Source organism: Lathyrus oleraceus, chromosome 7 (genome assembly GCF_024323335.1).
Source record: "Lathyrus oleraceus cultivar Zhongwan6 chromosome 7, CAAS_Psat_ZW6_1.0, whole genome shotgun sequence".
In the NCBI taxonomy this organism is placed as follows: domain Eukaryota; kingdom Viridiplantae; phylum Streptophyta; class Magnoliopsida; order Fabales; family Fabaceae; genus Lathyrus; species Lathyrus oleraceus.
In genome coordinates this window covers 334073107-334145195 of record NC_066585.1, presented here as the reverse complement: position 1 = coordinate 334145195, position 72089 = coordinate 334073107, and the positions used below count along the sequence as shown (strand labels likewise).

General features: G+C 37.5%; 1 protein-coding gene across 1 annotated transcript; it reads left to right on the top strand.

The window, feature by feature from the left end:
- Window positions 1-40202: 40202 nt before the first annotated feature.
- LOC127103670 (zinc finger BED domain-containing protein RICESLEEPER 2-like) lies at window positions 40203-43161 on the top strand. The gene is made up of 4 exons (XM_051040913.1): window positions 40203-40287; window positions 40830-40908; window positions 41143-42989; window positions 43076-43161. The coding sequence occupies exons 1-4, from the start codon at window positions 40203-40205 to the stop codon at window positions 43159-43161; spliced, it is 2097 nt and encodes a 698-aa protein (XP_050896870.1).
- Window positions 43162-72089: the final 28928 nt, after the last annotated feature.

Genomic DNA, 72089 nt, shown 5'->3' with positions numbered 1-72089 from the left:
CCTATGTATTAGATCCTTTGGGTTTCAAGGCTCGTTTCGGGAAGCTTCTTCCTCTTCTGACTACTCAGGTGGATGAAGGATTGGTGAGTGTATTGGTGCAGTTTTTTGATCCCTTGTACCGTTGCTTCACGTTTCCGGATTTCCAGCTTTTGCCTACCCTTGAGGAGTATGCTTACCTTGTGGGTATACCTATTCTAGACCAGTTGTCGTTCAGTGGCTTGGAGAGTATTCCCACTTCTCAAGAGATAGCAGACATGTTACACATAGATGAATATCTGGTTGATGCTCATCTGAATACCAAAGGGGGAATTCAAGGTCTCCCTTATGAGTTCCTCATTGCTCAAGCTACTATATATGGGAAGGCCATGAGTGAGGATACCTTTGAAGCCATATTTGTACTTCTCATCTATGGATTGGTATTGTTCCCCAACATCGACAAGTTTGTGGATGTGAACACTATTAGGATTTTCTCTACTCTTAATCCCGTTCCGACTCTGTTGGGAGATACCTACTTCTCTTTGCATATGAGGAATGCAAAGGGTGGTGGCGCCATTGTGTGTTGTTTGCCTCTGTTGTATAAGTGGTTTATTTCCCACTTACCTCAGACGGTCGCTTTCAAGGAGAACAAGGAATGTCTACGGTGGTCCACGAGACTTATGTCTCTCACTAATGATGATATCTCTTGGTATAACCGTGTGTATGATGGTGTGCAGATTATTGACTCTTGTGGCGAATTCTCCAATGTACCTCTTCTTGGTACGTGTGGTGGAATTAACTACAATCCTGTTTTGGCACATCGGCAGCTCGGGTTCCCCTTAAAGGATAAACCCAATAACATTCTTATAGAGGGCATATTCTTTCAGGATGGTAAAGATCCCCAAGGCTTGAAAGCTAGGATGGTCCGCGCTTGGCGCAAGATTCATAGGAAAGGAAGGAAAGAGTTGGGTCCTAAGAATTGCATCTCTTTGGAGCCTTACACTGTTTGGGTTAGGAAGAGGGCGTCTGAGTATCTCATGCCTTACGAGTATCCGAGACCTACACCTATGATTATGGTTGGGCCTTCAACCCTCCCTAATCAAGGAGTAGAGGAGTTGAGGGACGAAGACCGTTCACGTGCCTGGATCCGTGAACGTGAAGAGTTGCTTCAGTAGATTAAGGAGAATGATGCGTTGATTGAGTTTCTTGAGCATCAGGTTATTGATGACCCTGATAATGTATGGACTTCTCTACTTCCTCAGTCTTCTAAGTTCTGGAAGAGGAAGTATGATCAACTCGCTAAAGAGAAGGCCAATATGGAGGCAGCCTACGAGAGGGAGGTGAAGAGGCTTCGCGCATCTTATCTTCCTGTGTTCCGAGCTTTAGATGATTGTTTCTAGGGATCCATAGGATGATTATTTTCCTTTTCTCTTGTACATGATTGATGATGCTGCGCTTCTTTCCCCGATATTATTTGATGAGATATTTCCATATGTGATAAAATGCTTAATATTTCCAAAATTTGCAAATAAAACTCCAAAGTTCCTTTGAAATAAAAACAAATCATATGCACAAGCATTGCATGCATCATATGCATAAACAAGTTTTGTTTCCGGTCCCTTGCCCTGTGGTCTAACTCTGTGTCCTTCATTTATTTTGAAGACAAGCTGACTCACCGGTACTACACTAGAGCCAACATTTCAAGACTGATGGATCACTTAGAGCAAGAGAACCGCGAGCTCAAAGATGAAGTGGCCAGATTGACTGCCCTAATGGAGTCACTCATGGCTGCCCAGAGCCAGTCTTCTCCGACACCTACAACTCCTCCCCAGAGGACAGTTATCTCCGAGATTGTCTCCTCTACTGTGCCCGCTGCCAGTGCACACTTTATGAGAAGATGGATGCTATGAACGATCAATTTCTTGAGCTTCGCAAGGAATTGAAAACTCTCAGAGGGAAGGATCTTTTCGGCAAGTCTGCTGCCGAACTCTGCTTGGTTCCAAATGTGAAGATCCCTGTGAAATTCAAGGTCCCTGATTTTGAAAAGTACAAAGGAAATACTTGTCCTCTCAGCCACCTGGTCATGTATGCCAGGAAGATGTCGACTCAAATCGATAATGACCAACTACTCATCCACTACTTTCAGGACAGTCTGTCCGGTGCCGCTTTGCATTGGTACATGGGTTTAGACAGCGCGAACATCCGATCCTTCAATGATCTCGGCGAAGCCTTCGTCAAGCAGTACAAGTACAACATGGATATGGCTCCCGATAGAGATCAATTGAGAGCCATGTCCCAGAAGGATAAAGAAACATTTAAGGAGTACGCCCAGAGGTGGCGAGAGGTGGCGGCACAGATCGTGCCTCCGCTAGAAGAGAAAGAGATCACTAAGATCTTTTTGAAGACTTTAAGTTCTTTTTATTATGAGCAGATGATTGCTAGCGCTCCTTCTGATTTCACCGAGATGGTAAATATGGGGATGCGTCTAGAAGAAGGGGTCCGTGAAGGACGCTTAACCAGAGAAGAAGGCTCTTCTGCCAAACGTTATGGGGCGTTTGCAAAGAAGAAAGATGGAGAGGCACATGCTGTAACCTCCCATCAGAAACCAAGAAGACCCTCTGTGAGGAGGAAGACTGTGTGTCCCGCCAGTAACCAGCACCAGGTGGCTCATATAGCACCTGTTTTCAGAGACAATCAACAGTATCAGCAGCATAGTAACAATCATCAACCCCATCCGCAATATCAGCCACAACAGCTTCCTCCATACAAGCAGGCCTACCAGCCTCGAAACAGTAATCAAACCAGCACAAGTTATGAGAGGAAGAAGATCACCTTCGATCCTATTCCTATGATGTACGCAGAGTTATATCCCTCTTTGATAGAAAGGAAGCTGATTACTCCGAGAGACCCACCGGCTATACCTGCTAACCCCTAGTGGTGGTATAAGCCTGAGTTACATTGTGTTTACCATTCTGGTGCTCCCGGCCATGACGTGGAGAATTGTTACCCTTTGAAGACCAAGGTTCAAGACCTTGCGAGGTGTGGTATTCTATGTTTTGAGGACGTAGGCCCTAATGTGAAGAAGAACCCATTGCCCGAACATGGGAAATCTGTCAAATACAAAGTCAAATATGTCGGTCATATTCGACAGTCTTTGGTCGAGATGCATCGTTTGTTGTGTGACTACAGTTATTATGAGCATGACCATGATAGATGCCGAGTCTGCTCTGTTAACCGATTGGGTTGTTGCCAGGTGTGCAAGGATGTTCAGGAAATGCTGGACGAAAGAGTCATTGAGATCCTTCAAAACAAGAATGTTGATGAAAATGAGCATGAGGTCAATGTGATCTCCCCAGTGTTCCGGATACCCGAGCCTGTTATCATCAAGTACAATGGTAGCAAGCAGAAGGCTTCTCCCGCTCTGATCATTAAACCTGCTGGTCCTGTGCCTTACTCCTCTGAAAAGGCAGTTCCCTATCGCTACAACACCGTAGCAGTAGAGAATGGGAAAGAGGTGTCCTTGCCCTCTTCTTCTATTGTGAATATTGTCGATGTTAGCGGTTTGACCCGTAGTGGCCGTGTATTTTCAGCACCGCCGAAGCCTCAAATTAATGCTGATTTTGTTGAACGCCCGATTGGGAACGTTGTGAATTCTCCGAATCCGGCACTTGCTGTTAAGCCCTCCTCCGTACTGAAAACTCTTACTTCTGTTGGCCCGAGTGGCAATGTGAAAGAAGACTGTGATGAGATGCTGAGACTCATCAAAAGGAGCGAATACAATGTTGTAGACCAACTTCTACAAACGCCATCCAAAATATCTGTGTTATCCTTACTCTTAAATTCAGAACCACACCGAGAGGCTCTGCAGAAGGTGTTGGATATGGCATATGTGGATCACGATGTCACTTTGGAGCAATTCGATAGCATTGTTGCAAACATTACAACTTGTAACAACCTGAGCTTTTGTGACTCTGATCTCCCTGAGGAGGGAAGAGACCACAACTTGGCATTACATATATCTGTGGGTTGTAGAGACGACGCTATGTCCAATGTACTGGTGGACATTGGGTCATCATTGAACGTATTGCCAAAGTCCACTCTCTCAAAGCTATCATATCAAGGGCCTCCCATGAGGCAGAGTGGAGTAGTTGTGAAGGCTTTCGATGGGTCTCGCAAAACTGTGATTGGGGAAGTTGATCTCCCAATCAAGATCAGACCAAGTGATTTTCAGATTACCTTCCAGGTTATGGACATTCACCCATCGTATAGTTGTCTCTTAGGCAGACCATGGATTCACGAGGCAGGCGCCGTGACGTCCACCCTACACCAGAAATTGAAATTCGTGAAAAACAAGAAGCTGGTGGTGGTAGGGGGAGAAAGGGCTCTCCTGGTTAGCCATTTGTCTTCCTTCTCTTATATAGATGCTGAGGTTGAAATTGGAACTCCTTTCCAAGCTTTATCTATAGCTGAGCCTATTGAGAAGAGAACTCCTTCATTTGCTTCCTACAAAGATGCAAAGTTGGCCATTGAGCGTGGTGCAACCACTGGTTTAGGAAAAATGATTGAGTTAGAAGACAACGAGTCCCGGGCTGGCATAGGTTTTTCTTCTGGTACTTTCAACAAGCAAGGGTTATTCAAGAGTGGAGGTTTCATCCACACTAGTCTAGATGAGGAGGCTACTGCCGTTTTAGAAGAAGATACAAAGCATTCTAGCAACTTCATCATCCCTGGTGGGGTCTGCAACAATTGGGTCGTTGTGGATATTCCAATATTTGTCCACAAGTCAACGTAATAATAACTTTGTTTGAAAACCCTTCTCCCATGCCAAAAGGAGGAGTGATAACATTGTTGGCAACATAAATACATTGATATTTTCATTCAATAAATTCATGTTAAATGTTTGTTTTTCCCATTTTTTCCCTTTTTGCTTTTTGCATGAAATTGGTGATCACATAAAACCCTAAAAAATAAGAATAAAATCAATATTTTCATATGCATAATGATTTGCCTTGTTTGAATTATAAAGCTTTTCATATCCAAAATCATTATGCAGGTTAATTTCTAAACCCATTGAACATAATGACCCAACACCATCTCCCAATTTTGAATTCCATGTATTTGAGGCAGAGGAAGATGATGTTGAAGAGATTCCTGATGAGATGACCCGGCTACTTGAGCATGAAGAGAAGATCATTCAACCGCATCTTAAGAATCTGGAAACAGTCAACTTGGGGTCTGAAGATTGTGTGCGAGAGGTAAAGATTGGGGCACTTCTGGAAGAATCTGTTAAGAAGGGGTTGATTAAGTTGCTACGAGAATATGTTGACATCTTTGCCTGGTCATATGAAGACATGCCTGGTTTAGATACTGATATTGTGCAACATTTCCTACCTTTAAAGCCTGAGTGCGTGCCTGTGAAGCAGAAGCTCAGAAGAACTCATCCTGATATGGCAATGAAGATCAAAGAGGAAGTTCAGAAGCAAATTGATGCGGGGTTCCTGGTGACTTTTATATATCCTCAATGGGTGGCCAATATTGTGCCCGTGCCTAAGAAATATGGAAAAGTCCGGATGTGTGTGGACTATAGAGACTTGAATAAAGCTAGTCCGAAAGATGATTTCCCTCTACCACATATTGATATGTTGGTAGACAATACAGCTAAATTCTAGGTCTTCTCGTTTATGGATGGATTTTCCAGATATAATCAGATTAAAATGGCACCCGAGGATATGGAGAAGACAACATTCATCACACCTTGGGGAACATTCTGTTATCGAGTGATGCCCTTCGGTTTGAAGAACGCCGGAGCCACGTATCAACGAGCTATGACCACCTTGTTTCATGATATGATGCAAAAGGAGATTGAGGTATACATTGACGATATGATCGCTAAGTCAAGATCGGAGGCTATACTCCCTGTAGAGGTGGAGATCCCATCAATGAGAGTCTTGATGGAAGCCGAGTTGACTGATGCTGAATGGGTTCAGAGGCGTTATGACCAGCTAAACTTGATTGAAGAGAAGAGATTGACTGCCATGTGCCATGGTCAGTTATATCAGCAGAGAATGAAGAAAGCTTTTGATAAGAAGGTCAAGCCTCGTGTGTTCCGAGAAGGTGACCTTGTGCTCAAGAAAGTCTTGTCTTTCGCGCCCGATTCCAGGGGCAAGTGGACTCCAAACTATGAGGGTCCGTATGTTGTTAAGAGAGCCTTTTCAGGCGGTGCTTTGATACTTACAACTATGGATGGGGATGATTTCACTCGTCCTGTGAATTCAGATGCAGTCAAGAAATACTTCGCCTAAAAAAATAAAAACTGAATAACTCGCTAAGTTGAAAACCCGAAAGGGCGGCTTAGGCAAAAATGAGCGTCTCGGTGGATTGAAAACCCGAAAGGGCGATCCAGGCAAAAGTTAGAGACACAAAAAATATATAATAATGATATATGTATCCCGCTAGATTGAGTACCTCATTCTGGGGCAATCTAGGAAAAAATTAGGGATTTGGCAAGTAACTGCATCCTGACAAGACTTTGTTCTACAACTGTCGTCCGTCAGAGATCCTTGCTCATTATCAACCAAAGCTTCAAATACATCGGATTCAGAATTGGTGGAGAAATGGTCATTATGTTCAATGTAACCCTTTTCCAATATACATCACCAATTTCAAATTTGTAAAGATCTATGGAGTCTTGCCATTCGCAGACTACCATTCTATCAAATAAATTTGAGCCTTTTATCCAATTATTGGCACTCTTATCTGTTTCTATTCAACAAGTGTTTTGCATGTTTTGATTAAGAAAATATCATTGTTTTAAACGATCATTTTTTTATAATTTGTTTTTAAACAAAGTGAACATTCACAATGACGAAAGGATACTTAGGAGATCCTCAGTGCTCTCCCAAGGGTGGTACGATCCCCAACAGGGTAAGATTTTTGTCCATATTCCTGGCATGACTGTATCTCCTCCCTCCGGAACCCCTTGTGGTTTATCCTACCAAGTGGATTGCTTGTTGAGAGTCACCTCTCTTCCCTTCAGCAGAGTAGCAATCTTTCTTCCTCAGCAGCTTGGATCTCTTTGGGCAAGAGCGGTATTTGGTGGTTGATCCCGATAAATCCTTTATCTCCTCGGATAGATTCCCCAGTAGAGTTGTTGGTGTGGTGGACCTTGTCTGTGATAACTCTCGTCCCCAGTTGGAATGATTGATGATTCATCCCTTGCAGAGTTCTTTGCTTCCTGGTATCTCTGATCCCCAGCAGATTGGATACTCCCCGGTGAACTTGGCTTTCTCTCTTGAGATGTAGTACCGGGTGGTTGATTCCTGGACCTGGTTGTGTTAGATATGTCTGTCTGTCAACATACATCATACATAAACCACGCGCATACATGCATAATTATAACATTCAGATATTTATGTTGCATTCTTTGCCATATATCGTTGTTGGCTGTCTCCTGCTATTTGGTGATATACTTCCCCGAGCAGATGTGCGTGTCTGATCTCTCCATATAGAGTCAGCTCCATAAGCAGAAAGCGTCTATCCTTTCTTCCATATTCCCCACCGGGTTATATCCTCGTGGATGTTGATTGTTTTTGTTCCTTCCCAACACATATATTGGGATGGTTTTCCCCATTGAGTTATATCCTCACCGAGACAAGTCTTGATTTGGTGTGCCTATCTAGTTTGATCCTAGATCGGTCTCTTGAGACTCTTTTCCTGTTTTCCCGTGGTAAATGAATAATTGCTCAATAATTAGTAATTATTATCCCCGAAGGAGTCTGTGGTTCTCTACCCTCATACCAGTAGTTGTAAACCCTATTTCTTCCCTTTTTGCAGAGTAACTATTTTTGCTCATCTTTAATTGGTGACAGTTATCTTCATCCAGTATTCGGTGATGATATCCCCTCATCTGCTTGGGTAATTGGCCTGATTACGCAATTTATCCCCAGCGGGTCATCTCTCGTCTACCTTATTGTTGTCGGTAACGATTGTTCCTCCCCTGAATTGGTCATCATTATATACCTAGTTTCGGTATCCCGGTGCCTTTTCTTTTTGGTCGATTTATCCTTTACTAACCCAGTAACCGGTTGTGGATAATCGTCCATGCGAGTATATCATCTATGTTCTGACGGTAATAGATAGTATATCTCATGCACTCTCGGGTCTGAAGCCTTTTGTTCTTCCCCAGTTGAGTAAGATTCGTATCCCCTTTGTGGTGTCGAATATCTATCCTGTAATCGAGTTTGCTTTTAGCCCTCTTTTGGATGATGAGTGTTTTGGGAATATTCCCCAATTCACGCCTTGGTTGGTCACCTATTATTATATGCCCAGTAACTGGTATCCCTGGTGTTCCTTCCTCTCTGCTCCCTATTATGACTTTTGTCCCCTGTGGAGTCAGAATCCCTGAGTTGAAGTATACCTTTTAGGTCTTCCTCAGATGTTTTGAAGTCTTAATATCTCTCACCCTTATACCGGTCTTAGATACTCATTCTTCCCGAGCATGTTGTATCTCTCACCCTCATACCTGGCGTTCATATCACATGTCTCCTTGAGCTTATTACCCAGTAACCGGTAATTCCTCATCCCGCTGCTTCCCCAGGAGTGTCCTTTTGGACATCCCCAGCGAAGTCCCTTAGTGGATTGTTTTCATCCGGATTTTATCCGAAGTATCCGCTGTGGATAGTTTTTTGCTGTATTGGCATATTCCCCAATACATGCATCTTCGAGTCTGCTTGAGTCTTTCCATTGGACCTTTTCCATTTGGAATTCTATTCCCCACGCTTTGAGTCGTGACCTGCTCGCGCATTTTTATCCCTTTTCTTTCCCCAGGAGAGTCCCCAGGGTCTTGGTCCCATGGAGTGAATTGCTCATATGGATTATTAGTGGCTTCTGATGTCTTTCCTTTTGTGGACACATATCTCCACAGAGTGCTACCATTTTTCATACCTACATTTGCATCATGAGGTCTCTTAGGGACCAAAATTCGTCTCTTTGTTATTATTTAAGCCCATTCTACCCCGTCGAGACGAAGATTTTAACCTTCACTTCTCCGGCTAGAATGACCTTAAATAGGGGCATCTGTAAGACCCTAATTTTGACCCTAAGATCCCTCATGGCATCATAAAATTGCATTTGCATTACCTCAAGGATCTTTAGCATCTTAGTTCCCTTTGCCTTTGGGTGGGACTCCTTGTGATTGGTTTGAGATCACCAAGCATGCTTGAATTATACATCATTGTTTCTCTTACTTTTGTTTACTAACCAAAAGCACAAAAATGTGTCACTAACATCTTTTGTTTGAAGCTTGAGTATCATCCAAGACACTTTGTGGATTCTATTTAGATGATCAGTCAACACAAGGGAATGGCTTGAGATACTTCCAACAGGTTCAAATGGGGTCTATTCATCATTCAAAATGCTAATCCTGAAAAAGCAAGAATCTGTTCCTGAGCTGTCATGCTCGCTAGGCGAGCAGACTGGTTCGCTTAGCGAAAGGAACTGTCATGCTCGCTAAGCGAGCAGATCCTTCGCTAGGCGAAGCACGCGTATTTTGGAAAATAACAGAAAATTTTGGGCTTGACTCTGAGCCCACCAAGCCACCAAAATCAGGTTATAAATACCAGAGCTTCATTTGAGAAAAAACAGACTGGAGACTATTATAAAACCCTGGAGAAAAAGAGACAGAAGACAGAGAGCAGAGAAGAGAGACCTAGGAACCAATCTGCAGCAACCTCCAGGCAGCTCTGAAAAGTTCACCCCGACTCATATACCTTTGCACCTCCGTCTCACGCAAACCCTAACATCACTTTGCAAACCCAATTGCGCCATTCGAGTTTAATTGATCTCTCCAATCAGGTTTGCCTTATTCCCATAATTTTATGCTCTTAATTTGAATCATCTGAATGTATGAGGTATCGTTAGGGTTTTGCCCACGGGTTCAGATATGCATGAATGTATAAAAACAATACCTTGAATGTTTAATCGTTTCGTTTCTGATGGATACCATAGGGTTTGGGTTACCGAGATCGGACTGTTATCAATGAAGAACCCAACACCCGCAGACCTTCGCTAGCCGCTTCGCTAGGCGAGCCTGCAGCGACGCTTCGCTAAGCTTTCGCTAGGCGATGCAGTAGCGATCGCTACAGCATTTGTTTTTCCTGTTAGCTCTAATCTGTTTAGTGTTTGGCATGACATTTTTTTCTCTTGATTCCATCCTGTTACTCTAACCTATTTGTCGAGTTTTTGTAAGGGCTCACATACTCTTGCAGGGATAGCTTGCTTGGTGTTCCACTTTATTTGTGGGGTACCACCTGGAGGTCTATTCCGATTACCTGTATTGACTCACTTTCTTTGATGGTGTTTAGATTGGAAGAGTCTTTGGGTTTCTTATTTACCTAATTGCTGTTACTTCGGATCTTTATCCATACGGTAGATCTCTCGATCCCTTTACTTTTCCCGCATGTTACCGATTTCTTAGGTTTCCTATAGCCTCTCGTGGCATGTCATTTAAGGTAGCGCGGTTCCTTCATCTAGGACTGCCTTTTTGCATGAGCATCCCTAAACACCCCAAACTCATTGATTTTTCTTCTCCTAAGAACATATTATCTCCTTCTACTACAGGCGAGTAAGTCTCCAAAGGTCGAGCATCCGGTAGATTGCGTAGTAACGTCGTTCAACCCTAACCCCATAGGTGGTCGAACTACGTTTTGCTCTGATTTTCATCCCAGATGAGATACGTAGGCATAAGACGCGATGTCTTAGCGAGCATGCTCCTCTTTAACCCATAGGTAGTCGAGCTACGAAGACTTTGATTCTCAGATTCAGATGAGATACGTATGCAGTGGATGCGACGTCCGTGCGAGTCATTTTCTTTTGACCCTTCTTTTACTAAGTAGTATATTAGATAAACATACACGCTTTTCTCATCCCTTCAATCATGTTTGCACAAATAAATTTTCAAAAAAAAAACAACAACCTTTGCAACAAATGTGAAAAGGGCTCCCTAGGAGTACCTAGGATGCTTTGGGTGCCTAACACCTTCCCATTGCATAACCAACCCCCTTACCCAGATCTCTGACATTTTCCCTAGTTTTTGATTCCATAAAACTTTTAGGTTTTTGTTCGCTTTCTAACCATTCCTTTGGATAAATAGAAGTGTGCTGGCGACTCGACTTGTATGATTTACCTTGGATTTAGTCAATATCTCTAATGGTAATGAATACCCCGCTACAAGTATATATTTGAGAAGCATGCTTTAACTGGGAGGATTGCCCGTTGGCAGATGTTGTTATCAGAGTATGATATTGAATACCGATCTCTGAAAGCGATCAAAGGTAGTATCTTGGCTGACCATTTGGCTCACCAACCGATTGAAGATTACTAGTCAGTGCAATATGCTTTTTCTGATGAAGAGATCTTGTACTTGAAAATGAAAGATTGTGATGAACCATTGCTTGAAGAAGGGCCAGAACCTGGTTCCCTTGGGGCATGGTATTTGATGGAGCTGTTAATCAATATGGTAATGGCATTGGGGCAATGGTTATTACTCCTCAAGGAACGCATCTTCCATTTACAGCTAGATTGACTTTCAAGTGTACAAACAATATGACAGAATATGAAGCTTGCATTATGGGGCTTGAAGAGGCCATTGATCTCAGAATCAAGCATCTAGATATCTTTGGAGATTCAACTTTGGTTGTGAATCAGATCAAAGGTGAATGGGAGATGAATCAACCTGGTTTGATACCATAAATGGATTATGCGAGGAGGATTTCAACTTTCTTTACAAAGGTTGAGGTTCATCATATACCGCGAGATGAAAACTGGATGGCAGATGCTCTTGCAACATTGGCATCAATGATTATAGTAAAGTATTGGAATGAGGTTCCCAATTTGGCTGTGATGCGTCTTGATAGGCCAGCTCAAGTGTTTGCTGTTGAAGAGATCAAAGACGAGAAGTCGTGGTATTACGACATCAAGTGTTTCCTCCAAAGTCAAATTTACCCATCTAGGGCATCTTTGAAAGATAAGAAGACTTTGCGAAGATTAGCCGACAACTTCTACCTTAATGGTGATGAATTGTACAAGAGAAACTTCGATATGGTTTTTCTCAGATGCGTGGATAGACACGAAGGAGACCTATTGATGACTGAAGTCCATGAAGGTTCCTTTGGTACTCATTCCAATTGACACGCAATGGCGAAGAAGATGTTGCGAGCAAGTTACTATTGACTGACAATGGAATCTGACTGTTGCAAGTTTATGAAGAAATGCTACAAGTGTCAAATATATGCAGATAAGATTCATGTTCCTCCGACACTGTTGAACGTCATTTCCTCTCCATGGCCCTTCTCCATGTGGGGAATTGATATGATTGGCATGATTGATCCCAAAGCTTCAAACGAACATCATTTCATTTTGGTGGCAATTGACTACTTCACAAAATGGGTTGAAGCGGCATCATATGCAAATGTAACTAAGAAAGTTGTCGTAAGGTTTATCAAGAATCCGATCATATGTCGTTATGGTGTGCCAATTAAGACCATTACTGATAATGGATCAAACTTGAACAATAATATGGTGGAAGCTCTTTGTAAAGACTTCATGATTGCACATCATAATTCTTCTCCCCTACAGACCCAAGATGAATGGGGTTGTTGAAGCTGCGAATAAGAACATTAAGAAGATTATTCAGAAGATGGTTGTGACATATAAGGATTGGCATGAGATGCTCCCATTTGCTTTGCACGGGTATCGTACATCCATCCGCACTTCAACAGGGGAAACCCCTTTCTATCTTGTATATGGCATGGAAGTAGTGCTCTCCGTAGAGGTTGAGATTCCATCATTGCGTGTGCTCATGGAAGCCAAGTTGACTGAGGCTGAATGGTGTCAGTCCAGGTATGATTAGCTGAATTTGATTGAAGAGAAGAGATTGACTGCCATGTGTCATGGTCAGTTATATCAGCAGAGAATTAAGAAAGCTTTTGACAAGAAGGTCAGACCTCGTGTGTTCAGAGAAGGTGACCTTGTGCTCAAGAAGATCTTATCTTTCAAACCAGATTCTAGGGGCAAAATGGACTCCTAATTATGAAGGCCCATATGTTGTTAAGAGAGTCTTTTCAGGCGGTGCTTTGATTCTTACAACTATGGATGGTGAAGAGTTCACTCGTCCTGTGAAAGCAAATGCAGTCAAGAAATACTTCGCCTAAAAAAGAAAAAAGAACAACTCGCTAAGTTGAAAACCCGAAAGGGCGGCTTAGTAAAAAATGAGCGTCTCAGTTGATTAAAAACCCGAAAGGGCTATCCAGGCAAAAGTTAGAGACATAAAACTGAAAGAATTTTCCCGATAATTTGAGTACCCCACCTTGGGTCAATTTATGCAAAAATAGGGACTATGGCAAGTAGCTACATCCTGCTGATCTTCAGTATTGGGAAACATTTTTTAGCGCAACGGTCAACGGTGATTCATCACCCCCAGTAGCGGCCAAAAGCACAGCGAATATCAAAAGTTTGTGGAAGGATTAATGGTCATTTGTATTCAATGTAACCCTTGTCCATGTAAATTACCATTTTCAAATTTGTAAAAATATATGGAGTTTTGTCATTTACAGACTACCATTCTATTAAATAAAGTTGAGCTTTTATCCAATTGTTTCTACTCTTATTTGCTTCATCCAAACAATTTTAAATTTTATTATGATCATTTTTGAAATTAAACTTTTTTAAATCAAAATCATTTCCTTAAACTTATAAAAGCATGAATTTTAAAGCAATTAAAAGGAATGTCAATAGCAATTTGAAAACTGCAAGCCCTAAGTGTGGAGCATTAATGGTTCTCCCCGAGCAGTTAACCTTTCGTTGTCCCCAGCCGAGTGGTTGATTTATTTTCCCAGCAGAAATTGTGTATATTCCCTGGCGGAATTAGTGGTTATTACCCGGCTTATCCCCCGCAGAGCAGAGTGAGGATGGCATCCTCAGCAGTCTGCTTAGTTGCAGTAGAACCTGGGTTTTCCCACCAGTCGCCATCCGATCCGCTCCCAGTCAGAGTTTCCTCCTGGTTTCTAAGCAACTATTTGTGTTTATCCTCTATATGGTTGTCTCCCAGTTGATATGGTATTGACCTAAAATTCCTTGCAAACTCGATAACGGTTTTTTTCCTCAGTAGATCTCCTCTTTCACCAGCTAGGGTTGAGTCTTTGAGATGTTGATCTCTTTTCCCTAGCAGTTGTCTCCCTCTTTTGTGGATTGACCGAGGATTGTATCGATGATTTAATTTGGTGACACTATTGTATCCTTTGTGATCGCTTTGTCAGCATGATCATCATATATACATATACATATACATATACATATACATATACATATACATATACATATACATATACATATACATACACATATACATATACATATACATATACATATACATATACATATACATATACATATACATATACATATACATATACATATACATATACATATACATATACATATACATACACATATACACTCATATAACTTGCATTATTGCATTATTACATTTTGTGATTTTAATCATCTGCTATGGTGGTACTTTATCCCCATACAAGTTTGGTGTCTGTCCTCCCTTAATTGTAGAGCATTAGCCCCTTAAGTAGAAAGACTTTAACCTTTCTCCTCTCCCCACTGAGTTATTTCCTCATGGATGAGTATTACTTCAGTTTCCTCCCCAATTGATTATTTGGATGGGATCGCTCCCCTTGAGTTGTATCCTCAATGAGTTGAGTCTTGTTTGACCGTTTCTTTCTAGCTTTTACCTAGATAGATGTTTTGGGTCTCCTAAGAGTTTATTACTCAGTAACTGGTAATATTCTTCTTAGTTTGCAGTTTGTTACTTCTTGCCCAATACCTGGAAAAAGTACCCTTGTCTTTCTCCTCAGTGGAGTCCCTAGTGGGTTCATTTTTATTGTTCCCCAAGAAGTATATCCTTGATATGTTCATCCTAACCTGTGACAAATATTTTTCTTCCCCTGCTTTGAGTCTATCCTTGATATGTTCATCCTAACCGATGACAGATACTCTCCTCTTTTGGTATTATACCCAGTAAAAAGGTAGTTGTAATCCCTATTTTGTTCCCCAGAGATTTAATCCTTGATATGTTCATCCTAACCGATGACAGGTTTTCTTCTCTTTGTGGTCTTCTACCCAGTAACCGGTAGTTGTATATCCTACTTTCCCCCTGAAGAGTTTATCCTTGATATGTTTACTTTAACCAGTGACAGATACCCTCTCTTGGTATTTTATCCAGTAACTGATAGATGTAATTCCTATTTCCCTCCTCATAGAGTCTATCCTTGATATGTTCATCTTAACCGGTGACAGATTTTCTCTTTGATGGTATTCTATCCCGCATTTGATAGATGTAATTCCTGCCTTTTTGTCTAGTGGGTTTATCCTTGATATGTTCATCTTAACCGATGACGGATATCCTCCTCGACATCCCAGGCAAGTCTATCCTTGATATGTTCATCTTAACCGATGACGAATTTTCTTTCCTTTGAGTCTATCCTTGATATGTTCACCCTAACCGGTGATAGATATTCTCATCCTTGGTCTTCTGCCAAGCAACTGGTAGTTGTAAATCCTATTTTTCTGCAGTTTTCCCCAGCAAGGCTATTCTTACCCAGTAACCGGTAATGAATAATCCCTCCTTGTGGTTCCCAGCGAGACATCCTTGATATGTTCATCCTAACCGATGACGGGTGTCCTCTTTGTCAGATCTTTATTATCTCCTTACCCAGTAACAGGTAGTAGATATTAAATTTCTGCTCCTCCTGTGTTGAAGTTTATTTCTTCCCTAGTTGAGTTGAGTGTGCATTTCCTTAGTGAAATCGCTTCTCCTGCTTGATTCAAGTACTTCAGTTTTATCCTGATTTACTCGTATCCCCTGCAGATTGTTTTTGTTTCCCCGGATGAGTCTTTCCATGTTTATGGAATTCTTCTAGTTCCCCAACAGTTTTTAAGTCGTAGCGTGGCCTACGCATAACCCTTTTCCCCCTAAGGTCTATATCTCCACAGTGAGTTTTCCTTACGGAATGCATTATGCTCCTGCGAATATTCGGTCTCTCTGATTTCTTTTCCTTTGTGGCAATATTTCCCCACAGAGAATTCGCTTTTACATTCATGTCATATGCATCATGAGGTCTCTTAGGGAGAAAAATTTGTTTCTATATGTTGTTATTTAAGCCCATTCTACTGAGTCGATACGAAGATTTTAACCTTCACCTCCTCAGTTAGAATGTCCTTAAATAGGGGCAGCTGTAAGACCCCAATTTTGACCCTAAGGTCCCTCATGTTATCTCATCATATGCATTGGCATTGGGATCACACCTTGGCATTCTCCTTACCCCTCTTTCATTGGGTTTATTTTGGGAGAGATCACCAAGCACCATGTGATTGTATCATACTTGCATATTATCATTTTACTAACCAAAATACCAAAAATATGTCTTTTCATTTTCCTAACTCTTTTGTAGGTAGGGCATGATCCCCATTGATCTATCAAGTTCATACCTAGGGTTTGAGACCCTCATGACAAAGAGAACAACCAAGGATTGATCCACAATGGCTTAAAGAATCATATATGAGTCCCAATGATCTCTACATGTCATATTGATCAAGATTTCTTCAAGAGTTTGGAGTTGGTTTGCCTTGGAAACCTTAGTTTGTCTAGGTATCTTGAGTAACTTATTCAATAAGCTACCTCACAAATTGATCAAATTTATCAAGGGACACTTCAAAATTAATCATATTATGCATATATGATCTACCATGAGCCTATAAAGTCAATTGAATTGGAGTTTAGCAAGTTGGTTGATGGTGGTTGGCCGGATGAACTCACCTGATCAAAACTGGGTCTCCCAAGACCCTATCGCCTACGATTTTCACCATATGAAAATTATTCCAAGAAAAAAGTTACTCTAAATTGCATTCCAAACAACTTTCATGTTGAGACCTAGAGCTACTTTTGCTTGGAAAATCATTTTCTATGTTGAAACATTATAGGTCATTTTGTCTAAACCCTAATTTGAAAGTCAACTTCCCAAGGCCATAACTTGCTCAATTTTTATGAGATGGAAGATTTACAAGTTGAACAATTAAATTCAAGATGTCTAATTCAACTTTTATGTTTTGAGTGAGAGCTAAATCAACTTTTATGAGCATGTGATATGAGGATACATTATAGGTCATTTTTGCCATATACCATTGAACAAGTGATTTTCCTCAACTTCAAAAATGCATGACTCTCTCATTCTAAATCCAAATGATGCCAAGTTGGTGAACATTTTGAAGGACTTTGAAATAGCTACAATGTTGATGAAGACACTTTTCTCATTTGGAGCTCACATAAAAAGTTAAGCAAGGTGGAATATTGAGATATATGACTTAACACTTAGAAAAAATTTCAACATGTTGAAATTTCCAAAATTCCACCTCAAAATTCACCATGATCCAAGTTCCAAATGGAAAAGTTTCCAACATCAAAGTTGTTCCCCTTGATCTAAGCTTTCGAAAGATTCCTATTTCATGCATTACGTATGAGGTTTGCTAGGGTTGCGCATGGTCTTAACAGGTCTACATCAAGTTGAAAGATCAAATGTTCAAAACCTCACATTACATTGCCTTGCCATTCAAGCCTCATTTGAACTTCAAGATAATTGGAATTGGACTAAAATGGATTGCTTCATAGGCCTGCGCACGCCCATGCAAGCTTGTGCATGATATTGCCAAATTTAACAAAATTTCAAGTGTGCAATTATCAATCCCAAATGCTATAAATACATGGCCTATGAGCTCATTTCAAACAGACCTTACGCGCCAGCTTTGCCCCCTCTCTTCAAACCCTCACAATTCAAAGGAAAACCTGAGAATTTTCAACTTGAAAATTGAGTTTGAAACTCACTGTTTGGAGATTCAAAAACTCCAGGATCCAAAGCTTTGTTCCATTGCCAAACCAATTCTAGAAGCTGCCTGAGTGTGATCAAGCAAGATCCATTTCTGTACAACATTGAAGATATTTTTCAAAAATTTTCTTCTCTTCGATTCTCACTCAATTCTCATCAATTCTCTTGGATCTTTGGTTGTCTGAAGTCCTACTAATGTAGGCAAGAAAATTGAGTTGCTTTGAGGTCAAATCGAAGCAACTCAGTTGACACACCTCAAAATTTCAACTCCTCATATCCTTCTATATATTTGGAGTTAGTTGAAATTGAGGTCAGATTCGTGCTCTACGCCGTTTTTTCTTTAAGATCATGTCCTCCTTTTTCATTTATGTGATGGTGATGACTGAACCAGTCCGGTGAGCCTCGCCTGAGAAGGTGACCTGAGTTATAGCGCCGGTGGTGTGCTGGACAAGTTTTGAGCCATTGATCTTGTTTAAATTGTTTTAATCTTGAGCGTTGATTTTAAATACCATTGGTGTGGCGTGCTGACTCAAGTGTACCATAGAACGTGCATTTTCATCCACTTGATCTGCCACCTCAATTAATGAGGGAGATAAAGTGGTCCACATTTTCTAGTATTTTCTGATTTTCCTTTTATTCCTTTTATTTTCATTAATTCATATTAATTTTAATATTGATCCAAAAAATATGGGAGTTTCACCAAAAAAATTCAAATAAAATTCTCTTTCATATTTTGAATTTAAATTATTTTTTGGATCATTATTAATATTTTTCATGATTTAATTGACTTTTTGAATATTTTTAATTGTTTAAAAATACTTTTAAGTTTCCAAAAATTCTGAAATTTTTTCTCCAAGGTCCTTTGACCTTGTTTGACCTATGATAAATCTCATGGCCATTTCTTTGGTGTTTTGATGAGGTTTTAGGAATTTGACAAACCATATTTAATTTAATGCACTATTTTTAGTATTTTTAAATTGATAAATGCCAAATAATTGTGTTGAGCCATTTTAATTGTTTGTATAGGTTTGACTTGTGTTGTTGGGCCTTGGTCAAGATTGATTTAACTTTGCTAGGTTAAAATCATTGGATTTAGGGGATTGATGGAATGAACATTCCATCTCCCAAAATGAATGAATGATCTTAACTTGGTAAAAGTCCTCCTTTGCCCAATTTGAGTTTTGATCTATTCCCCTCCCTCTTTATCTAATTCCCCTTATTTATGCATCCATTTCATTTGACCTATGATATCTCTATATCCTAAGGCTAGTTGATTGCAAAATCAATATAAATATGGATGAGATTAGGCCACCATTTTTGCATATTCTCTTTGTGTGTGGTATTTTTCATGAGCATAGTCCATTATACTATGTCTCTAACATGCATTAACACCAAAATTCTATTGCCTGACCTCAAATAGTTGTGACTTCTCAATAAGACCAATTACGATTGCTTAACATAGCGCTAAATTTTTGACACAAAAGGCATAGCATTCTAGTTAGTGAGATTGTGAGTCTCCCCTCTTTCATGGTATTGTGTGGAAACTTGGCATTTTTTCCTTCCTTTGGAAGATGTATTGGTTCAAGGATCCATGCTTGTGATAAGTGGGTTGAGTGTTCTCCAAAAAATGACTTAAAATAAAAAGCAAAAGCAATACTAACTTCTAACTCATTAACAACTAATATTTAATTTCAAGTCATTTAATTTAATGCACTTCATTTTTAAGCTTTATTCATTTGCCATTATCCATACCATTCTAAATGTTTATATTAATGTCATTTTGCTTTGTTCACTTGGACCATATTGTATGATATATCTTGTTTGTGTATATTTGGTTTTCTTATGTGGTCTTTGGCCATTAATGTACAGAATAAGAACAAAAACCCTAAAAAACTATTGTGTGGACTGTTGGTTTGATCTGAGACAATTGGACTTAGAATTTAGGAAACATTACTTATGCAAAAGGACTTGGCCAATGCCAACTTTTATGTAACTAAGTGCTTGCAATTTGAAACTTCATCTGATACATCATTGAAGACCCTTATGAGTTCATCTGCAACATGATCCTTGTGAAGCTGTTATTTTGAACCTATGATTTGTGGAATTCATCTTCTATATGGGCAAATTTGAAGAAGATCATGAAGTTGCTAAGCTTGGATGTGGTTATCTTTATTTGATGCCTTGCTCTTCAAGTTGATATATTGTGCATTTTTTGTTGCTTGATTCTAATGTCCAAGGGAATTTGGGTTTCTATATGACATTCTTGTCTATTGGATTGCAGCCCATTGGTTAGATCTTTTCAACTCTTAACTTTTAAATTTGTGCTTAGGATTAGTCTCTTCATCTCCTCCCCACTTCTTTAATTTCAAAATCTCTCCCTCCTTTTAAAAAATCTTCTTTGCTTGTAATTGTTGATTTCTAAACTTACACCACTTTGTAAACTAGAAACTTTGGCCTTATGCCATTGCATTTTTAAACTTCTTTTCTTAATCAAACTTGTAAATATACTTAATTATACTTGACTTAAAACTTTCAAAAGCTAAAAAGAACTAACTCATTCAAACCATTTAAGGCCTTTGTGCCTTTCAAACTTAATTTTGTTAAAAGCAACGCATCCACTTTGAAATTCATACCACGAACTACGAGGTTTTGATCCCTTATTTTATGTTGGTACGTAGGCACAAGTCCGAAGGTCTTGTCAAACACAAAAATATAATTAATGAATTCTTTTCTCATCCCCCTGTCATACCCCAATTTTGTCCGGGCATTTTTAATTTTTCGTAGAATAAATTTCATTTTGATTTAGCATCATATGGATAGCATGACATACATTTGCATCATGGATAACACCTAAAAGGTCAGTCGGAATGAATTTATTTGAGAATACAGACAAATCGGTTGAATTGTCAAAATTTAAGGAAATAAATAATATGTTTTGTGTTGACAATTTTAGTGGGGCCGGTTTAATTTTCCGAACAAATTTGCATTCGATTTCTATTTCTAATGGATCAATAGTTTTGATTAGTTAGTTAATTAAAATAGTTAAAATTTATTTAAGTCAAGTGTTATTTAGTTTCTATTATTAATAATTCTATTTCCTTAAGTAAGTAATAAATGTATTTAAGTAAATATATATTATGCATTGGATTCCTCTTTTTCTTAAATAAAAAAAAACAACAAAACAAATAAATAAATAATAAGAATCTCAACAAATTCCCTAACGTCTCTCTCATCTCATTCCACGCATTCCCTCATTTCACTCTCTACGCAACTCTCCACTCACTCTCACTATCTCTCCACTCCCAACAAACTCTCACAATTCACTCACTCTGAATCCCTCACACGCATACTCTCTCTCCATTCTGTACAAAAGAAACGAACCTCACCCTCTCATACTCCACACAATTCACTCTTCATCGGATTCACTCACAGAAAAATCCTCCACACAATTCACTCTTCATCGGATTCACTCACAGAAAAATCCTCCACACAAATCCCTCTTCATTCTCACCATCCACCGTCGCCGCCGTCAAATCCATTCTCCTCCATCAACCCTTCATCGTTCACCGTGCATCTTCATCATCCTTCAACCGCCACCACCTTCAACTACAAAACACCACCTTCTTCAACCATCACTTCACCTTCAAAACCCCGAACCACCGTTTTCATCTTCCTCACCATCAACCCTCCGCCTCCTTCCATCTTCATTACAAACCAACCACACGGACTACCGAAACCCTCACCGACGGATTCATCACCGTCAAACCCTTCACAACGCCCTAACCTCTACACAAACCTCCGTCTCCACCATCAAACAACCGTCAAAACCCCAAATCCGTCAATAAACCCTCCGAAGCTCCTTCGGATTCGCCGTTACGACAGCCAAGTCTCCATTTCACTCTACCACCGCCATCATTGCGCATCTGGTTTTCAACCGTGAAGCATCTTCCGCCGTAAACTCCAATCCGTCATTCTTTTATTATTAGTCCGGTCCAACAAAAGGAAGTTTGTCGAGCTTGCTCCCAAGTTTTGCATGTGCGACTAGCTAACAGAGTTCACATGGAATGACGTTTCATCAAAGAGCGTTACAGGGTCGTGGGTTGAATCCATATCGTCGGTCCTGTGTGGTAAATCCTCTTTCAAATTTGTTTATTGTGATTCGTATGTAGTGGGTTTGATCTGTGATATGCTCTGTCTGGTTGATTAAGTCGAGTTTTTTTTTTCTGGTTTTGGGTGAAAATCATTTCATCGGTGTACCTTGGTATCAAGTTAGAGTCCCGAATAGATGACAATGCCACTATTTTCTGGTTTATTCAAAATTTTGATAGGTACCTGATGTTTTCCATTGGCAGTAGAAATTTGGTGATCGTCAATTTTACTGTGCATTTTTCTATTTTTATTTATTATTCAATTATTTGTTGGTTTATACTTAGGATGTGGCTGGTTTAATACTTTCGTTTTTACAGCATTGTTATGGGCTGAGGGTATTGGAATTATTGTTTATTCCAAATGTAAATATTCATCATATACCTTGCTGCTGTTGGTTATTTTCTTTTGTGTGCAAAGTCTTGACAAAAAAAGGGTCCAGATATTTACTATAAAATTTTACTAGCGCTAATTGCTTATTGCTTACCTGCATCCCTTGAGGAGATTGGTGACATACTGATAATGTTGTAAATAAGTCGAGTTTTTTTATTTCATTACATTTGGGTCCGACTATTCAATGTCGATACGCCATCAAATTGTTGATACATCAATACGACATTTTTGCCGCATAATATTTCGATATGACATTAAACCATGTTGTCATTACGAAGAGACCGTTTTTTTTTGTGATATATTATATGTTTAGATGGTTACTTGTGCCATTTCCATTCAAATCAAATTAATCAAGTAATTACATTTTGACAATTAAGTTAATTAATCTGATCATTTGATTTAGCTAAATAATTTTTAGTTAATCCATTTAATTGGTTTTGATGAACTAATTTTGTTAAAAGAAAATGTGCCAACTCATTTTGTCAATCAACCCATGATCCTTTCAAACAAATTCAAGTCATTTCCAAACCAAGTTCATTTGATCCAAAACCAGTTTCAAAAAAGCACAAATCATACAATTCTCGATTTAATGTCGAGCCCTCTTTAAAAAACACCCTTGTAAGTCGATTGCTCCTTGCGTCGCCATCAACCTCACATAGCTTACTCTTGGGCTTCCTTACAATGAAACCTATTTGATTATTGATTAATCGAGTAGATGAAATAATATACTAAAATAAATTTCATTTTCATTCATAAACACAAATTCAAATCATTTTTCCAAACCATTCAATTTCAAAAGAATTTTCTCTTCTAAACATAAACTTGGGATGAAAAGGAGATAGGAAGCGTACGCTTCACTATTTCTTAAGCACTTGAATAATTGGCGTACGCCATATTGCGCGAGTTCTTGTCACCCGATTAAATCTTAAGTCACGCAAATTCAAATCATTTTTCAAATCAAATATAACTTCTAAAGAATTTTCTCTTTTAAAATAAACTTGGGTTGAAAAGGAGATAGGAAGCGTACGCTTCACTATTTCTCAAGCACTCGAATAATTGGCGTACGCTATATTGCGCGAGTTCTTGTCACCCAATTAAAACCTTAATCATATACATTCAAACCTCATTTTCTAAATCAATTACAAATCCTACAAACATTTAATTCTATATTTCAGATGAAAAGAGGATAGGAGGCGTACGCCTCACTATCTTTCAATTATTCGAATAATTGGCGTACGCCACATTGCTCGAATCTTCGTCATCAAACTTAAAACACGAACGAGTAAGCTCAAATCATCGACAAATCCAAACCTACCAATCCAAAATTCAAACTATTTTCCAAATCAAATACGATATCTAAAAAACATATCTTTTACAAATTAAACTTCGGATGATAAGAGATGGGAGGCGTACGCCTCACAGTCTCTCGATTATTTGGATAATTGGCGTACGCCATATTGCACAAATTATCGACTTCCGACTAAAACACGCTAAATAAACTTGGATAAGGAATAAGTGGCGCACACCTCATTATTCCTTGAATAAGCAAGTAGGGGGCGTACGCCTCACTACCGTTCACATTCAACATCCACAAACAAACTTTCAAAATAATTCGAATGAAAAAGGAATAGAAGGCGGACGCCTTATTATTCCTCGAAAGAATTAGACAATTGGTGAACACCACATTGCTCAACCTTTCGTCGTTCTCCAAAAACATCTCAAACAAATCAAACCTAACTTCTTGCCCCCGAGCGATCGAAACCAATCAAACCCAAACACATCAATTCAACTTGTCACCCCCGCGTGACCAAAACCTTCAAAAAGAACACTGTCAATCCTTTCTAATGCGCACAACAAACCAGTGCTAGAGCCTCCACCGAGAGTAGACAACGCCAGCGTTTAGCCGTTAGAACGCCGACCTACACAGTCGTTCATCAAAACAAAACCCACAAAATATTCGTAGTAGCCCGAACTACGAATGCTCTGATTTCCTTATTGCACCATAAGGATACGTAGGCAGGAGATTGCTGTATCTTCGCGAGCACACTAATAAAAAACCTCCCATTTCCCCCTCTTGAGGTCTTCATCCATATCTATCACCGATTCTAATCACTCGACGCAAGCAAATAACAGTCAATTAACAGTCAAATAGCAAAATCAGACTAAGAGGTTCCCGTTAAGTACAACGGACGTAAGGGGTGCTAATACCTTCCCCTTGCGTAATCGACTCCCGAACCCGAATATGGTTGCGACGACCATTATTCTTATTTCTAAAGGTTTTCTCGATATTTTCCTATTCCTTCATTGGAATAAATAAAGTTCGGTGGCGACTCTGTTTCGAACGACAATTTTTCCGCGTCCTATCGCGAGGGATCGCATTTTTCGAGGTGCGACACCCCCACTCCATTTGTTTATAAACATCATTTTATACAAAATACATATGCACATAAGAAAGGCCTCCCTAGGAGTACCTAGGACACTTTGGGTGCTAACACCTTCCCACTGTGTAACCAACCCCCTTACCTGTAATCTCTGGCATTTTATTAGTTTTGATTTGAAAACTTCTTATTTTTTGGGTTTTGTTCGTACTTTTCCCTTTTCCCTTGGAAACAATAAAAACACGGTGGCGACTCTGGTTTTATTGATGTCTTGCTTATCCATAGCTTGATGGTCATGAATTTACCGCTACAATATACAATTTAGAGTTTAGTCCTATCTATCAAACTAAGAATGCACAGCAAATCAATCACATTAGATCACAAGTAAATATAACATAAGACACTCTAGAACATTGAAAGAAATTGCATGAAATAATGTGCATGAAAATGCACTAATCAATCACATCAAAAACAAAAGAGTGTCTATGGAGTTTATCACTACCAAAGTCATGTCTCAAATCAGCGTCATTGGCAAAAGATTCAGATTTTCTTCTTCAAACTCAATTTATGAATTTGCAGTCATATTTTCTTTTAGTATTTCCTTTCATACCACTAAAGCTCCTCAAATTAAGGAGATCATATGGACTCCTCCAAATTCAAATTGGGTTAAAGGAAATTGTGATGGAGCTTACGTTCATGATTATAACAAAGTTGCTTGTGGTGGGATTTTCACATACCATAAAGGTGATTTAATTGTTGGGTTTTATGAGCCTTTACTTTGGTCTTACTCCTTTCTTGGTGAATTTTATATTGTCCTTTAGGTTATTAAAATTGCCTCTTCTTACAATTGGAAAAATCTATGGTTGGAATCAGATTCTCTTTTGGTGGTCAAAGCTTTTGGGATCGTTGCTCTTGTTCCTTGGAAACTTAAGCTTTGATGGGAGGCTTTTAGTGTGTATACCTATTCCATCTCTTTTTTGTTATCTCATATTTATAGGGAGGGAAATATCTATGCAGACTCTTTTTCTATCTTAGGCCTGACATCTAATTCTCTTCGTCTAGTTTATTTTATCCCCATTAACATTAGAATAGACTTCTATGAAGCCAATTCTATGAAGAATATGCTTGGATTACCTTTTTATAGGTTTTACTTTTGAGAGGGTTTTGGTTTTTCCCTACCACCCCCTTGTTTTTTTTTGTAACGTTTCCTTTTTCAATATATTTGGGCCTTATTAAAAAAAATTCATCAATAATTGAATTAGTGTTAAAATGTTGAACTATTTCTTTTTCAATGTAAAATATCATATTATTAGCCAAAAAATCATTCTCCATGTTCTTTATTATTGAAAATGATGTTTTCGTAATAATGATAGAAATCAGAAGAGTTAAGATAAGGTAGATTAACCAATCAATTAGTAATATCATTATCAATTTTCCCTTTTTTATATAGAATTTGACATGATATAATTGATAAGTTATGACTAACGAAAATAATATGAAAATGTTCATTTATTTTTCACTAAAGATCAACGAATATAATTTGTTTACAAGAGAACATTTATTATTTATATTAAATGCTTTGTGTAATACCCCGTATAGTATATATACAGAAAATACATTATATGTAAATTAATTGGTACTGATACAACACAAGTGTCTATCGACATCATTATATATACATGTCCAAAAAGATAATATACAACTATGGCACATGATATATAAGACTGCCTAATCAAAAACTAAGATCTATGAATAATATCCATATTACACATAATCCATATCAAAATATAATGATACAAAGTCTTTGAAACATCACCAATCAAATTCTTCTTACCTTTAACTTGCAAATAAACACCTGAAAAATAACAATGATAGTGGGGTGAGATGATAATCTCAGTGAGTTTCTCTATTCTGTAGGTCCACTCAGCTCTAAAGGGATCTCTCAATGATTCTTAACTCAAGTCTTTACCTTTCATTACTTGTGTGTCACTCACACAATGTAACCAAGACTTGAGCATCCAAGGGATATTCACATTGTATAGAAACATGTAAACTTGAGTTCACCTACTCAAATAAATCACGCTTCAGAAGCTACGAAACATTGTTCCCCAACCAGACCTACGTCTAGGGTAAGGCATGGTTCATGCATGTTCATATGATTCAACTTTTTTATGGATTCGAGTTCTCCATGGGACTTGAACCCACATCAAGAATCGTCAATCTTATGGGACTCGAACCCACTTAGAGTATATTTCAATGTATGGGACTCGAACCCACTTAGGAGTACACCTCTCCTCCATGTATCCAATCCAAAGTTGGGACTTAAACCCATTATGAGGAACGAATCATTGGTGCCAGATTCCAATTCTAATTTACATAAGTACCTTAATTGCGATGTGCACTATCAAGGGTAATTTATGTATACATGATTAGGTTCCATCATTCGTCGTGATTGCACTCATCAATCACTAGGTGATAACATTCACCAATTTCCATATTACCACAACATTGTCCATATAATGTCTATTGATTCATAACTCGAGCTACTACTCATCTGTGGTACACACCGAGGTACCTTCGCATCCAAGCATCACCACCTAAGATATTTTCATAACCTAAGTTATCTTTCTAGTTCATTCAGCTAGCTACAACTCTAGGTTTCACCTTACTTATTATCACATGTTTTAATAAATTATTGTTAATTAAATGCAAACATATCACAACATACATATACTTTCCAATTCGATGCATTCACATCATAATGTTATACATAAAGCACATAACATACTATGATTCATAAAGCATACATGCTATTTCAACCATCATTAATCAAGCCATGCTTATCATTCACATATAGTTTATTCATAATTTATTCAATTAAGTTTCTAATCAAGCATTAGGCGAAGCTTCCACGTAACTAGTTAAGCCTAAGCTAATCCACTTAAACGCCACAGAGTGAGTGCTCATTCGATCATCCTATGGTGGGGTTAACCGATCTCAGCGGGTAAAAATAAAGTGAAAACAATAAAATAGGATTCCACTATGTTATAGCTCTCTATGTTAAATTTCAAACGCATCCGACCTTGCATTAATTAGAGCTACGATTCCCGTTTTATGGTGGAAACCGAGAACGAGGTATTTAACCAACTTCAATCTCATCATATCATACATGATAGTTTATCATCACTATACTATAAATAATTTACATAAAAGTCTTTTTTTACTTCACCATTTACTAGAGCATTGAAAGATCTTTCCAATCAACTGTCGCGCCTTATTCTGAGTTATAGAACTCAAGTTATGATGAAAATAGGGTTTTGAACACAATTTTCCTTTTTGATTTGAATCAAGTGTAAACTGTGATTTGAATCAAATCAGTCAGGGGCTACCCAGAAGCGATTGATTAGAATCAAATTCACAGTGTAAATATTCCGATTCAAATCAAATCAAAAACTAAGAGTGCCTAATAAAAAACTAAGATCTATGAACAATATCCACATTGCAAATAATCCACAGCGGGAAATCATAATAACAACGTCTTCGAAACATCATCAGACAACTTCTTCTTGCCTTTAACCTCAAATAAACACTTGAAAAACAACAATTATAGTGGGGTGAGATAATAATCTTTGTGAGTTCCCTTATCCTATGGGTCTACTCAGCTATAAAGGGACCTCTCAATGATTCTTAACTCAAGTGTTTATCTTTCATTACTTGTGTGTCACTCACACAATGTAACAAATACTTAAGCATAAAAGGAACATTGTATGGAAAAATGTAAACTTGAGTTCACCAACTCAAATAAATTACTATTGGGAAGCCAAGTATTGTTCTTCGATCGGACCTACGTCTAAGGTAATGCTCGGTTCACGCATGTTTGTGAGATTCGACTTTCTTATGGATTCGGATTTTCCATTGGACTCGAACCCATTTCAAGAACTATCACTATATGTGACTCAAACCCACTTTGAGTATATTTCTCTATATGGGACTCAAACCCACTTAGGCGTCCACCTCCCCTCTATGGATCCAATCCATAGTTGGAACTCAAACTCATTATGAGGCATAGATCATTGGTTCCACGTCCCTATTCTATTTTACATAAGTGCCTCAATTGGGATGTGCACGATCAAGGGTAATTTCCGAATATGTGGTTATGTTCCATCGTTAATTGTGATTGCACTCATCAATTACTAGGTGATCACATTCACCAATTCTCTTATTATCAAATAATGTTCCATACAAAGCTCATTGATTCATAACTCGAGCAACTACTTGTCTGCGGTACACACCGAGGTACCTTCACATCCAAGCATCACCACCTAAGTTATTTTCATAACCTAATTTATCTTTCTAGTTTATTCACCTATCTATAGCTCTATGTTTCACCTCACTTATTATCACAGGTTTTAATCAATTATTATTCATTCAATGTAAACATATCACCATATCATACATATAACTTCAATTGAAAGAGGTATTTAACCAACTTCAATCTCATCATATCATGCATGATAATTTATCATCACTATCCTATAAATAATTGAAATAAAAATAATTTTTTACTTCACCATTTAATAGAGCATTGAAAGAGCTTTCCAACGTAACTAACCACGCCTTATTTCGAGTTACAGAACTCAAGTTATGACAAAAATATAGTTTTGAACACAATTTTCCTTTTTAATTCGAATAAAGTGTAAATTGTGATTCAAATCCAATCAGTTAAAATTTTTAAAATTGATCCTCAAAATTTGTAAAAAATTGAAAATTAGTCCTTAATAATCTTCAAAATTTATAAATTGGTTCCTTTAAATTTTAAAAATTGAAAATTAGTGTCTATTTTTAAAATTTAAAATTTGGCACTAAAACTTTTAAATTTATAAAAAAGATGCTAAAAATCTAACAAAACCTAAGAAGAAAATAATTTATATTGCAGACATCCTTACCAGCTCCACTGAAATACCAGTCATGGTACCTGAATAGTGGATGCTCGCGACATATGACAGGAAGAAGGTCTATGTTCCAAGATTTGGAACTTAAGCTTGAAGGCTTCGTTGGTTTCAGAGGAAACCAGAAAGGAAATATCATTGGCTCTGGAACTATTAGTAACAGTAAACCTCATTCTATTACTAATGTTATTTTGGTTGATGGTCTGATACATAACCTTTTATCTATTAGTAAGCTTAGTGACAATGGTTATGATATCATTTTTAATCAAAAGTCCTGTAAGGTTGTTAGTCAAAAAGATGGTACAATCCTTTTTAATGGGAAGAGAAAGAACAACATTCATAAAATCAGACATTCTGATCTTGAAGATCAAAATGTAAATTGTCTAATGTATGTTAATGAGGAGCAATGGGTATGGAACAAACATTTGGGCCATGTTAGCATGAGAAGGAGGCTTATCCAACCTGAAGTTTGCTTCAGATGCTCTTTCTGAAGCATGTCAGAAAGGTAAGTTTTCTAAAATATCTTTCAAAGCAAAAACTTTTGTTTCTACCTATAGACCATTAGAACTTCTGCACGTTGATTTGTTTGGACCAGTGAAAAATGCCTCTATCAATGGAAAGAAGTATGGATTGGTCATCGTTGATGACTATAGTCGATGGACATGGGTAGAGTTCTTAAAACACAAGGATGGGTCACATTCTATGATCTCTACTTTATGCTCACTAATGCAAATAGAAATGAACTGCAAAATAGTCATAGTCATAAGTGATCATGGTGACAAATTGAAAATAAACATTTTGAAAATATTTTTGATGCAAATGGGATTTCCCATGATCTTTCATGTCCTAGAACTCCACAAGAAAATGGGGTTATAGAAAGGAAGAATAGATATTTGCAAGAAATGGCTCACACTATGATCTAGAAACTGACATGACTAAGAATTTCTAGGCAAAAGCAGTTAACACAACGTGTTATATTCAGAACATGATTTTTATTAGACCTATTCCGGGTAAGACTCCTTATGAATTGTGGAAGAACAGAAAGCCCAACATTTCCTACTTTCACCCCTTTGGTTGTGAGTATTTTATGTTGAACACTAAAGAGAATCTTGGAAAGTTAGATTGTAAAGCACAAAAGTGTTTATTATTAGAATTTTCTGAATACTCTAAATGCTACAAATTCTTTAAAACTGAAACACGAATTGTTGAAAAATTTAATTCATGTTGGATTTAATGATAAGCTTGACCCTGAAAATTCAAAGCTAGTTAAGATCAATCTTTTAGAATCCAAGGATAATGATTCTGGAGAAAAAGACTTAGAAGGAAAAGCTAAGGAAACTGAAGCAAATGACTGAGAAACGACTCAAACAGAAGCTTTTGTGGGTCCAACTCATCAGAAGAAAAGTAGACCAAGAACTTCTCATTCTGAAGAATTGATTCTGGGAGATAAGGATGCTCCAGTCATAACTAGATCTTCATTCAAACCTTCTGAAGAGACTCTTCTAGGATTGGTATCTTTTATAGAACCCACATCTATTGATGAAGCTCTTCTGGATAATGAATGGACTCTGGATATGCAAGAGGAATTAAATCAATTCACCAGAAACAACATTTGAGATCTTGTTCAGAAACCAAAGGATTTCCATGTTATTAGAACCATATGGGTTTTCAGAACCAAGCTAAATGAGAAGGGATAAGTTGTCAAAAACAAGGCTCGACTAGTAGCACAAGGTTATAGTCAACAATAAGGTATAGACTATATAGAAACCTTTGCTCCAGTTTCCAGGTTAGAGTATATTCGTCTTTTAATTTGATTTGCAGTCAATCATAACACCATCCTTTATCAGATGGATGTTAAGAGTGCATTCTTAAATGGATACAGTTCTGAAGAAGTATATGTGCACCAACCTCCTGGTTTTGAAAGTTCTCAAAATAATGACTTTGTTTTAAAACTAAAAAAATCTTTATATGGTCTGAAATAAGCTCTCATAGCTTGGTATGATAGACTAAGTAACTTACTTTTGGAAAATGATTTTACCAGAGGAAAAATGGACACAACTCTCTTTTGCAAAACCTTTAAGAATGATACTCTAGTTGTACAAATTTATGTTGATGATATTATTTTTGGATATGCTAATGCTTAACTGTGCAAGGATTTTGCTAAGTCAATGCAAGCAGAGTTTGAAATGAGTCTGATGGGAGAACTTAAGTTATTTATGGGAATTAAGATTAATCAATGTTCAGAAGGAACGTACATCCATCAGAGAAAATATATAAGGGAACTTCTGAAGAAGTTCAACTTGTTAGAATGCAAGAAAGCAAAGACTCCAATGCATCCTACATGTATTCTGGAGAAAGAAGAGGTAAGTAGTAAGGTAAATTAGAAGCTATTAAGAGGTGTGACAAGATCTCTCCTTTATCTAACAACTTCTAGACCTAATGTTTTATTTAGTGTCTGCTTATGTGCTCGCTTTCAATCAGATCCTAGGGAGACTTACTTAATTGCTGTTAAGAGAATCTTTAGGTATATGAAAGGTACTACTAACCTTGGTTTGTTTTATAGAAAATCAAGTGAATATAAGTTAGTAGGCTATTGTGATGCTGACTACGCTGGAGACATCATAGAGAGCAAAAGTACTTTTGGAAGTTGTCAATTTCTGGGAGACAATCTGATCTCATGGTCCAACAAGAGACAATTAACAATTGCGCTTTCAATAGCCGAAGCTGAATATATTGTAGCTTCTGGATGAAACACTCAGATTCTCTGGTTGAAGAGTCAGTTGGAAGATTATCAAATATTCGAGAGTAACATTCCTATTCTCTATGATAATACTTGTGCTATTTGTGTGTCTAAGAATCCTATCTTGCATTCTAGGGATAAGCATATTGAAATTAAACATCACTTTTTACGTGACTATGTTTAGAAGGGTATTTTTCACTTAAAATTTATTGATACAAACCATAAATGGACTAATATCTTTACGAAACCCCTTGCCAACGATAGATTCGTTTTCATTCTGAAAAACTTATTTATGTATTTATGTACAGAATGAAAGATGAATTTCAGAATGTTTAAGTCTTCAGAACTCTAGATTAGATTCTGAAGAAAAAAATTGTTGACTCTGAAACATGAGCTTTCTGAAGTAAGGACGTTTCATGAATCAGAAAGGTTCTGATCAAAAGAAATCTTATCGATTTATCTTCTTGATTCTGAATAAGCATTATGTTAAATGTTTGTCATATCGTTTGATATCATGCGGTTCTAAGTGGTGATAGTTGTCCCACTTTCTGAGCATGCATGATAATAACATGACACATTAGGTTTCACAATTCTTGGAATTGGGTTAAAATCTCTTACACTTCCCCCCATGACTGCGTATTTTTTACCTTGACATAATTGCAAGATTTTTCTATATAAACCCATTTCACTCACATTTACACACCATGCTCACATTATTCCCACACTCTCTTCTTTCAAACCTAAAACACCTCTCTGTAACTATTCATCCTCTCCTTCAACAATGGTTGCTCCTCAACAATAGATTTAACAACAGTTTCAAAAACTGCAACTAGCTCATCCTATATCTCCTCCTAGATCTGTCACCATTGAAAGCACTCCTCCATCTAAAGAGGAAATCAGCGGTAGTAATATCCCGTCGGAAAACTATATTATCTGCATAAAGATCGATCCACCAGAAGTTTTGGCATACTACATGGAGATCTGTCTTGAAGATAATATTGATCCTTTGGTGGATCCCTTAAATCTCCCAGATGACTACCCAGCAGTTCCGCCGCCTCCTCCTCCTTCCCGAAACCCTTAGTTTTCAAAATTAGTCTCCGCGCGTATGTCTGCTTTTTATTTCTATCTAAGTGTATTCATATGTGTGTGTGTGTGTGTGCGTGCGTGTAGGTGTGTGTGTGTGTGTGTGTGGTGTGTGGTGTGTGTGTGTGTGGTGTGTGTGTGTGTGTGTGGTGTGTGTGTGTGTGTGTGCACGCGCGCGCGCGTGTATGTATGTATGTGCCTTTTTATGTTTGTTGGAATACTTATTGCATTTCTATTATGTTTTTCTTTGTATTTTCGTCTTTGTATTCAACTGTATATTTTCTGCCTTTTGGCACTACTTAATAAAAATCATGTTTTTTTTTCCATTTTTTAAATCTTATTTGTTTTGTCTATGCCTTTTTTACTAATGATAAAGGGGGATAAACATATCTAAGGGGAAGAATCGTAATTAATTTTGACATACCTACATTCCTGAATAAGAACCCAAACATTGTTTAATGTTTTCTAGTAACAACTACTTCGAAGAATAGTTTGTAACTGTTTTACATGGTTAAGTTCAAAGGTCAGAATGGTTAAGTTCAAACATCATAAGCTCTTGTGAAGTTTCAAAGATCATACTGTAAGTTACTAGTTTATAATGAAATGGTCTACTATCTGAGTATGAAAATTTTCATGCTAATGATTGAGAATCAGATCCAAGCATATGAGTCTTCAAGGAATTAATAACCATGCTCTGAACTTGGAACATTGGGTACTTGGCATCAAGTCTTGAAGTATTGAAAAATTCAGTATCAAGCTATGAGGAAGTGTAACTTCCATAGTAATCATACCTGACAATCAAGATTTTAAGAAGAATTCTTTACCAGGTGCTGAAAGTTATTTTCAAAGAGACTCTTTCTTCAAAGGTAATCTAGCTCTAAAAGAGAGTTTCAAAGAGAACCTGAATCCAATCTGCCGAAGATAACCAGCTCTGAAGCATCTTCAAAAGAATTCAACCAAGCTTCTGAAGTGAAGCTCATCAGAATGTTGATGTTAACAAACCAATGCGCTGGACAACATCAAGCAACTTTTGAAGACAAACCAGATTCTGATGAAAGATCCTTATGGTACTTCAAAAAGGTTAATTAGGAAAGTGATCTTTCATTTTGATTTTATCTTTTTAGGATTATACATTTCAGGGGGAGCTTTATGCTTTTGTAAGATGTATTCTTCTGTGATTACCCTGTACAAAATTGTTCATCAAAATACATATTTTGTCATCATCAAAAAATGGAGATATTGTTAGAACAAGATTTGGTTATGCATCTATACCTTGATGATAACAATGTTGTATTTGTGTGAGAAATTTTTTGGTAACCCAATGGTTTGTTATTGTGTAGCATTAACAACCAATTTTGATTCTGAGTATATGACGTGCAACATCATCAGTTTCTGAACAATGAGTTCCAATTTCGCTTCTGCGTCATTCATAAGAACTTTTGAAAGATGTTCAAATTTGTTGCTGCAATGGTCTTTCTGGTTATGTGTTGATTTACTTATGAGAAGCTTATGAGGAGATGATATATTGCTGCTGCAACATTCTCTCAGTTCGTGCTTCTGAACGTGACTCTGATCACCAAACTTCTGAAGAATGCCAAGCTTTTAAAGTTATGTTACTTAACTGAAGATTATGAAGATCTCAAGCTAGACGTTGAGGTTATCAAGGTTCTTATTGTAGATTCTAAAGACTCTGAAGATTATGAAGATACTGAAGATCTTAAGCCAGACTACTGACGTTGTCAAGGTTCTGACCCAAGATTCTGAAGTTTCTAAATCCTGCTTTATGTTTCTTCATTTCATGCTTCATCAACTTTCATCAGAAGTCAATGAACTTGAAGATAAGATCAAATGAACACGTGATCAAATGATACATAGTACAAATCAAATATCCTTTCCACTATCTGATTTCATGGGCAAGGACAATACTATACAACACACCTGTCATTGAATTTGTGGGCGAATGACAGTACGCAGTATCATTCATTTCACCATCCAAGAATGTACAACCGTTCTATTTGGTTTCCCCATTTTTCCCTCCAGTGGTCTTCTTCTTATACTATATAAGTGGGACTTGGAGACTTGAAGAAAAATAAGAGACACACAAGAATACTGAAGCACTGCTAAACTTAACAAAGTCTATTTCTTTGTGAAAACATATCATTCTTTATGCACAGTTTTCCATTGAGTAATTGTTTATCATTTGTGTAAAATCTGCTTGTATAGAAGTAACTTGTAATACACAAAATATTATTCAAACTATTTGTTTGATTCCTTAAGGAGACTAGGATATAACCGGATCCTTGAGAAGACAAAGAAGGGTATTCTTTTTGAGTCCTTAAGGAGACTAGGGTATAGTCGTATCCTTGAGAAGACAAAGAAGGTTATTCTTTGTGATTATTGTAATCACTTGATTATAGTGGATTAAGTCCTTGTGTATAAGGCGAAATCACCTTGGCGGATGGACTGGATTAGCTTTGAGTTTCAAGTGAATTAGGATAAAATACATGTGTTTTTATCTCTTTGTTATTAACATTTAAGTGGTGTTCTTGAGTTGGTAAAAAGATTTTGTTTTGTAGAACCCAATTCAAACCCTAATTTTCTTGTGTTTTTCACATCTTCACCTTCCATATGATTTCTTTTAACATACTCCTAGGATACTTCTTCCTAAAGTTAGTATTTAAGTGCCTCACAGAAAACCTTTGTTCAACCCAGGGAGAAGCTCATCCATAACAGGCAACGAACCCTGCAATACAACATACATTACAACATCAAATACATGAATAGAATTACAATTAAAATACAACATAAAAGAAATGAATGAATAGAATTATAGTTAAAGTACACCATACATTTTGTTGATCAGAAATGAAAGTGTAGGAAAAACAGTCATCCATACCTCAAAGATCATTAATCAAAAGTTCCCAAAACCATATCCAACCTAGGTTGTTATTCCTTCCTTAAAATCACATTTGGTAATAAAATATGTTCCTAGCTCCCACTTATTGTTAGCCATATCCTTCTTCAACTTCAAAATTGGATACTTCTTAGTAGTTCCACTATTTTCATCACTTTCACATCCACTTTCCAATTTTTCATTTTCATATTCACTTCCATTAACTCCCTCCATATGTTCTTTCTCCTTGTGTTTATTCCACTTGTGTTCTTCCCACTTCTGTTTCTTTTTATTTCTATTACCCTATTGAGAATTTTCATAGTCAATTAGATTATCCGTTTCCTCATCAACAAAATCAACACTATCATTATAGTCATCAAATGTAAAATCCAATGAACTATCAAATTTAAAATTATCATCCTACTATCATCAAAACTTAATGTGTCACCCTCATTCATCACACATACATTACCTTCATCAATGTCCAACCTATCATGCGCCTCACCATCCCGTCCCTCACTATCATGAACACCATCACGTTATCTCTCACCTTTTTGAACACCACCACCCTGTAAATCATCATGTTGTCCCTCACAATGTTGTCCCTAACTTTCTCTAATTACTTATTCATAAAGTTTAGCAAGCAATTTTTCTTCCTCCTCTAGATCAATAATGTTCTTAGAATTTAATTCTTCTTCCTCAAGAGGACCTTAATAAAACTCGGGTTCAAACACATCATATTGTATATAAATATCCACACTGAAATGCAACTTACAAAGATCTACAATGTCAAATGCACCTTTGTCATCACTCAAAACATGCATCCCAAATGTTGGGTCCTTATACAATATTGTGTTTATTTCCCTATAACCTAGTTCTTTCATTATGCCTACCAACTCAAAATACCTCCACCTATCAACATAAGATTTTAATTTTGTCATAGTTCCTCCTTCATATACATTTAGTGTATTTTCCAAAACTGAACTACCATGATGAATCAACAAAAGCAAATTTTATTGCATTACTACCAGTCTAACAAATTTATAATTACAAAGGGAACGAAAATCAGGATAACCCCAAAACCTAAACCTCACATAGATCTACGCATAAAACCCTAAAATATAAAATTGAAAACGATAAAACCTAATACCTATAAACCCTAAACTCTTGAAAAAAATCCTACTACAACTGAAAATCTAGTACGTCTGACTTTGACTAACAGATCTAATAGAAAGGACAAACGTGGCTCGATTTGAATAAATAAGAGGTCAAATTGACCATTTTAAAAGATAAAGGATCAAAATAGACCCAAAAATAATTAAGGGACAGAAAATAATATTTAATCTAAAACCTTCAACTTGATTCTAATCCAATAACTAATTTTAAAATTCACATTGGTAATTTTAATTAATTTTTTTAAGAGAAAAATATATAAAAATATCAAAACACAATAAGTGCCTAAATGACTATAAAAATAAATAGAAATCCAACAAAAATAAAAATCTATGTTATTACCAAAGTAACAAGCTAAATAAATCCAAAACAAGAAAAGTGTTTGAGAAGCTAAAAACCAACCCTTTAGAATTTGAGTTATAGTTCACACCATCACAACTTTAATACTTTTTCTTCTTCATACATGATGATTAGGGCTGGACAAGGATCCGAAGCCCGACCCAAACCGCAGGAAACCGGAAGAAGAAAAAGAAGTAGGCGGGTTAAGATGGATTAGCGGGTGAACGGGTTTAATTAATGGGTTAAACCGGTTCTTAATGGGCGGGTCCAGGTAGGTTTTACTGAATCGCGGGTACCCTGACCCGCCCGGTAGATAGATGTAGGCAAAACTATGTCGTTTTGGATTAGGGTACAATTGTGTCACTATCCTTCTCTCGTTCTGTTTGTTGTTCTCTCTTTCACTCCTCATCCGCACGGCGCACACCATCATCACTCACCAAACATAGCTTCAACCCTCACCACCCACCACATATACATCATCACTCACCATCCACTATCATTAACCATCGTCAAATGAAGTTGTGGTGTTCATTCAAATCTTCTCTCACACCATAAAACCCTATCTTCAACTCTCACCACCCACCATTGATCCACCATCGGAATGAGGTTCGAAGGATCTAGCATCGTTGATACTTGGAAAGCTTGAATTCGTTCTTCATTATTTATAAGTTTGATTCTTCATTCTTTGTTTTTATCTTATTTTTTTTTTGGGGAATGATTTTGTTCTTTGTTTTGTACATGATTTCCAAGTCGTGTTTTGTCCATCATACGAAGTTTTGTTAATTCATCTTCAACTCTCCTTTCACACCATCCGAAAGTTTGATACCTGGAAAGCTTGCAAGTAAGAGGTTCAACATAATTTTTATCAGTTTGACTGTCCATTAACAACAATTTTAAGGATGGGCTCTTTGTAATGCAAAAGTTTGGGTTTTGTCTTAGAATTTGTTTTGAAGGAAAAACTCTCTATGACACCAATTTATTCACTGTTTGCATCAGTATTGAACTTTTACTTTCATGTTTGGTACAATTTTGTTCTTCCTGTATCTTATAAGCAACTCATGTTTACAACTTCCTGTGAGGCTAGAAAATCTGGTTTTGGAGTATTACTTTTAATTTGCCATTTTATATGGCTGGTTTACAATGTGTGTAGTACCTAGTTTTGAAAATACAACTAATGTATTATTGATTTATCTTAGTATTTCTGAATTAGATGTTGCTGTCTGTTTTTCATGTTACATGCTTCTTGCCACATTCATTCATTCAATACAGTTTATGTATTTTGAGACAGAACAATGTGGCAATGTGTTATTACATATTTATAGGAAGGGGCAGTACATGTAAGAATCCGTCTCCAATATAAATGGTAGGGTAAAATTGGGGAGAATAATTTGAAATATTGTTCTACTTTCAAATTTGGGCTGATATGTAGGGTAAATATTGTAATGCAGTCCCAAAGAACTCAAAGAACTCAAAGAACTCAAAGAACTCAAAGAACTCAAAGAACTCAAAGAACCATAGAGCAAGATCCACTAAACTGTAAGTGTATTCAACTTGTTTTATATTGTGTTTGAAATTTATAAGTTGTCCTAAAAACCATGTACTTATCTCATTGATGGCAACAATATGTATTACCTAATGATGTTATTGATGTTATTGATATTTGATTTGGATAGATGGATCAACGTCAGAGTAGCACGGAAAGAGTCTTAGAGCAAGAGAAATGCAATTGTAAGTGTATTTGACTTCGTGTCTTTGAAATGTATGCTAATTGGGACTGTATGTGTTGTATGCATATGAATTTGGGCTGAATTATGACTATTTTAAACTGATTTTCAAATTGATTTAAAACCAATTAGTAGTGTATGAGATTGTTTGAAATGTATGTTAATTGGGTTTGTTTATATGTGTTGTATGCATATGAATTGGGACTGTTTTAACATTGCTATAACTGCTATAACATTGCTATAACTGCTATAACATTGCTATAACTCTTATTTGCCAGCACTAGGGCTGGAACTGCAATTTGCCAACACTGTGCTATAACTTATATATCTTGCCAGCACTGTGCTATGTATACTGTGCTATAACTTATAATCTCTTTTAGTTCTTGAGTTTCATAATGTGGTTACTTTTACCTGATTTTTCTTGAGTTAAGTCACTGTTTTGAGAAGTATGTAATATTTTGCTATGGCTTTAGAAGATTTGCATAGGTTTATGCGTTTTTATACTAATATGCCTCCACTTTGGCTTTTTGTTTTAGTTGGTTTAGAAGGTAACTCGTGCATTGCATGATTTTTCAAAGTCATAAAAAACATTGAGATGGTATAAGTTGAAAATGAGGATATGCATGATTAGATTTGAAATTTAAAACATGAGATATTTAAATAATTGTCATTCATAGAAACAAGATACGAAACTAAGCCATTCTTCAGTACACGTCCTTCAGTTTAATGGATTCATGTGGATTTAGGGGGTTGAGTGTCAAGGATTTCAACTTTGTAAATTAATTATTTATAAAAAAAAATGTGGATTCATGTGGATTTTATGCATCTTGCCAACACTGCTATGTATATTATGCTATAACTTATATATCTTGCCAGATCTTGGTATGATCTGTTATGTTAAAAAATTACTAACTTTTATGCATCTTGCCAGCACTGCTATGTATACATTGTCATTGTTCAATGAATGGGTTTTATAAAATTTATTCATAACCTTGTCCAGCCCTAGCCAGCACTGTGCTATAACTGCTATTTGCCAGCACTGTGCTATAACTGCTATTGCTATAACATTGCTATAACTGCTATTTTCCAGCACTGTGCTATCACTGCTATTTGCCAGCACTGCTATTGTTGTCTCTATTTTATGAATTGGAACCGTTATTTGTTGATTGGTAGTTCTTGATTGGCTCCTTCGTTATTTTAGTGACTGGTGAGCCTAATCAAAATCTACCAATTAATGAAGTAGGTTCAGCTATGCAACCTATAAAGAAGAGGAAATCTAGTGCAAGTGGTTCTAGGCAAACATCTGCTTGCTAGGAACATTTTATTAGATTACCCGATGACCTAGTTGATGCACCCACTGCAGCCTGCAAACTCTGCCATAAAAAATACTTATGTGACCCTAGGACTCACGGCACCACTAATTTGAACCACCGTATTTTAAAATGTTCTAAGAAGCCCCTTGTCGTGTCAACTGACTCCACACAAACTATTCTAACATACCCAAGTGTAGATGGTAAATTGGTTCAAGGTAGCTCTAGATTTGACAAGAAAGCTTGTAGAAATGCTTTGTCAGTTTTTGTAGTTCTAGATGAGCAGCCATTTAGTGCAGTAGAGGGTGAAGGGTTTAAATTTTATTCCAAAGTAATGCAACCCCAATTTACCATCCCATCTAGGCGTACGGTAGCTAAGGACTGTTTTCAGCTATACTTGGATGAAAAACAAAAGTTAAAGGCCTTTTTTAAGTCTGATTGCAATAGGGTAGCACTTACTACTGATTGTTGGACTTCTATACAAAATCTCAACTACTTGACCCTTACGGCACACTTTGTGGATAATGAATGGAAGTATAAAAAAAGAATTATAAGCTTTACCATAATTCCAAACCACAAAGGTGAAACTGTAGGTAGGAAGATTGAAGAAGTGTTAAGGGATTGGGGAATTAGGAATGTGTCAACCATAACTGTTGATAATGCCACTTCAAATGATCTTGCTGTGACATATCTAAAGAGAAAAATAGAAAATATGAATGGGTTAATGGGGGATGGAGAGTGTTTTCATATGAGGTGTTCAGCTCACATTTTGAACTTGGTGGTAAATGAGGGTTTGAAAGATAAACATTTATCTGTAACTAGTGTTAGAGATGCTGTTAGATTTGTTAAGTCCTCACCTCATAGGGCAACCAAGTTTAAAGAATGCATTGAATTTGCTAGAATAACTTGCAAAAAATTAGTATGTCTTGATGTTTCAACTCGTTGGAACGTGACATATTTAATGCTAGAGGCTGTGGAGAAGTTTCAACTTGCTTTTGAAAAGCTTGAGGATGAAGAGTCAAGCTATAGGGAGTTCTTTGGAAAAGGTAATCCCCCTAGTAATGATGATTGGGACATTGCTAGGGCTTTTAGCGCTTTCCTAAAGTTATTCTATGAAGCAAATAAGACTTTTTCCACCTCTCAAAATGTGAGTTTGCATACTTGTTTTCACCAAGTGTCTGCCATTTATTGTGAGTTAAAGCAAGCTACTTTGAACTTAAATGATTTTTTTGCAAGTGTGGGTGGAGATATGATAGAAAAATATAATAGATATTGGGGAAGTCCTGATAAGATGAACAAGATGATATATTTTGGTATTATTCTTGATCCAAGATACAAGTTGAGTTACATTGAGTGGGCGTTTAAGGACATGTATGGAGTTGGATCAAAGTTTGGTAGTGACTTGGTAAAATCTATAAAAGAGAATTTACAAAAGTTGTATGATTGGTATAAGCAAGCTTATGACCAAGAACATAATTCCATACAGCCTCTTGGTAGTGGTGGAAATAATGTCTCCAATGATGAAACAAATGCATCTGCTGCCCGTTCATCACTTATGGCTAGAGCTGATGCTTTTGAGCAACATTTAGAGGAGCAAGATTCGATTGATCAACAAAATGAGCTTGAGGTGTATAATTCTAGTAAGTGTGTCAAAAGGGATCCTAACTTTGACATTCTTGTATGGTGGAAACGTAATTCAATCGAATATCCTATTTTATCTACAATGGCTAAAGATATTTTAGCCACATCAGTGTCTACTGTTGCTTCTGAAAGTGCTTTTAGCACAGGAGGGAGAGTCATAGAAACCTATAGGAGTTCTCTAACTGCTGAAATGGCCGAGGCTTTAATTTGCACCCAGAATTGGTTAAGGCCTTCTTTTACCTATTTCAAAGATATGAATCTCATGGAAGATTTTGAGATTTCAGAAGATATTGTAACAGGTAAATTTATTATTGAACTTCTAATAAATATGATGTAATGTTGTATAATTATGCCTTATTAAAAATTGTTTATTTAATTATTTTAGAGTTTCAACAAATGTCTTTAGCAGCAAAACGAGTATCAGGTGTCTCATCATCACAGTCTCAGCCACAACCTTCGGGTTGTGCTTGAAATGGATGTATGTATATCATTATTTACTTATTAATTTATTATTATTTTTGTTAACTAATGTTTATGTTGTCCAATTTTCCAGGTCAACTATGTTTTTGATTTTTTTGGAGTCATGCATGATCTATATATATATATATATATATATATATATATATATATATATATATATATATATATATATATATATATATATATATATATATATATATATATATATATATATATTATATATATATATATATATATATATATATATATATATATATATATATATATATATATATATATATATCTACTCAATGGCCGAATGAAAAATAGCTAGGCTATGATTTTTGATTTTTTGGAGTCATGCATGACCTATATATATGAGCCTGTGAAAGTTACCAATGCCTATTGGTTGGTTGCCATTGGAGCCTGTGAAAGTTTCTACAGGTTTTATTTTGCTTTATATTTACGTTTTCCCCATCACTCCATCCGTTTGGGAAGTGAAAGAAGAAGGTGAAGGCTCTGGAGCTGTTAAAGACGAGACTGCCCAAACTGTTGTCGTCATTGAGCATTAGTATTTCACTCTTTTTATCGTTTTATCATTTTCTTGCTTTCGTTCTAATGTGATTGATAGTGCATGGTTTTTTCCCATTAGTATATAATGTACACCCTGAACATGCTCCTTGTTTAATTGCCAATGGTTAACCACTTTCACATTAGTATATAATGTACACCCTGAACTGTAGAGGATTCAATTTATTTTATTACTGTGCTTGATGTTCTGTTTAACTTTCAGTCTGCTTTATGTGCTCAACTTTTAGTTTCATAAACTAAAATTTGGTATTACTTTAATTACTCTAATAATTATATTTGCAATTGATTTTAACAGGAAGCTCTACTAAATACCTTGAATAATGAGACTCAGAGATTACAAGAACAAGTATATTTTGGACAAATAAAATCTCACACTGATGTATTGGACAAGCTCCTATCAGAAGTTGGTATTCAACGCTATAATCCTCGGATATAATGTTTTAAAATTTTATATTTCTGGAAAACTTGTATAATGTGATGTGTGGCTAACCAGTTTCTGATTGATGTAGATTATTTCTGATAACAAACCAAGGTTCATATCTCTTGCGATGTTTACTTTTGGAGAGGCATCTATACTAAACGGGATTAACTATTTGCATTCTCCTAGAAGTAAGTTGTTTGATATGTTAAAATAAACAGGTCCATTCCTACACACTGGTCTTTTGTCTTATCATTTGGACTGTTTTTATCCAATGCAACAATGGATGATTTGAAGCCCGTGACACATCTTTTTGCCGTTGACATCACTTTAGCGAGTGGATTAAGTTACTCCGCCAAGGCTTCAATTATCTGGTTAATACTAATTTGCATTTCTTTTAAATATTCTTCTATCTTTTAGCCTGATGACTGTCATTGGTTGGAGTGTTAGGCCACTTATTCAATACTTGTATTTTTTTTATTTGAACATTATTCTACAGATAGAAGGGTCCAAAGATGCTCGTGTAGGTCTTCTGTTTAGTGGCAATCATACTACAAATTTATTTAGCCTCCTTTTTGTGAAGGTTTTTGAAATTACTACATCCTCATATAGGTTTGCTTTATAATTTTTAAAGTTGACTTTTAATAATAGATTGATTGGCATTTGTCTATTTGATTCTGCAGTTTTATGCATTTCTTTTCTAAGTTTATGCACGGTTTTATATCTATTGTATGAATGCATGGTTTTTGCTTTTTATTTAGGTCTCATCAGTATTTCACTGTTCGTCTTGTTTTCAAACTGATTAAGTCTCGTTAGTCTCGTTGTATGCTTTATCATAATCTATTGAATTGAGCAAGACATGGATTTCAGTGTGGTTGATAATCGACGTAGTATTTCTGTGTTTGATTAATAGTCTTATGAACATTGAGCTTTTTTTCGTTTTAGATAATGTGATGCTGTTTACGGCCGTTTTGTTTATCAACTTTGTATGTTCTTAGTTTAACATTTTTGTGTGTGTTCGTTTTGACCGTGCAGAGGAGTGCTGCTGATTCAATTTTGCGGGATTTGCAAGAGAATCCTGATATGTGGCTTCAAGTTATGCATATCTTGCAGATTACTCAAAATCTCAATACCAAGTTCTTTGCATTGCAGGTTGGCTTGTTTAATGAATTCCTCTAGAGTTAATTTTAGGAGGGGTGGATCGCAATTTTTCAAAATAAAATATGGATTTTGATTTATGATTTCCTGCACTGTTATGATCTCCTGCACTGTTATGATTTCCTGCACTGTTATGATTTCAAAAGCTCTAATTGATTTGTTATATGATCAAGATTTGTGTGCTGGGTTGGTTGTTTAATACTGCACTGTATTTGAAAGCATACTTACTCTAAATTTTAAAGCACTAAAAATGAGGTACTTCAGTTTGTAATTATGTGAGATTTGAATGGAAGTACCTGTAACTGAATTTGCTTTGTCAGAGGTCTTGAATATATAGCTTATATTATCTGAAACTTCTTTTTGTAGCCATTTTGCCAAGAGGCTGGCTTATGACAAAAATGTTCATGCCACATCACTTTGTTTGATCGACCTATTGACTCAATATTCGTTTGACTACTGTGTTTATGTTTTCATATTTGTTTTAAATGGATTACTTAGTTTTGTCCTCTGCAGTCTACTTACTTCTTTTGGAGCTTTGCCTTTGGAAACAATGCTTATTAAATGTCAAACAAGTTTTTCATCTCGAATGAGAATAATATATCAGCTGCCTTTCTTAGTTTATGTTTTTTCTATTCTTGTACATTATATTCAGGTTCTTGAAGGTGTGATTAAATATAGATGGAATGCATTACCTGCTGAGCAGCGAGACGGGATGAAGAATTTCATCTTTGATATCGTTGTACAGGTATCAACTGTATTTCACAAAAGCAGTTATTTGTGTTGAGCTAGTCAGGCATACTGTAGCGGTGTATTCGTCACTTTATGATTTATTGATTAAATCAAAAGCAAAGCATACAAAAAAATCGAGTCGCCACCGCACTTTTATTTATCCAAAGGAATGGCTAAAAAGCGAACAAAAGCCTAAGAAGTTTTACACATAGAAAACTAATGAAAAGATCAGAGATCTGGGTAAGGGGTTAATTACGCAATGGGAAGGTGTTAGGCACCCAAAACGTCCTAGGTACTCCTAGGGAGCCCTTTTCACAACTTGTTGTACGAAATGTTATTTGTTTATGAAATATTTATTGTGCAAACATGAATTGAAGGGATGAGAAAAGAATGTACAAGTTATTATTTTTGTGTTTGAACGGATGAACTCGTTGCCTACGTACCTTTCCATGGAAGGTAAGGATCAAAACGCCGTAGTTCGGCTAAAAGATTTCCAAAAGTATGGGTGGATTCATTTTAAACAAAAGCACTAAGGTCTTTCGTTATCCACGGGAGAACACTCAACCTATACAAACAACAAGTCCACCATGAGAGAAAAGCTTCAACTTGCTAGTGAGGGGTTAACCCTATAATAAGCAAGGAAGTCTTACAATTCAATCACTAAGGACAAAAGGTGAGATTAACATCAACCAACTAGGATAAATCAAACCTATGGCTAAGGTATGAAAACTTATCAAGAAAGTGGACTGGAGCCACAAAACAATTGAATGAGTGGAATTAATCAATTAGAATTTATTCACAAATGATGGTCAAAGTATGATTAGAATTCAATTCAAAAGAAGTATTATGAAAGTGAAGTTTGAAAAATCATAGGCTTAAGGCCTAGGTTTCTAATTTGAAAAGAAGCGAAAAATGTTTGCACAATATTTTTCAAGTTTTGGGTTAACATGCAAATGGAGGTTTAAAGAAACAAAAAGGTGGGAGGGTGAGGAAGTAAAACTTCTTAGATGTTCACCTCTTGAGATCATGTGTAGATGATTCAAGTGATTCCTTTGGAATAGGCAACAAGCAAATAACAAATGAGCGAAGTAAATGGATATCGGATGCCAATCAATGGACTTATTCCAATCTCACAAAACAAAAAGAAGCAGGGATACCAGATGCCAATCAATGGACTTATACCAATCTCCTAAAACAAAATGAAACATGGATACCAGATGCCAATCAATGGACTTATACCAATCTCCAAGGGATGATCATAGGAAACAACTGCCAATAGATGGACTTACAATTGACTCCTCACAAGAAACAAATAACAAATGCAATAAGCAAGAGGAAACAAGTTGCCAATCAATGGTCTTACACTCGACTCCAAGGAAAGGAATGCCAATGAATGGTCTTAGTTCCAAATCCCTCCAGATCATAGGAAACAACTGCCAATAGCTGGACTTACAATTGACTCCTCAATGGACAAAACAAAATGTCACAAAGATATGAACAATGATTATGAAATGATATACCAGTAATGATGATACATGCACAAAGGCACACATAAGCAAATATGCACAGATGAATCAAGTAAGCAAACAAACAAGTCATTTAGCACACACTGTATACAATCAATTAGGCTCAAGCAGGGTTAGGCTTTACAGCCAACTGAAATGGGGTATTTTGAGCTCTTAACCCTAACATTGAGAGTTAGGGTGAAACAGATGAAATGGAGATGAGGGGTGTGCCTCATAGCTCTTATCCCTGGTCAGGGAGAGCTTTAAACAATAGAAAGTGTGGGAGTTCAGAAAGTTGGAACTCTTCTCCGCAAATGATTGACTCTATAAGATCTTGGGTTATTATTCACAATGCATCAACACATGGTATGAGCAAGGTGAATGACACACTGAGTAGCAGGAGATGGACTACACATCTCTTTTATCTGCCAATTGCCTCCTAAGAGGACTTTACCTGCTTGGCACAAAATTAAACAATCACAAGCATTGCCTCTTAAGGAGGGCTTCAGACAGGTGCCTACACATAACAGTAGGTCTTCCAGACTACATGAAGATTAGGGATTTTACCTAAGTGGTTAAGCAACCAAGCAAAGCAAAGTTCAAATGAACTTAAAGCAACTTAAGTACCTGTGGAAACAACTAAACAAATCAGTACAATACTCAGACAAACAGACAACAGTCAATAAGCAACTAACAATCCCAATGTACAAAATGTGTAAGCCAAAAGGCAAACTCAAATGAGTTAGCATCAACCTACAAAACACACAAGTGTTAGTAATCAAAACCAAACATCAATATTCACATGATGAAGCATCGTCAACTATGGAACTTGGATGCTTAAACCTGAAATCAAAACTCACATGTAAGCAACAAACCACTAGGTCAAAGCCTAGGGTCAAAGATGGAGAAAAAATTCAAAACAGGAGCTGAAATTTAACACAAAGTAACTTCAACCACATATTGACAAGTCCTAAAAAGGCTCACATCAAAATCAATCACCAAAAGCATTTCATGATCAAAAGAAGTCAAAGGCAATTTCAAAACTCATATGTGATCATCATGAATGAAAAATTCAAATAAAAACAGAAATGGTTCAAATAAATCTGGAAAAATTCATGCACATTCAACACATTCAACATGACCAACATACAAAAAATCAGAAGCATCCAAGATCATTTGGTATGGAAATTAAATTGCACAGGTTGGACAATCAAATGTGTGACACAAATTGTCACACCATGTTAACACAAGCATAAAACAGAATTAGTACATGAGAAAAATACCAAACCAAGCCTAAAACATCCATCAATGTGTCTAGAATCAGCATGTAAAATTTCAAGCAATTTTGATAAAAAACAAGCATTTCATAATAGAAAGAGTAAGGCAATGTCACAAATGCACACATGATCACAAAGTCTAGCACAAATCAAAATCCAGGAAGTATAAAATCATGAAATCAGCATCATAAAAAAAATGGAGGGAAAGTGGAGCATGTAGCATTCAAAAGTGGAGGGAAAGCAAAAAACATAAAAAAAAACAAATGAAGCATGTAGCATTCAAAAGTGGAGGGAAAGCAAAAAACATGAAGAACATTTGAATATTTGCACCAGCCAGGAATCGAAGCGTGTGCGCGCCTGAACCAGGCAGAATCTTGGCGCTGATACGCGTATGGTACGCGTGAGGGCGAAATTTGCAACAGGTCATATGCGCATGGTACGCGTAAAGGCAGAAATAATGCAGGCCATACGCGTATGGTACGCGTATGGAGCGCGGAGGTTTCCACCATCTTCTTCGCGAAGACGGTGGCACTGCAGTGTGTGAGCTTCACAAAATTTTCCATAAACGAGCAAATTGTACGTCATTAGAAAGCTTATGCTACGTACATTACAGATCAATCAATAACTAAACTTAATTCCACATCAATCATGAGAATCGATAAAAAACATTTATGAACATCAAACTTTAATTCAACATATCTCAGCCATTTCTCAACCAAATTCCACGAAATTTATATCAGATTAATCAGCAAGAAAAGCTCTACCTAAACATGGCAATGGATCAAAGAATTAAGAGATTCGAATTCTTACCTCTTGAAGAGCAGAACAATAAAACCAGTGATTCAAGCTCCTAAAGCGTCCAGATCCACTCCTATATTGATGACTTGAAGCTTTATGAAGAAATTGGAGCTTGTAGTGGCTTAGATCTTGATCAATTTTCCACTTCCATCTTCATGAATTTGCTTGGAGTATGCTTGATTTCTGCCCGAATTCAATGATCCAATGCTTGATTCTTCATCCACTACACTCAATAAACCAGAATATGGAAGAAAAATGCTATGCTATGTGGAGAATTTTCAAGTTTTGATTGAGAGAAAAATTTGGAGGGAAAAAGTTTTTTGATCTTGAAATGTAAAAAAATGATTAACCTCCCCCATTTTCTGTTAGATTAGAGTATTTATATGCTCTCTTAATCACCTTGCTAATCCATACTTAGTTTGGTTAATGAAAATTAGGCCAAATGAGGTGTTTGGCAAATTTTTGAAAATGCATGGTGCATGTACTAATCCTACGTGAACAATACCATTTCCTTGATCAAAGTCACTTAAAATCCTCTTTTAAATCCAATGGCAATGGCAAAAAGTTCATACAATGCACCACTTTTGAATTTTGTAATTTCCCTCCAAAAAAACCATGGATTAACAAATGATCATGTGATGACAATTCATGTAATGTGATGCATGATTTGGAAATTAGAGGTCAAGAGGAGAATATTGCAAAAAGAACCACTCATTTTGGAGCTTTGGTTGAAAAGTTATGCCCATTTGAATTTTCAAGCACACTTTGCCATGAATGGATCATATCTCCTCAACCACACATTAGAAATTCCTGATCTTGGACTTTTTGGAAATAGGAGAGACAGATCTACAACTTTCATGTTCAATAAAATTTCATTTGAAGCTTTTTTTATGCTGTGATATTGAGTTGAAGTTGGTCCAAAATCTTTCCATTTTTGGAAATTTCAAATTTTGGGTCACTTTCCATTTTGGGAAATTTTTGACTTGACTTCAAATTCTTCAATGTGAGTGTTTGAAACGTCAAATGAGACTTGTTTGAGCATGAATGAAGTATTTCTAATCACTTCCCACCTCCAAATCCACAATTGACTTTGCAGTTGACTTTATGGGTCTTCAGATGACCATCTATTGCTCAATGAATGCCTTTGATGCCTTGACCTGTTAATGCTTCATCTGCAAGACAAATGTTAGATGACATATTTTTGTACTTTTTGGTTAGTGATAAAAAGAAAAACAATGATATACAAATGCAAACATGCTTGGTGATCAAGAATCACTCTCAAAAAGATCCCACCCATAGGGAAGGAAGCAAGGTGTCCAATGATCCTTGAGGCAATGCAATGTTATGATATGATGCCACGAGGGATCTTAGGGACAAAATTGGGGTCTTACAGATGCCCCTATTTAAGGTCATTCTAGCCGGAGAAGTGAAGGTTAAAATCTTCATCTCGACGCGGTAGAATGGGCTTAAATAACAGTAATGAGACAAATTTTGCTCCCTAAGAGACCTCATGATGCAAATGTATGAATGCAAAGGAAACAGAATCTGTAGGGGATACTGGTCCACAAGGAAGAAAAGACGATCCATTGGAGTAATATACTCACCAGGAACAGAGACTCTAACAGGACTCTTATGGGGATAAGAACATGAAAAAGATTGCGTGAGCAGGACACGACTCTGAATTAGGGGAAAAAGAAACTGACACTGCGTGAGCAGGACACGACTGGACTGGAGACCTCATTGGTGAGTAAAGGACTCAAACTGGAAAAAAAGAATTCCAAAGGAAGACACATCCATTGGAAAGACTCAAGCTGACTCAAACTATCCACAAAGGATACTTCGGATAAAAATCCGGACTCGGACTGGGGAAAGATTCACACAGAACCTCCCTGCCGGGAAAACATTGCATATATTGGGGAAAACGCCAATACAGCAAAAGGCAAAATCACAACGGAAACTCCACTGGGGAATGTCTAACAAAGAGACTCTCCTAGAGAAAAAATGCAAGATGAGGTGTTACCGGCTACTGGGTAACAAACTCAAAGAGACATGTGATCTAAACACCGATTACTGGGTGAAAGAACAACAAGCTCAGGAAGAATGAATATCTAAGACCGGTATAAGGGTGAGAGATATCAATCAACCAAACATCTGAGAAAGACCTGAAAATGGTACATCAACTCAGGAAAATCTGACTCCACAGGGGACCATGGTCATAATAGGGAGCAGAAAGGAAGGAACACCAGGGATACCGGTTATTGGGTATATAATAGGTGACCGACCGAAACGTGAATTGGTATATATGCCAAAACACTCATCATCCGAAAGAAGGGCCTGAAAAAGCAAATCAACTTACAGGATGGACATTCGATTCCGCAACGGGAAAACGAATCTTACTCAGCTGGGAAAAAAACCCAAAGAGCACATGAGATATAATATCCATTACCGTCAGAACGTGGATAGTATACTCGCATGAGATATATTATCTATTACCGTTAGAACATAGACAATATACTCGCATGGAAAGGACACCAGGGATACCGGTTACTGGGTATATAATAGGTGACCGACCGAAAAGAGAGACAATCGATACCAACACCAACAGGGTATACGAAAGATAACTCACAGGGGATAAATTGCAAGCATCCGATAATTATCCAGGAGACATACCACCGGTTACTGGGAGATATGCTCAAAAAGGAGACCAAAGAATATTCGATTCCACAAAGGAATACGAATCTTACTCGACTGGGGAAACACAACCGGTTTCGACTGAAGAGTGCATGAGATATATTATCCATTACCGTCAGAATGTGGATAACATACTCGCATGGAAGATTATCCACAACCGGTTACTGGGTTAATAAAGGATAAATCAACCGAAAAGAAAGGCATCGAGATACCAAAACTAGGTATATAAAGATGACCGATCAGAGGGAGCAACAATCATTACCGACAAAAGGGTAAATGAAAGAGAACTCACCGGGGGTGCATTGATAAACATCAATGATCCGGGGAACAAATCACTGGCAAACGGTGAAAGGACCCGCTGAGGATAAAATTGCTAGCATCCGGCAATTATCCATAAGGGAAGATCTGCTGGGGATAAAAACTGCTAGCATACGACAATTACCCAGAAGCAAGGAGGGAATATCAATCATCGAATACTGGATGAAGATAACCACAAAGAGTAACCATCACCGGTTAGGATGAACAACAAGGTTAACTCTGCAAAAGGGATAAATTAGGATTTACAACTACCGAATACGGGGTAGAAGACCAAAAACTCTGGCTGAGGATAAAATTGCTAGCATACGGCAATTATCCACAAGAAAGCACAGACTCCGCTAGGGAGACAACAACAACATAGGATTTACAACTATCGAATACTGGGTAGAAGACCACAAAATCCACCATCAACCAGAATGAACCACAAAGGTTACCTCTGCTAGGGGATAAAAGGTAGGATTTATAACTACCAAAATACTGGGTAGAAAACCAACAACTCAACTGAGGAATAAAAGGTATATAACCACAAATTCCGCCAAGAGGGAAAAGGGAACATAGGACTTACAACTACCGGTTACTGGGTAGAGGCCCATACTCCGCTGGGGATAAAAAGAGCTATTGTCGGTTACTGGGCAATTCATTCAGTTATTCCACAGGGAAGCACAAGAGACAGTTGAAAAAATGCCAATTCAGGATCAAACCAAAAAGGCAAACTGAATCAAGACCCGTCCTAATGAGGATAAAACTCAATAGGAAGATCCATCCCAATATATGTGTTGGGAGGAAACGGAAAAAACCGTCATCCACGAGGATATATCTCAGTGGGGAATTGCAGAAGGAAAGACAGACACTTTCTGCTTATGGGGCTGACTCTATATTGAGAGATTAGACACCCGATATCTGCCTGGGAAGATCTACTGGAGAGATCCATATCACCATTAACAGGAGACAACAAACAAAAGATATATGGCAAAAAATGCAACATGAATATCTAAATGTTGAAAGTATGCATGAATATGCGTAATTTATGTTTGATGAATGCTGACAAAACAGACATATTTAACACAAACAGGCCCAGGAATCAATTGCCCGGTACTACACTTCCAGAGGAAAATCCCAAGGAAAGCCAATCTGCTGGAGATCTAAATGCTAAAAAGCAAAGATCTGCTGGAAAGCAAAAGATCAGAGATATCAAAGAAATCACAAAATCTCTGAGTGATGGATCATCAATCAACCCAACTAGGGAACAAAATTTCACAACAGGCAGCAACTGCCACAAAGACAAATCTGTTGGGGAAAAGGAGAAATCCCGAGATTTCTGCAGGGGGATCCTCAGTATCAACTGGGAAACAAGAGTTCACTGCACAAGCAAGAACTGCTGAAGAGAACATAACACACAAGTAGAATCTAGCCGCACAAGCAACTCTACTGGGGATACTGTCAGCCACTCCATTGGGGATAAACCCACTGAGGGGAAATAGATCACACAAGTAGATTCTGCCACAAGCCACTCTACTGGGGATCAAAAGCATCAGGAAATCAAGCAAATCTATGAATGATAGATCACCAACCAACCCAACTGGGGAACGGAAGTTCACAATAGGCAGGAACTGCCACAAAGACAAACTTGTTAAGGATACCAACTCTGTTGGGGATACTACAGGGAAATCACGAAACTTCTGCAGGGAAATATCACAGACACAATCCACCATACCACAAATCTATTAGGGGATTTATCTGAGGGAGAGGAGGAGAACTGGGGATTAGCCACCAAATTCTGAACCTTCCAAGAAGAAATCGCCAACTGCTGAGGAGGAAATAATCACTGCTCTGCTGAAGGGATAAGAGGTGAAAACCTTAACAAGTACCCTGATGGAGAAAGATAGCATAAATGAAGTATATCATACCAACCACTCCGCTGAAGACTATACTGAGGAAACAGACGAAGTATCGGGATGTCAACCCACCAACTACCGAATCTTCCAAAAGTAAAACACCCATGCTGGGGAGAGAATATTGTTGGGGAGGACTGTGAAGTTCTTAACAAACACTCTGCCTAGGGAACAACATCTCAACAGAAACTCTGCTTAGGGAACAACCCTAACAACAATCTGGATAAAGAGGATACAACCATGTCAGGAATATGAATAAATGTCTTATCCTATTGGAAATCATGCCACCCTTGGGAGAGCACTGAGAAATTCTTAAGTATCCTTTCATCATTGTGAATATTCACTTTGTTTAAAACAAAATTTGAAAAATTTATTGTTTAAAACAATGACATTTTATCAATTAAAACATGCAAAACATTTGTTGAATTGAAACAAATAAGAGTGTAAATAATTGGATAAAAGCTCAAATTGATTTGATGGAATGGTAGTCTGCGAATGGCAAGACTCCATAGATCTGTACAAATTTGAAATCGGTGATATATATTGGAAGAGGGCTACATTGAACATAATGACCATTTCTCTACCAATTTGAATTTCGATGTATTCGAAGCTTCAGTTGACGACGAATCAAAAATCTCTGACGAAAAGACAGCTGTGGAACAGAAAGTCTTGTCAGGATGCAATTACTTGCCAAATCCCTAATTTTTGCCTAGATTGCCCCAGGGTGAGGTACTCAATCTAGCGGGATGCAAATATTCTCTTTTTCCAATGTCTCTAACTTTTGCCTGGATCGCCCTTTCGGGTTCTCCACTGAGACGCTCATTTTTGCCTAAGCCGCCCTTTCGGGTTTTCAACTTAGCGAGCTATTCTGTTTTTCTTTTATATACCTTTTTTTTTAGGCAAAGTATTTCTTGACTGCATCTGAATTCACAGGACGAGTGAAATCCTCCCCATCCATTGTTGTAAGCATCAAAGCACCGCCTGAAAAGGCTCTCTTAACAACATATGGACCTTCATAGTTTGGAGTCCACTTGCCCCTGGAATCGGGCGCGAAAGACAAGACTTTCTTAAGCACGAGGTCACCTTCTCGGAACACACGAGGTTTGACCTTCTTATCGAATGCTTTCTTCATTCTCTGCTGATATAACTGGCCATGGCACATGGCAGTCAATCGCTTCTCTTCAATCAAATTCAAATGGTCATAACGACTCTGAATCCATTCAGTATCAGTCAACTTGGCTTCCATCAAGACTCTCATTGATGGGATCTCCACCTCTACTGGGAGAACAACCTCCATGCCGTAAACAAGACAGAAAGGGGTTGCCCCTGTTGAAGTGCGGACAGATGTACGATAACCATGCAAAGCAAATGGCAGCATCTCATGCCAATCTTTGTACGTAACAACCATCTTCTGGATAATCTTCTTGATATTCTTATTAGCAGCTTCAACAACCCCATTCATCTTGGGTCTGTAAGGAGAGGAATTATGGTGTGCAATCTTGAACTCAGCGCACAACTCTTCCATCATCTTATTATTCAGATTAGATCCATTATCAGTAATGATCTTATCTGGCACACCATAACGGCAAATCAGTTGATTCTTGATAAACTTCACAACCACTTGCCTGGTCACATTCGCATACGAAGCGGCTTCAACCCATTTGGTGAAGTAATCAATTGCTACGAGAATAAACCTGTGTCCGTTGGACGCTTTCGGTTCAATCATGCCGATCATGTCAATTCCCCACATAGAGAAAGGCCATGGTGATGAAATCATATTCAGAAGTGTCGGAGGAATATGAATCTTGTCCATATAAATCTGACACTTGTGGCATTTCTTCACATATTTGTAGCAGTCAGACTCCATTGCCAGCCAATAGTAGCCTGCTCTCAGCATCTTTCTAGCCATGGCATGTCCATTGGAATGAGTACCAAATGAACCCTCATGGACCTCAGTCATCAACAGGTTTGCTTCGTGTCTATCCACGCATCTGAGCAAAACCATGTCAAAATTTCTCTTGTACAGAACTTCACCACTGAGGTAGAAACTGCCTGACAACCTTCTCAAAGTTTTCCTATCTTTCTCAGATGCCCCAGGCGGGTAGATCTGGTTCTGGAGGCACTACGCCAATAATGACTTTTAACAGCGCATCTTAGACAGCGCTTTTAAAAGAAAGCGCTGTCTAAGGTTAAAATTAAAATAAAACACGGAAAATGTTCCAAAAAAATAATGAAAGCGCTGTCTAAGGGGGGGTCTTAGACAGCGCTTTTAGAAAGCGCTGTCTAAGACCCCCCCTTAGACAGCGCTTTTAGAAAGCGCTTTTAAATATAGACCTTAGTCAGCGCTTTTGATAAAGCGCTGTCTAAAGTCTTTAAATTAAAAAAAATATTAAAACCAAAAGCGCTGTCTAAGGGGGGGTTTAGAAAGCGCTTTTGGAAAGCGTTGTCTAAGGCATACCTTAGAAAGCACTTTCCACAAAAGCGCTGACTAAGGTCTAATTAAAATAAAATTTCAGACTCCATCAGTTCCTCATCTCTGTTCTTTTGTTTTCCCTCCTGCGAAACCCTATCAGTTCCTCTTCTCTAGCTAAACCACAAAACACCATAAATTCCTCTTGAAACCTAACCCTAAGCTCCAATCAAGCCAAACTGTTGAAGCTCGTGCACGTTGAATCGAAGTGGGGGTTTGCTCTTGCGAACGTTGAATCGAAGGTTGCAGCGCAAGGAGATCACTTGAATACGGTACGTTCTGCTCTAATGCTCTTCCTCTTCTTCCATCTTTTGAACTTGTTGTGATGAATGGGGGATTAGTTTTAGGAACATCATTGGCACACATATTGAAGATGTTTCCTGTTGGGATATTGGGTGTGTTGCTTTTGTTTGCTGGTATTGAACTTGCTATGTGTGCTAGAGATATGAATAGTAAAGAAGATTCATTTGTGGCACTTATTTGTACTGCTGTTTCATTGGTTGGATCAAGTGCTGCTCTTGGATTTTTGGTTGGAATGATTGTTTATGGGATGCTTAAGCTAAGGAATTGGAGTAATGATAAACCACTTTCTACCATTTGGAATCAGAAAAGTCCAAACTAAATTTGAAGAAAAAATTAAGTGTTTATTTATGTGTGTGTACAGATTCTTAGTGCAAGTGAGTTAGTGTGTATGGTTTTCATAATAGGTTGATTTCTTGAAATTTGTTTCTCTTTGTTGTTATGTGAGAAACTTTAGGGGTTCTAGTTGTAGGACTCTTTATTTGTATCTGTAAAAAGTGTTTAGAGCAGTAGGAACTTTATGGTTGGCATTTGCTCTATGTAGCTTATGTATGCTATCGTATACCTAATGTTTATACTCTATAATAATATAAAGAATTTGATTTAGTTGATAGAAGATTTTACATTTTTTTTTGTTGTTGAATGGATGTTTCTTTGGTCCAAGAAATCAGTGTCACTCAACATGATATAATGAATGTAATGGTTAATGAATGTAATAGTTAGTAATTTTTAACTATTAGTGATTTGGAGGTTATTAGTTCAATTAAAAGTTAGGAAAGTTTGGTTATTTATGCTTGAATTGGTAGTTAGCATTGTTAACTAAGTTGTTAGAAATTTGAACTGTTTGATATGTTAATTGGATGGCTAACTTATTAGATAACTCGAATTAGTGTAGGTTAATTGTTATTTAAAAAGTTAACAAAATAAGAGTTACGCCTTTTGTTGCTAGTTGTTAGTTAAAGTTTGAACTTAGTTAGTGTTACTCATTAGGGATCATGTTAGTTTTGTGAGTTAAATAGTTAGTAGGAAGTTGGTTTGGTTTTATGTTGAAGTGTCACGCTAGTAGATGCTTAAACTATTGTGAAACATGCTAGTTAGCTCAAATGTGTTGAAAATGTAATGGAATAATTAACAGTTTGTGCCTTGATTCAATTAGAAGCGCCATGCTAGCAGTGTTGATGATAATATGCCATTGGTGTTTTTATTGGTGGTGGTAATTGCTAGGTAGAAATGCTTGACTATTGTTAGCAATACTAAGTTAGTTTCATTCTAAAGGAACAAGATTTCTCCCATAAAATGATTGAACGAACTCTAATATAGTTATAGGTATAGTTATAGGTATATTGTAATAGAAAAAGTTTGATTCTTGTAATATAAAAAGTTTGATACTACCTTAGTTATGTATTTTCGTCTGGATTAATTGTTTACTTTAATAAGTAGGAAAACCATGGATCTGTGCCGATCGAATGACCAAAGAGTACGAGAGTGGGGTTTTGGAATTCGTTAAGTATGCTGTTCAACACGCTGAAAACCCCAGACGAATGCATTGTCCTTGCTTGCGTTGTTGTTATATTGGTAAGGTTGACGCACATGGATTGAAATCGCATTTGCTGAGGCATGGAATTGATCAAAGTTATCAGTGTTGGATATTTCATGGTGAGAAAATTAACGAGAATGTTGAATCGAGTGGAAAAAGTAATACGACCTATGCTTCATACGACAAAGACACGGAAACATACGATTGTGATCGAGTTGAAGAGATTGTAGAAGCACTGGAAGAAGATCTTCATGATTGTCCTGAAATGTTTGAGAGGATGGTAAGCGATGCAAAGAAACCGTTGTACAAAGGTTGCACTAAATTCTCAAGACTTTCTGCGGTATTAAAGTTGTACAACTTAAAGGCGGGCAATGGATGGTCGGATAAAAGTTTCACAGAGTTGTTGGCCCTTATGAGAGAAATGCTACCGGATGATAATGTTCTTCCTAATCGAACCTATGAGGCAAAAAAAATGTTGTGCTCTATTGGCATGAGCTATGATAAGATACATGCTTGTCCTAACGATTGCATTTTGTTTCGTAACGAATATGCAATGTTAACTGAGTGCCCTAAATGCGGTTTGTCTCGATATAAGAAAAGATTATCTCCCGCAAAAGTCTTATGGTATTTTCCGATAATTCCGAGATTTAGGCGCATGTTTCGTAGTGAAACCGATGCAAGACATCTTACTTGGCATGCAGATGAAAGAATTATTGATGGAAAGTATCGACATCCGGCTGATTCACCACAGTGGTCGAAGATTGATAATGATTATCCTGAGTTTGGATCAGAAGCAAGAAACCTTCGATTGGCATTATCTACTGATGGAATGAACCCACATGGTCTTCAAAGTATCTCACATACCACATGGCCTGTGATTCTTATGATTTATAACCTACCTCCATGGCTATGTATGAAGCGTAAGTACATGATGTTATCTATGTTAATCTCTGGGCCTAAACAACCAGGGAATGACATAGACGTATACTTGACACCTCTGATCGAAGATTTAAAGATTTTGTGGGAGAATGGTGTGGAGGTTTATGATGGATATAGGAAAGAAAGTTTCAATTTGAGGGCGATGTTGTTTGGCACAATTAATGATTTTCCAGCATACGGGAATCTATCTGGGTATAGCATTAAAGGTCAACGTGCGTGTCCTGTTTGTGAAGACGGAACCGATACGATTCGATTGGAACTTTGCCAGAAGAATGTGTTTCTCGGTCATCGTAGATTCTTACATTCTAAACATCACTACCGTGGGTGGAGAAAAGCATTCAATGGAGACACCGAACATCGTAGAGCTCCACCCGCATTGTCAGGTGAACAAGTTTTTGAAAAGGTGAAAGATGTGCGTACTGAGTTTGGCAAGCCTTTTGCACATAAGATTGTGAAAGGTGGGTGGAAGAAAAGGTCGATATTTTTTGAATTGCCATATTGGAAGTCTTTGTACGTGAGACATTTTCTCGATGTTATGCATATTGAAAAAAACGTATTTGAAAGTGTTATCGGTACATTACTCAATATAAAAGGCAAGTCTAAGGATGGCCTTAAAGCAAGGGAGGACATGTTAAAAATGGGAATGAGAACTGAATTAGCACCCGTGAAGAAAGGAAGACGAACATATCTACCACCTGCTGCTTTTACTTTATCTAGAAAGGAGAAAAAAAATTTGTGTAAGTCTCTGAGTGAAGTTAAGGTTCCAGAAGGATACTCATCTGATATCAGAAGACTTGTTTCTATGAAAGACCTCAAGTTGAAGAATTTGAAGACACATGATTGCCATGTTATAATGGAACATTTTCTACCGATAGGTATACGTTCTATTTTGCCAGAAAAAGTAAGAAGTGCCATAACTAAATTGTGTTTTTTCTTTAGGTCAATTTGTAGTAAGGTGATCGATCCCGAGATCTTACCAACACTACAAAAAGAGATTGTAATTACCTTGTGTGAGCTTGAAATGTATTTTCCTCCGTCTTTTTTTGACATAATGGTTCATTTAGTTGTTCATCTTGTGAAAGAGACACAGTTGTGTGGACCAGCTTATATGAGATGGATGTACCCTGCTGAACGGTATATGAAAATATTAAAAGGGTACATGAAATCCCGAAGTCGACCAGAGGGTTGTATTGTTGAACGATACATTGTTGAAGAAGCTGTTGAGTTTTGTACTGAATATTTGTCTAACGTTCAATCGATTGGACTCCCCAGAGCTCAGATTTTCGACAAAATGGAAGGTAAAAAATAATTGGGAATAAAATTGTGACAATATCAAGGGATGAACGGGATCAAGTTCATTTGTATGTTCTGCACAATAATAATGAGGTTGAGCCATATGTTGAAATGCACAAGGATGTACTCCGAAGGTTAAATCCGAACAGAAATGAAAATTGGATAGTTATAGAGCACAATCAAAGTTTCATACAATGGTTGAAGGATCATATTTATTTGAAGCGCTCTTCAGATCCTTCTTCGGTAACAGAAAGGTTGAGATGTTTGGCATATGGTCCAAGTTTGCATGTGTTTTCTCATAGCGCATATTCAATTAATGGATACACATTTTATACCAAAGAACAAGATGATAAGAGTACTATGCAAAATAGTGGTGTCACCGTGCTAGCTGAAGCAATGCATATATCAAGTATGAAGGACTTAAACCCCAAATATGCAAATTTGTCATATTTTGGAGTTATTTAGCACATTTGGGTGTTTGATTACGAGAAGTTTCAGATTCCCATCTTTGGTTGCAAGTGGGTGAATAGTAGTGGCATACGAATGGATAAGTCCGGATTTTTGCAAGTTGATCTTACTAGGGTGGGGTACAAAGATGAACCTTTTATTCTAGCATCTCAAGCTAAACAAGTGTTCTATGTGAATGACCCGAAGAGTACAAAATGGTCTATAGTGCTTTTCTCTAACAAAGTGACTGATGATAGCGGTGTCGATCAATGTGATATTGATGTTGAGAATGAGTCATGCATTAGACGGAATGAGTTGAATAGAAATGATGAAGTTGAGGATCTTATACCGGATGAGTCATATATAAGAAACGATCATAATGAGGGAATTTGGATCAATTCATCCGTACGCATTGCTAAGAAACAAGTGATTAATATTCCAACAAAGAAAAGAAAGAGATGTTAGTGACTTAGGTAAATTATCCATGGTTTCTTTATTTATTTTTTTCAATTGTTTTGATTATAAGTTATATGTGATAATGCATGATTTCATTATATTTTTGTTTTCAATTGCTTTGATTATAAGTTATATCTGATAATGCATGATTTCTTTATTTTTTTGTTTTCAATTGCTTTGATTATAAGTTATATTTGATATTTGATGGTTTCCTTGGTTTATTACAGGTTAGACATGGCTGATGACCAACATGAGGAAGTTAGTAAAAAAGTATCCGCGGAAGAAGAAATTCGAAGAGGCATCACAGTAATGAGAAGGGTGGTCCAAGGAAGATCTCGAGGCATCATACTAGATGTCTATTGGAACAACCAGGGACAGCTTATAGAACCTAATGGGCATACCTTAACTAGTTTTATCGGTGCACTAGTAAGGAATGAAATTCCCATTACATGTGATGATTGGAGAAACAAAGAGCTGAATGAGTCCAAAGAAAAAATTTGGAGTGAGATAAAGGTACAATCATTTGGCCTTAATTATACGGTATCAATTATGTTTTTTCAATTACCGATACTAACTATCAATCTGTATGTTTTTCTTAGCGATGTTTTAACATCGAAGAAGAAAGAAGAGGTTTTTGTATGAAATTGGCCGGAAAGCTTCTAAGAGGATTTCGGACATTTTTATCATCCAAGTTCCTTAAGGATGCGGATGGTAATTTTGTGGATGCGGAGCTTCCTAAAAAATATGAAAGTTTGATATCGGCTGAAGAATGGGAAACTTTCAAATCCAAAAGACAAAACCCGGTTTTTCAAAGAATAAGTGCTACAAATCGGGAAAGAGCATCAAGTCCCGCATATCCGTACCGAAAAGGACGTGTCGGATATGGACGCTTAGAACAATCCATGGTAAGTATTTATAAATTGTGATAACAAATTTGTTCATCATATATTAGTTTTATCTGATCAAATTGTATGACTTAATGTGTAGCTGCAGAAGGAGGAAAGTTCAGAAACATCTCTTCCTGCACATGTTTTGTGGAAGGAAGCCCGTGTGGGCAAATCTGGAGTTCCTCAAGAAGAAGTTTTACACGTATACCAGAAATGTGTAAGTATAACATTTTTTCATTAATTGAATAACATTTTTATACACAAATATTTGACAAGTATACGGTATTCATCTGATTTTTCAGGAGGAGCTATCTCAGTCTTTATCTCCCGATGATACTAAGGGCATACTTAGTCGGGCATTAGATGTCCCTGAGTATTCTGGTCGGGTGAGGGGTAAGGGATTTGGAGTCACTCCGACCTCCCTGAGTATTAAAAAAGGAAAGGCTCCTAGTAATCGGGAGCTTCATGCAAGATTGGAAGCCATGCAAGCTGAGCTTGATGCATTGAGGAGAGAAAGAGAGGCTAGCGCCTCAACAGTATACAGAGATGCTTCGGACAAAAACAGTATCAACTGTACCTTTCAGCCGAACATTCCAGAGGTAATTACATATAATTGTCTTAAATTGAACTATTTGCTTAAATTATGTATTTGACATATATACACATTAACGATTTCTTGTTATTATTGGTTTTAGGGCATTTCCCATTGTCAGCTGTATTTGTCGTCACCATACTATCGGATGGTTGGCAAAGGAAAAGTGCATAACGTTAGCGGAGTATTACTCCACACTAGAGAGCTCCCTGCTGGATGTTTGAAGGTATCAGTTGATATTGCAGTTGAGCCGAATGCAACATTACCATATCCTAGCGATGATTCGGATGCAACAACGGTGCACGAAGCAGTAGGTTCGTTTGTTGCATGGCCGACAAACCTCATATGCGTAGGATATGAGGTATGCTTAAAACTTATGTTAACTTTAATGTGTATATTCAAAGTTTAAAATTTATGCTTAAAATTTTACTTACATATTTTCCTTGGTTATGTTAAATAGACTCCCACAAAATCCAAATCAAAAGATAATGCGATTCCACGGCATACCGAGTCCACGGTTTCAAGAAAAGAGGTAATATACAATTATATGACATATATTCATGGAAGTTGTTACATTCTTAATTTGATCTAACTATTTATATGACATGTAGCTTCAAGAAAATGAGGTTAGCAATGCCTCCGCACAACAAAAAAAGGAGGATAGCAACGCCTCCGCACGGGTAAAAAGTTCTGGTGCTAAGAAGACCGTAGCTAGGAAAAAAACTACCACCAAGTAAAGGTCGTGCCTCAGGACATTTCTAGAGATGACCGATATACCGACCGGAGGTGTTCGGACCCTACATATGGAGGTAGGGATTTTCGGCTTTGATTACGACCAAATGATTGGTAATGAAGACTTCATGCAAGTTTTTAGTCATGAAGAAATCGGCGTCAACGTTGTCAATACATATATTAGGTAAATCCGGTCTACTTTGTTTTATTAATTAAACAACTTATGTTAATGATGTTTACTTTATGTTAATCCGGTTTACTTTATGTTAATCTGGTTTACTTTATGTTTCAAAAGAGGTGTTAATGATGTTTTTATATTAGGTTTTTGTATGACAAATTGATGCGCCCCAATGGTTTGGACGTGTCATTCGGATTCTTAGCACCCGCGACTGTCAACTTAGGTTTAATCTTAAATAGACCAGATACCGTGACGGAGTACGTTCTTCGGATCCTCATGGACAATAAAGATGCGGAGAAGTTGTTTTTTATACCGTTTAATACCGGGTTAGCATTTCATTCTAAATTCATCTATTATAATTATTTTCCAAGTTACCATCTAACATTTGCCTAATCATTACAGTGGACATTGGTTGTTGCTCGCAATCAATCCTATCCGAGAAATTGTGTATTATCTTGACTCATTAGGAAATGATTGGACAACATACCCGGATATGAAGGTCCTAATTGACACGTAAGTGAGAATGTTCAAAAATTTTCTTAGTTTATGTGAATTGTTCTAATTGCTTCATTTTTATTTTATTAGCGTCCTACAAGCTTTTCGGGCCCAATGAGTTATCCAAACCTCAAGGAGGGGCGCCAACTCCATTACATGGATTAAAGTGGCGGTATATTTTTAATTACCACATTTTTTATTATATTAGTGATGACACTTGATAAAACTTAGGATTTATAATCCATATTTTTTTTTCATATGTAGTGTCCTCAACAACGTAATCAAATAGATTGCGGGTATTTCATGTTGAGGTTTATGCGAGATACTCTTGCTTTAGGCCAATTAAAGATTCCCACCGATGTATGTATTTCTAACTTATGAGTTATTTTTTTATTTACACATATCTCATATAATTAAATAGTTGGAATTAATTCAAAATATGTTATATATTTATGTAGTACTTTGAGGAATTCAAGTGTGCATTTTATACAAAGGATCAAGTGGACGAAATCAAAGAGGAGTGGTGTCAATTCATGTTAGAGCTCAATGTTTGTTCATAAATTTGTGTAATTAATGTGTACATTTTGTAGTATATGTAATAACTTGTAAATGTGTACATAAATTTGTATATATTTTGATACATTTAAGGCAAAATTGTTTGAATTGGTATAATATATATTTTGTTAGCCAAAAATTGGTAGAAAAAAGGCCAAAATGGCATATATAAAATGTGATAATTGTCTGTCAAAATCTGGTTGAAAACAGGTAGAAATTCTGGTTTATAAACCTGGAAAAAATGTGGTTTAAAACAAAAGCTTCAAAAATTTTCGTATACCTTAGACAGCGCTTTTTACAAAAGCGCTGTCTAAGGGGGGGATTAGAAAGCGCTTTAGGCAAAAGCGCTGTCTAAGGGGAGGGGCTTAGACAGCGCTTTTTGAAAAGCGCTGTCTAAGGTATACCTAAAAAATTTAAATAGGAGGGTCTTAGAAAGCGCTTTTGGCCAAAGCGCTGTCTAAGGGGTGGGGCTTAGACAGCGCTTTTTTCAAAAGCGCTGTCTAAGGTATACCTAAAAAATTTAAAATAAGAGGGTCTTATAAAGCGCTTTTGGCCAAAGCGCTGTCTAAGGGGGGGGGCTTAGACAGCGCTTTTAAGATTTAAAAAAGCGCTGTCTAAACCTTTAGCAGCGGAGGTTTAGACAGCGCTTTAAAGCGCTGTCTAAGGCTAAAAAAAGCGCTGTCTAAGGTCTTGTTTGTTGTAGTGAGGAAATTCTTGATATCAAAATACCAAGGCTTGTCATCATGTACTTCTTCCACTGCAAATACGTGAGCTGGTCTATCCAAACGCATCACGGTGATATTGGGAACTTCATTCCAATACTTGACTATAATCATGGAAGTAAGCGTAGCAAGCGCATCTGCCATCTGATTATCCTCTCGAGGAATATGATGAAAGTCAACTTCTGTAAAGAACGTTGAAATCCTCCTCGCATAATCTCTATACGGAATGAGACCTGGCTGATTCGTCTCCCATTCACCCTTGATCTGATTGACAACTAGGGCCGAATCACCATACACATCAAGATGCTTGATTCTCAAATCAATACATTCTTCTAGTCCCATAATGCAGGCCTCATACTCAGCCATGTTATTCGTGCATTTGAAAGTTAGCCTTGCTGTAAAAGGAATATGTGTGTGTAGCACCTCAAATTTGCACCTCCCATTTGTATATACATTTCATTTTTAGGTCATTAACATTGCATTAGCATTGCATAGTCCATTACATTGCATCAAGCAAGACTGGTTAGGAGACTCAACTGTGCAAGGCCATAAGAGCATTTTCCATGAGATCAAAGCCCTAGGGTGATTCCCATGAGTTCACATGACCCAAGGATCATTTTGAAGTGGTTTGACCAAGTGCTGACGGCTCAGAACTCATCAGTCCATGTGCAATTCATCTGAGGCCCAAAAAAGTCAACAGAAGTCAACTGCCCAGTCAACTGTGGATTTGGATGTGGGAAGTGGTTAGAGATGCCTCATTCATGCTCAAACAAGTCTCATTTGACATTTCAAACATCAACATTGAAGAATTTGAAGTCAGATCAAGACTTTCCAAAAATAGCAAGTGACCTGTAATTTGAACTTTCCAAAAAGGGAAAGGTTTTGGACCAACTTCAACTCAAGATTTCATAATCAATAAAGCTTCAAATTAAATTTTGTCCAACATGAAAGTTGAAGATATTTCTCTCCCATTTCCAAAAAGTCCAAGATCATGAATTTCTCATGTGTGGTTGAGTAGATATGGTCCAATCATGGCAAAGTGTGTTTCAAAGTTCAAATGAGCATAACTTTCAAACCAAAACTCCAAAATGAGTGGTTCTTTTTGCATTTTGATCCTTATAACATGTATTTTCCAAGCATACCATCATTTGACATGAATTTCATTTGCATGGCCTTTGGTTTATTCATGAAGTTTTTGGAAGAAAATTGCATAACATCATTTTTATTGATCATGAGCATACCAAACCAATTCACAAGTGTGCATGGGCTCATTTTAAGGCATTTTGGGCCAGAAATATGCACTGTTCACGTGTATGGCATGTATGGGAGGTGAAATTCTAATTTTGCACATACACCACAAAATGGATTAATCACAATTGCATTTGGCCTAAACAGTTCCTAAACATGATTAGTAGGAGGTATAAAGGGTTAATCATAACTGTTTTCCACGAGAAGTTACAATTTCAGATCTAGAACCAAAAAATCACAAAATTTTCTCTCAAACTTTTTCCAAATTTCTTCAAACAAAAGCACTCTCTGTTGATCAATTCATCCTCCTGAAGCACTGTTGAGAAGATTTGGACGTGGAAGTGGAAGAAATCGTGGCATATTGAGCTAGGTTCAAAGTGTGAAGCATCCATGGCAGTTGAAGATTAAGCTGGTTTCGTGCATCCTTGAGCTTTAATTTCATCATCATTCACCTCACTAAGCATATTGGAAGAGTTCTGGAGCATCACGAGCCTTGAAGCAAGCTGAATCCAATTCTGTTCATCAAGAGGTCAGTTTTTCGACCTCCTTAATTCTCAATTCCATTAGGATGTTTGTGTAGAACTTTTAATGGTGATGATTCTGGTACAAGTTTGGATTGATTTGGTGCACTATACACAAAGTTAGGTTCAATTGAAGTTTGAGTGCTCAACTTTAATTTCTTCAATTTGAATAATATGTGTTGTTTTTGCATGAATCATCGTTTGATCTTTAATGTATGTGGCATGGCGAACCGATTGGTGTTGAAATTACTGGATTCTGGGCATATTTTTGAAATCTGGAAATTCCAGATGAAGATCTTCATGAGCTTCATCGTCCTTGCATGAACATCATGTTGTTTCCAGTTTTGCTACAACCTTGCTTGAGATTAGCTACGAACTTGCATGTGTAATTTTTGAATTTGCTACGAAATGTGAAAACGCGTGTGTTTAGGGTTTTGGTGGTGAAACTGTGTCGTTTTGGCTGTGGCACGCTAGGATTTCAAATTTGGACTCGGTTCGAATCCGAGCGAAGCTATATTTTCCATTTGCCTTGCCATTTATTCCATAGTCCTTCATATTTTCCATGCTAGTTCATTCACATTTTTTTCAATTCTTTCCAAACTTCTAAAAATCATTAAAAAAGGAAAAATGCACCAAATGATCTCCAATTTTTTGCATCATGATCCTCATTCTGTCTACTTTTTTATGATCATTAAATTGCAAGTTGTGCCTGGCTTAAAAAATGTTTTGTTCTAGGGTGATTGAATGTATATGCATGTTTGACCTTGCCTTGTTCCATTCATCATAAAATGCTCAAAAATGATCCAATGCCTCTGAAATTTTGTGTGTGGATTCTAGACATGTTGAGTGATGTTTTGGCTTTGGTTTGAGATTTTTCCCATGTTCCATCTCTGTTTTATGATTATGCTAAGTTGGTGTTACAATTTGTGTCACACATTTGGTTGTCTGTTTTATACTAAGTGATTGCCATGCCTAATGATGTCCAATGCCTCTAATTTTTTGTGTGGTGATCATGTTGTATGTCCTGTTTACTCATGAATTTTGCCAAGATAATTTGAGTTATTTTTGATTTAATGTGCATATGTTTCTTCTGATGTCTCAATGTGATCACCATTTGCATTCCCTTGCCATGTTTTGCTCATGAAATGAATATGATTAATGATTTTGATGTGGGACTTTTTGAGATTTGTTCTTGATTGAATGAAGATGAGTCATGTTAAATTTCATGTTCTGTTTTGGATTTTTGATTCATCTTTGACCCTAGGCTTTGACCTAGTGGTTTTTGGCTTACATGTGGGCTTTGATTTCAGGTTTAAACATCCAAGTCCATAGTTGATGATGCTTCCTCATTTGAGCATTGATGTTTGCTCTTGATTACTAACACTTGTGTGTTTTGTAGGTTGATGCTAACTCATTTTGAGTTTCCCTTGTGGCTGCACATTGTGAACATTGTCTGTCTGTTTGCTATTGCCTGTTGATTGTTTGTCTGTACAGTTGAACTGATTAGTTTAGATTTTTCACAGGTACCTAAGTTGCTTTGAGTTCTTTTGAACTTGCTTTGCTTTGCTTGGATAATTAACCACTGAGGTATATTTTCTCTAACTTCATGTAGTCTGGAAGACCTGTCCTGTTATGTGGGTAAGCACCTGTCTGAAGCCCTCCTTAAGAGGCAATGCTTGTGTTTGTTTAATCTTGTGCCAAGCAGGTAAAGACCTCTTAAGAGGCAATTGGCAGATAAAAGGGATGTGCAATCCATCCCCTGCTATTCAATTGTGTCATTCACTTTGCTCACACACCTTGTGTTGATGCATTGTGGATAATAACCCAAGATCATGTTGTGTCAGTCACTTGTGGAGAAGAGTTCCTACATTCTGAACTCCCACACTTTCATTTGTCTGAAGCTCTCCCAGGCCAGGGATAAGAGCTGTGAGGTCTTACCCTCACTTCCTATTTCATCTGCTTCACCCTAACTCTCAATGTTAGGGTTAAGAGCTAACAACACCCCATTCCAGTTGGCTTGTTTTTACAGCCTAACCTTGTATGAGCCCAATTGTTTGCATATAGTGTGTGTGCTTGTTCTTTGTGCTTGTATGTCTTTGCCTGTGCTGTTTAGGATAGCTTGCTCCCTGTGCAAGTTAAATAGAAACCTTAACATAGGGATCGTATGCATGATAACTTCTAGGCTCGAGTCGTAGTTTCCCTAGTAGTTTATGTCTCCCTTTGTCTCTGGTTAGGATAGAAGTTATTTCCCTGTTTAGGGGAACTACGTCGCCCTGATCCTCATACCAGATGAGGTACGTAGGCAGGAGATGAGCTGATCTCTCCGGGTGCCCTTTTTCTTTTTCAACCCCTTTGTGTGTGTTTGGAGTCTGACGTAAGTCCAGCGATTGGCATTTGGTTTCCTGTGTCTTATTTCTTTGTTTGGAGTCCGACATAAGTCTAGCGATTGGCAGTGGGTTTCCTGTGTGTGTTTGTTGGTCAGGAGTCTGATGTAAGTCCAACAATTGGCATTTGGTTTCCATGTTTGCCTGTTTGTGTGGAGTCTGACGTAAGTCCAGCGATTGGCAGTCGGTTTCCCGTGTGGGTTTTGTTTGGCGTGCGTTAGCCGAGCTACGAGTGCTCTGATTCTTCTCTGGTTAGAGAAGATACGTATGCATAGGATGCGACATCCTAGCGAGCACGTTTCCCCTGTCCCGAACTACGTCGACTCTGATGTCTGTGCTTGACAGACTACGTAGGCCCAGGATGTGATATCCTGCCGAGTCCCGTTTCTTTTGTCTTTCTGTGTTTCCTTTCAGCCTTGTGCAGTGTTTGAGCAATTTTTAGCAACCTTTCTTCTATTCTTTCTGAGCGTGGATCCCGTTGAGTACGACGGATGCGTAGGGGTGCTAATACCTTCCCTTCGCATAACCGACTCCCGTACCCATCCATCTCTGGTCGCGAGACCATGTCTTTTCCAGGTTTACTTAGAGCGTTTCCTTTCCCTCCTTTGGGATAAATAACGCACGGTGGCGGCTCTGTTGTTTCGTTTCCCCGCCGGTTTTTCGCATAATGCGACAGTGTGCCATGAGAAGTAATGACTACTGCCCCAATTCCATTTCCGTATTGATTTACAGGGCCATCAAACACCATCGTCCATCTGGAACCAGGTTCTGGACCTTCATCAAGTGTAGGCTCATCACAATCTTTCATTTTCAAATACAGAATCTCCTCGTCTGGGAAGTCGTATTGAACAGACTGATGATCTTCAATCGGCTGATGTGCCAAATGGTCAGCCAAGATACTACCTTTGATAGCTTTCTGAGCTCGATACTCGATATCATACTCAGATAACAACATCTGCCAACGGGCAATCCTCCCAGTTAAAGCAGGCTTCTCGAAAATATACTTGATTGGATCCATTCGGGATATCAACCAAGTTGTATGATTTATCATGTACTGGCGTAAGCGCTTAGCAGCCCAAGCCAAAGCACAGCACGTCTTCTCAAGCATAGAGTATCGAGACTCACAATCAGTAAACTTCTTACTGAGGTAGTAGATAGCGGATTCTTTCTTCCCTGATTCGTCTTGTTGACCGAGTACACAACCCATCGAGTCTTCCAGAACAGTCAAATACATGATCAGAGGTCTTCCTTCTACAGGCGGAGACAAAATCGGAAGTTCAGACAAATATTCTTTGATACTGTCGAAAGCTTTCTGGCAATCCTCGGTCCAATCAAGAGACTGATCTTTCCGGAGGAGCTTGAATATCGGCGCACATGTGGCAGTCATGTGGGATATAAATCTGGAAATGTAGTTCAAGCGGCCAAGAAAACCTCGGACTTGCTTTTCAGTTTTGGGCGCAGGCATCTCTTGTATTGCTTTGACCTTTGCAGGATCAACCTCAATACCTCTCTCGCTGACAACAAAACCCAATAACTTGCCGGAACGGACTCCAAATGTACATTTGTTCGGATTCAGACGAAGCCTGTACTTCCTCAAACGCTGAAAAAGCTTCAACAAATGTTCAACATGTTCAATTTCCGTTCGGGACTTAGCAATCATATCATCGATATAGACCTCTATTTCCTTGTGCATCATATCATGAAACAAGGTAGTCATAGCACGTTGATACGTGGCTCCGGCGTTCTTCAAACCGAAGGGCATCACTCGATAACAGAATGTTCCCTAAGGTGTGATGAATGTTGTCTT

Coding starts and splice junctions, on each gene's coding strand:
- LOC127103670 (XM_051040913.1), top strand. CDS start 40,203: ATGGCTTTAGAAGATTTGCATAGGTTTATGCGTTTTTATACTAATATG. Junction 40,288..40,829: donor TGTTTTAGTTGGTTTAGAAG/GTAACTCGTGCA, acceptor GCTATTTTCCAG/CACTGTGCTATCACTGCTAT. Junction 42,990..43,075: donor TTCAGAAGATATTGTAACAG/GTAAATTTATTA, acceptor TAATTATTTTAG/AGTTTCAACAAATGTCTTTA.